The sequence below is a fragment of the Pimephales promelas genome, chromosome 7 (assembly GCF_988280905.1).
Source record: "Pimephales promelas chromosome 7, fPimPro1.hap1.1, whole genome shotgun sequence".
NCBI lineage: Eukaryota > Metazoa > Chordata > Actinopteri > Cypriniformes > Leuciscidae > Pimephales > Pimephales promelas.
Genome location: NC_142775.1, coordinates 3,122,359 through 3,194,447, shown reverse-complemented (window position 1 = coordinate 3,194,447; position 72,089 = coordinate 3,122,359). Strand labels below are relative to the sequence as shown.

General features: G+C 38.7%; 5 protein-coding genes across 8 annotated transcripts in view; 1 reads left to right on the top strand and 4 right to left on the bottom strand.

Moving 5' to 3' along the window:
* LOC120492620 (FERM, ARHGEF and pleckstrin domain-containing protein 1) overlaps window positions 1–575 on the bottom strand; it is a 49,618-nt gene extending 49,043 nt beyond the window's left edge. Inside the window, exon 1 of the mRNA XM_039690773.2 lies at window positions 302–575. The gene's annotated coding sequence lies outside the window, so the exon portion shown is untranslated. The remainder of the gene's footprint in view (window positions 1–301) is intronic.
* A 9,848-nt stretch (window positions 576–10,423) lies between these two features.
* rap2aa (RAP2A, member of RAS oncogene family a) lies at window positions 10,424–21,212 on the bottom strand. The gene is made up of 2 exons (XM_039690776.2): window positions 20,722–21,212; window positions 10,424–11,010 (listed from the first exon to the last, which is right to left on the bottom strand). Exons 1-2 carry the CDS (start codon window positions 21,033–21,035, stop codon window positions 10,773–10,775), a joined length of 552 nt encoding a protein of 183 aa, XP_039546710.1. The 5' UTR covers window positions 21,036–21,212; the 3' UTR covers window positions 10,424–10,772.
* Window positions 21,213–37,701: 16,489 nt separating this feature from the next.
* On the top strand, window positions 37,702–59,424 carry sctr (secretin receptor). 2 transcript variants are annotated; one of them, XM_039690974.2, is made up of 13 exons: window positions 37,702–38,073; window positions 38,859–38,973; window positions 45,626–45,721; window positions 47,249–47,358; window positions 48,924–49,033; window positions 51,080–51,212; window positions 51,335–51,488; window positions 54,658–54,718; window positions 55,161–55,230; window positions 55,430–55,521; window positions 55,740–55,878; window positions 56,654–56,695; window positions 56,858–59,424. In XM_039690974.2, exons 1-13 carry the CDS (start codon window positions 38,014–38,016, stop codon window positions 57,008–57,010), a joined length of 1,335 nt encoding a protein of 444 aa, XP_039546908.1. In that variant the 5' UTR covers window positions 37,702–38,013; the 3' UTR covers window positions 57,011–59,424. The 2 variants fall into 2 exon arrangements, with proteins under 2 accessions (XP_039546908.1, XP_039546910.1); XM_039690976.2 differs by having other exon boundaries at window positions 38,008–38,095.
* Window positions 51,108–63,351, bottom strand: tmem37 (transmembrane protein 37). 3 transcript variants are annotated; one of them, XM_089132947.1, is made up of 3 exons: window positions 63,120–63,351; window positions 61,114–61,762; window positions 51,108–51,196 (listed from the first exon to the last, which is right to left on the bottom strand). In XM_089132947.1, the coding sequence occupies exons 1-2, from the start codon at window positions 63,138–63,140 to the stop codon at window positions 61,160–61,162; spliced, it is 624 nt and encodes a 207-aa protein (XP_088989073.1). In that variant the 5' UTR covers window positions 63,141–63,351; the 3' UTR covers window positions 51,108–51,196; window positions 61,114–61,159. The 3 variants fall into 3 exon arrangements, with proteins under 3 accessions (XP_088989073.1, XP_088989074.1, XP_039546911.2); XM_089132948.1 differs by lacking the exon at window positions 51,108–51,196 and adding an exon at window positions 60,481–60,859; XM_039690977.2 differs by lacking the exon at window positions 51,108–51,196 and having other exon boundaries at window positions 60,481–61,762; window positions 63,120–63,350.
* Window positions 63,352–64,772: 1,421 nt separating this feature from the next.
* On the bottom strand, window positions 64,773–71,856 carry dbi (diazepam binding inhibitor, acyl-CoA binding protein). The gene is made up of 4 exons (XM_039690983.2): window positions 71,712–71,856; window positions 67,975–68,092; window positions 67,821–67,883; window positions 64,773–65,290 (listed from the first exon to the last, which is right to left on the bottom strand). The coding sequence occupies exons 1-4, from the start codon at window positions 71,718–71,720 to the stop codon at window positions 65,217–65,219; spliced, it is 264 nt and encodes an 87-aa protein (XP_039546917.1). The 5' UTR covers window positions 71,721–71,856; the 3' UTR covers window positions 64,773–65,216.
* Between the last annotated feature and the right edge of the window lie 233 nt (window positions 71,857–72,089).

Sequence of the window (72,089 nt, the reverse complement as noted above, 5' to 3'; positions counted from 1 at the left end):
CGTCACGTCGTGCGCGTAAAAGCGGTATGCACTGAACAAAGCGCAGACAGGACAGGTCTATTGACGTACAATGCAAGGTCTTTAAGCGAAATATGTGCTATTCGCACTGGTCTCCATCATCAGGTGAATGAATGGACTCCTGTAGCCGATCGCGTGTCAGTGCACATAATGGAAATATAACGGTACGGAGCTCCAGCAATGTCACGGCAGTTCTCAAGCTCAAATCTGTGGCTAGATTTACCCCTTAATCTCCTCAAGCACAGAGCACTGTGAATATGAGTAGAACAATCGACACGCTTACCCCGATTATAAATCCACCGTGTCGAAGTGTGTGTTTTCCCACAGATGCGCTGGTGTCAGCGGTGATGCCGTGCTCTGCTGCCGCCGAGAGACGCTTCAGATGCCGCATACGCGCGTCCTCGCAGTCGCCATGCTGGAGAGACGGGATTTACACTGACGGGGAACGGCACAGATCCAACACACACCAGATGAGATGAGATGCGCGCTCATGTGCTGCCATCTGCAGAGTTAAGAGGCACAACGCTGTCCGTGCTCATCTGAACTAGCTGTCGGATCAATCAAGTCCTTGCAGATCATTACATTGCATATCACGCAAGTGTCCTGGTTAAAGAGACACAATTAGGTAATTAAAAAAATGTACTTTGTAATATTAGAAAAATAAAAAGTAAGAAGTAGCATACACTTATTTTTTTAAGTGTTGACATATATTTGTATTGTATTTATTGTCCACCAAGGTGTACAATTGTGGCTCACCAGAACATAAAATACAGCAGTGGCAAGACAAACAAGACAGACTCATATTACACAGATTTAAAAATAAAGGCCAAAGATGAATTTCTCCATTAGGAGACAATAAAGGCTAATCCTATACCCTTGTGAAAAAAGAAGTTTATTCAAGTGTGCATGCCATTAGTATACTTCTTTTAAACTTTATTTTTCCTGTACTTCTCAGATATGTACTTCTCCGAAATATACTTCAAATTACACTTAAGTGTACTTGACTTATACTGAGAGAAAAGCAAGTATATTTGTCCTGTTCTTGTACTCAATCTTTTGATCCAGAAATACTTAAAAGTATAATTAAGTATTCAAAGTATACTTGTATAAGTATTACAGTAAAAAAAATAAACTAGTATACCCATAAATTCACTTGCAGTACACATGAGATACATAATTATGAACTAGTTGTGCACTTACTGTTACACTTATAGTACACTTAAACATATACTTTTATGTACTAAAAGTGGGCCAATTTAGTCCCAAGCGATATTAAAATAGTACACTTACAAGTTTACTATAGTACATAGTGACATTAGTATACTTACTACATAATGTATACTTAAAAATATACTTGAACATTACTTAAGTATACTACATAAAATGAACTTGAAATATACTTCTTTTTCGTAAGGGTATCCTATCCTATTTAAAAATAAAGTCAACATGTATTAAATATAGCTAAATTGCAATTTAAACATAACAGATGTCTATTTAAATTCATGACATACAAGTTTAAATAGAATTGATATTTTGGTTTACTATAAATGCTTGCCAGTTCATTCAGAGCATAGAGCTGTATTGTAACCCTTATTTCTTTACTCCAGTCTCTTCGTCGTGGTTAACGTTAATGAAACACGGGTTACAATGGTGAAAGTTCACATTTCTTCTTTAATCAGAAGCATCGGCATAACAGCATGAACAGCCGCCTAACTCAACTCAACTCACTTCACTTCACTTTTTTTTTTTTTTCTCCCAGCACGCTCTGCCTTAAAGGGGCAGGAGCACAAAATAACCCTTTGACATACATATATTTAACTTTGTATGAAACAAGTAGCCTAAAGATGTATGAAAATACTCAGATTATTATTGTTTAACATCTGTTTCTTATTAAATAAAATAAAATAAAATAAAATAATGAACTAGCATAGCAAATATAAAGGTTACAGTATCATCAGCATAACAGTGAAAGCTAATCTTTTCGAATGATATCTCCTAATGGCAGCACGTTGTCACGGTGTGGTGCAGGCAGAAGGACAGGCTGAGTGAACTTTTACTCACAAAAGGAGCAGGCAAGGCTAAAGATGAACGGGAGCAAACACAGGGTAACATCAACATTGACCGACAAAGACTGACTGAATGAGGGAGAACTAAATACAAGCAGGAATCAAGCATAATGAGGTGAGAACAGGTGACACTGATGATCAAGACGAGGAACAGGTGGCTGATGAGGGAGTGAGTTCAGGAGTGGAGACAAGAGGATCCTGGGAAGTGTAGTGATGATGACAAGACAGACTGGTGCAGACGAGGACTGTGACACATGTACAGAGTGAACAGCAGCGGTCCTAGTACTGAGCCTTGTGGTACCCCATACTGAACTTCTAATCGAAATGACACCTTTTCATTTAGAACTACAAACTAATAACAGTCAGATACAGAAAGTATGATTTAAACCATGATTTTAACTTTAACTATATTTCAAATAAAATTAAGAAGAACTGATAAGTTAATACAAAATTGAAAGCAGAAGTGACCGTTTTCTCCAAACATTGCATCTCTGTGTGACATAAAGACTATTAAAATACTCCTTCCAAAATGTTTTGTCTGCTTTAGATAAACTTTTTATTTTATATTTTTAATAATAGTTATATTTAAAAATGTAACACCAAAATCTGCTTAATTTAATCCTTATATGTGTAACCGACCCTGTTTCCGTCTCTCAGCTCTTCATTCTCCTTTTATGATTTGGGTTTATGGCCACCTGCATAGTTGGATTATTACTCTTCATGAGCCTTATGAGTTATTGTTTATGAATGCAGATTCATCTTTCCTTGAGCTGTTCTGCTTTCAATTATTATTACTGCATGTTTCCTGGTCACTGTTTCTCTTCTCGGTGGATGAAGCCAGTATGATGCCTTAATGTCATTTGGTATTAAAGTTAGTTAAACAGCTTGTAATGTCCATCAATATTCATTAGTTAAATCAACAAGTTGATAATATTGTTATATTTTGTTATATTCTAATTGGTCTGCAGTAAAACACTTGTATATTGACACTAAATTACACTCTATTATCACATAATTTCATGACTTATCTCAATATACTACTGTTCAAAAGTTTGGGGTCGATATTTTTTAACGTTTTTGAAGCAGGTCTCTCCTGTTCAGTGTTTATTTGATCAAAATACAGTAAAATTAGTAATATTGTGACAATTAATAGAAAATTTATTCTACTGACCCCAACTTGAACGGTAATGTATTTTATCCATCCACCCATTTGTTTGGTTATGAGTCTGATATTGTACTTTCTGAAGTCAGCAGGACATTTCCACATTAAATAAATAGATAAGTGAAATCAAACAAACCCTTCAGGCTCATGCACACATGCCAGGATCGACCAGATATACACATTAACGACAGACAACACGAGAGATGCCAAATCTGTGTTCTGATAAAGGAGTAGTCCATGTCTTTCTTTCTTCAGTCGAAAAGAAATTAAGGTTTTCTGATGAAAACATTCCAGGATTTTCTCCATATAATGGACTTCAATGGGGTCCAAACGGTTCAAGATCCAAAAGACAGTTTCAGTGCAAACTGTTCAAAGGGCTTTAAACGATTCCAGACGATGAATAAGGGTCTTATCAAGCGAAACGATCGCTCATTTAATAAATAAATAACAAAGTTTAGGTTTTACAAGCTCAAATGCTTCTGTGATGAGCGTTCGTGACTCTCTTGTTCGAACTCGTTCATCAAAATGAACAAATCTTTTCCCGAGTCAACTCGTTAATTTCGTTCGTTGGTGACACGAAAAAAGATTTGTTCATTTTGATAAACAAGTTCGAACAGAAGAGTCACACAGAACAGAGCAAGGCGACCATTTGAGCTTATAAAACTTAAACTTTGTTTAAATCATTTCTCTTGATAAGACCCTTGTTCTTTGTCTGGAATCGTTTAAAGCCCTTTGAACAGTTTGCACTGATACTCTCTTTTGGACATTGAACCGTTTGGACCCCATTGAAGTCCATTATATGGAGAAAAATCCTGGAATGTTTTCATCAAAAACCTTAATTTCTTTTCGACTGAAGAAAGAAAGACATGGACATCTTGGATGACATGGGGGTGAGTAAATTATCAGCAAAAGCTTTTTTTTAAAGTGAACGACTCCTTTAAGAGTGTTTAGGGCATTTATAAACCAGGTTGATGGAGAGTTCCTGCAACAAGCGTTCTCTATAGTCCTGATGTATGACAAGCAGCTGAGGATGTGCGAGCGTTGAGTGTGTCAGCGTCTTGATAGATGATGTGTGTATGTGTCTTCCCCCACAAACTATTTTCTGGCCAATCAAATCAGTGCAAATTAGAGTGTGAAATTGGCAGCATGTGTTGCCATGACGTCCAGCAGAAATAGCCGTCATGCTGGTGTCCTCATGCTTGTGTGTCCATCTGTCCATCTGTCCTGTCTCTGCTCCTGTGTCCAGTGAGTGACCAGAGACGGGACATGTTTACCCACAGACGCTGACACCAACACTCGGCTACAGATATGCTCTGAATACAGAATCATACAGACTGTGCATCTACAATATTTTAGTTTATAGAGCATGCTATGTATTTTATTTCCGACAAAATATTGCTTCTGAAATGTTCTTGTGCAATGTTACAGGGTAATTTTGACATCTGTTGGTTAAACACACACACACACACACAGACACACACACACACACACACACACACACACACACACACACACACATATATATATAAATATATATATACACACTCTAAAAAATGCTGGGTTGTTTTAACCCAACTTTGGGTCAAATATGGACTAACCCAGCCGTTGGGTTAAATTTTTACATTACATTTTTAACCCAACATTTCGGGTTTGTCCATATTTGACCCAAAATTGGGTTAAAACAACCCAGCATTTTTTAGAGTGTATATATGACAAAAAATACATTTATAGGCTTTTCTTAATAGATTACTTAATGTTAAGTCAAAATTATTTGTTTTTGCTATGATTTTAATTTAGACCGTACCATGTGGTAATTAGTACTTACCTTATCCCATTGAATTGCAATGACACTTAAATGTCAGGGCAAATATACTGTGTAATTAAAACATTTTTTTTTTGTTTTGTTTCTTGATAACAGTTCCTTTCTCTGTAATTACAGTGCAAATAGTGTTGTTTCGTATTGCTACATAGTAAGTAGCATTTGTTACCCCCTTGTTCTGTGTAGTTACTAACTCCTGCGGGCTGTAAATTAAAGTGGTGCTTGTTACCCCTTTATTACCCCAAACTTAACATATTGTTCCCTTATACCTACACGGAAGTACACTATAATTACAGAAACGTACACCGTAATTTCAGTGTACTTACAGTCTTACACAGTTGTTTGCGGGGCGTAAAATAAAGTGTTACCGGCCTTTTTTTGGAAACCAGCAGATGCAGGGCAGTGTAACATTTAGTAATAATGTTAATAATAAGGGCTGGGCAACGATTAATCACGATTAATGGTATCCAAAATAAAAGTTTCACTCTAAAAAATGCTGGGTTGTTTTAACCCAACTTTGGGTCAAATATGGACTAACCCAGCCGTTGGGTTAAATTTTTACATTACATTTTTAACCCAACATTTTGGGTTTGTCCATATTTGACCCAAAATTGGGTTAAAACAACCCAGCATTTTTTAGAGTGTTGTGTTTACATAATATATAGTGCCTATAATTATTTTGTATATTAATACACACACATGCATGTTTATATTTAAGAAATATTTGCATGTATATACTGTATATTTATACATAATTGATAAATATGAGTAATATTTATGATTAATAATGGTAAATATTAAAATATTAAAATTGTATAGATTAATAACACATTTTTCTTAAGTATATGCATGCATGTGTGTGAATTTTTATATACAAAATAATCATACATAGTACACACACATACTGTATATTATGTAAACACAAACTTTTTGGATGCGATTAATCGTTGCCCAGCCCTATCTATTGTAGAAATGTACTGTTTGTCGTCAGTTAACCCTCTGGGCTTCTTCGGTCAAAAATGACCGAAAACTGTTGCGTTTTGAAATGTTTAATTTTTTTGCTTGATCGGATCGGGCTGAAACTTGGTGACTTTTGTTGTATTACCTATATGAACACACAAACAAATCAAGGAGATGATTCTGATTTGTTAAAGGGTCGTAAAAAAAAAAGTCACACTTAGCTTCCTCCCGGTCAAAAATGACCGACATAGGAAATGAATGGGAAATACGAAAAAATAGGAAAACTCAGAGAAACTTTTGGTGGTACAAGCTACAGATCACCAACTGTGCAGAAAAAAAGTGTACAGCAATGAAGGGGTGACACTCTAGAACATCAAGAGTGCAAATAAGACCCCCCCCACACACACACACACATACACAGATAAACTGGCAAGACTGCACCAGCAAATTTGTAGAATATGAAAAATAAAATCAATAAATGAGAAAAAAATCTTGCTCAAATGCGCACTCACACACACACGCACACAGACATGAGAAATCATGTCTAAACCAACAAAAAGAATCAAAAAGCCTTTCTATGTATTTGAATAGGAAGCTATAGGCAGCCTACAGGCTGTACAGGACATTGCACACATGTAACTATTTTTTAAAGCCACTAGGTGGCGCTCTTCTACTTGAATTATTTTTTTTTATTAGCTGACACTCTATTTTGATGTGAAATGTTGTATTTATTGAAAAAAAATAAAAAAAACAATATAAAATAAAAATATGTTTATTATATCTAATGGAAAAAATAGCTCATAAAAAATTATATAATTAATGTAAAGTATCATAAAAAATTCTAAAAATTCTAAATAATAATCATAAAATATTATAGAACAAAAATATATTTGAATGGTTATCCTGGGAAGAAGTAAAGTAAAATTTTAAGGCTTCGTCCGTTTTTGACCGGGAGGAAGCTAAGTGTAACCCATTTACGAAGAAGCCCAGAGGGTTAAGTAATTTAATTCATGTCTAATTTCCCAAGAGTGTTGACCTGCTCCATGTAAAATAAAATCGCTTTTATTAAGCTACTGATATGACTGGCGTCTTCATCTCATGTGAATGTACATCACTTTATTTGTCAAAAGTCTTTGTGTAAACCCTTAAAGTCAGTTTAGATGCATCTGCTAAATGTTACACAACTAACTTGTATGTATCTATCACAACCAAACAATCAAACGGCCGTCAAATAAACAAAACCTGCCTGACGGAAAGCAGAACCTGTCGCGTGTGTGCAGACTTTCAAACAGCACTTCATCACACACGTGCAGGACCCGCTTTAGTCCTTTGACAAGAGCTGTAACATGCTCTTTATTTATTAAGTGGGCATACGGTATGTTTGGTTTGGAAAATTAAAACACACATAAACTGCACTGCAATGAGTGTGAGTGTAGGACGCACTTTATTTAGGTGCCAAACAAACAAACAAAAGAGTGTCACCATTCAGAACAGTTGAGCACATGTCCACATTAAAAAAATATAAAATCAATACTGACTCAGAGCTCTCTATTCAAACACATACACTCAGACACACACACATCCATCCATCTCCGTAATCTCTACATGTTCAGCCTTGAGATCGAACTCTAGCCCAGCCAGGAGGGAGCCAACCTCTGTACAAATGTATAAACCAATAACCGTCGTCATCATCAATGAGCCGTTCAACCACAGAGGACTGAGAGAATGAGTGCAGAAAGACAACTAGATGAGAAAGGGGTCGTGTCCTACAGTGCCATATGTGATTCTTGGAGTGAAAACGGAGTTTCACTAAATTAGGAAATGTTGAGTGTGTCCAGATTTCCCCCATCCGCATGACCCGTCCAATCGGTGACCATTCAACTCTGAGAGTTTACATTCCTGCTCGGAAAAGTGCGAAAGGAAGTCTCTTGAAGTTGGATATCTAGCTTGGAAACTCACGATGCGGTCAGCAGGATTTACACACATAAACATTCGACATTTAGGCAAATAAAATGCATCGAGGAGACATGATAAAACATATAAAACAAGATAAATGACTCTCTCTGTTGATAAACATAGTGTTGCAAAGCATAGTGTGTTTTTCCCCAGTTTGATTGCTAAAAAAAAGCTTTTTGTTTACAATTTAGCAAAGCTGACAGTCGAGTTGTGCGTTTCCTTGCGTCATCTTCTGTACATCTGACTTTGAATGGAAGACAACAGCTCTATTCCAAAAAACACCGAAACAACCTCGTCAGTGACGGGTTTGGACATCTCTACGTAGCCTTTAGATTTCACAGAGAACAACGTTCCAATCAACCAATCAGATTTGAGGGACAGGCTTAGAGTTCATGTCAAGTTTAGGTTCACAACTACTCTACGTCAATGCTTTTCATTTCCTATTTCCCTCTGATTTTAGGGATAAGTTATGGTTTGGTTTAGGGATAGGGTTAAGACTAAATGGTCAGACAAGAATGTTGTTCCAGGATCAATAAAATATGCAAAATCATAGTGATCGTATTAACATTAAGGAAAAAGATCTTTTTCCGATCAGAAAGCAATGCAAGAAACTTAGCTTAGCATATCGTTACCTTTGGCGGCCTTATTGTTTTCAGACTAAGAGCCACTTTGACATGTGCATGTGGATAAACTTGTTTAACTTGATTTAAATAAACAAATAATCGGCAAAATATTCGAATACAGAATTTCTGAAAAACGTGTTTGGCATTAGCATGTTGCTAAGCTAATAACATGATGCTCTACTTGCGTGTGCAATAAAAAAAACGTAGAACACACATTGCAAAAAAATAGTCAAAAGTATATTTTGAATCTCATTCACTGTCTTGGATGATTTGTTTTTTCATACAGAAGAACTCATTCGCAATGCATTCTGGTAATGCAAGGGAATCATGACGGAAAGATCATATTTACGAGTTGAACGCACATGAGTATGTTCTCAATATGCCAAAGCATTGCCGTGATACAGCCTCAGTCGGATCTGAAGATGATGCGATTCGATTTTGTTGAAAATCAGACAAACGGTCAAGGAGGAGTTCGAAAAAGTAGGTTTTTATAGAAAATCAAAATGGCGGACAGGAAGTTCAGCCAACTATGGTAAAATTGGCTTCTATGTTCTCAACATTACCCCCCAAAAAACAAACATTTTAAGCTTTATTTATTTATTAAATTTCTTTACATTAGGCTAAATGAATCAAAAGTCATATCAGCGGTATTTTTGGAAATTTCATTTCAAGTTTTGTTCACAAGGTGGCGCTGCCCAAAATCTTTGAGTACTTTCAGAGCATGGTGGCGAAGACGCGTACCAAATTTCATAACGATACACCAATGCGTTCGTAAAATATTTTTAGCATTTTATGACAAAATTCAAAATGGCCGATATGGGAAAATTGGGCATAGCACCGAATCTATAGAGACCAATTTTGTGATTTCATGGTGCGTTCAAGTTATGACGGACAGATCTTATCTACGAGCTGAACGCACGACTGCATTTTTTGTTCTTTGTTTTTACAAGTTTAAAAACCTTGAGGAGTTACTGAAGAGAAGACCAATCTTGCTGAACCTCAAAATTAACTTGAACCTCCTGATGTCCAGACTGATCTCATGAAGTAGCGTGTGTATGACACGCCAATTCGTATTTCCATTTTTGGCGTGCTATCAAGACGCATAATCGCCTTTCAGCGTGTTTATGAGCGCCGTTGACTTAACGTTATATAAATATATGACTTACCTCAACCCCGTCCCTAAACCTAACCGTCACTGGGGTTAATGGCATTTATGACTGGAGATTTGACTGCGTGTTCAGACACGCGGAATGACGCGGACGTTAATGGCGTAGACATATACGCATACACGCGGATAGCACAAAATGCGCGGAGATAACACGCCACCTGACTCGAAAGTGGCGTATATGTTTACGCAAAAGTCATGATGTCATGTTGTGATGTCATAAACATGTCTTCCCAGGAGGACACACCATTAAGTACAAAGTATACTTCAGTTTTATGTACATTTGCGTACCGCCGAACGCACAGCCTCTGAAAGTATACTCCATTCGCTAGCGGCTAGCGTATGGTTTCCTATTTCTCTCCAGAAGTTTTGACAGGTAAAAATATCCTTGTACTCTATTGTTGTTGTCATCTCCAGTAGTTTCGTTTTTATTTACCCATTTCTTTTCGACTGTAAAACAGTGGGCCAGGTCAATGTGGACAAACTAATTAGCGCAAAGGAATTAAGGGAGCAAGAAAAGGTACGAATGTACACTGCTGATAATGAAATCTACGACACTACGAAACTGTGAAGAATACTTTGGCTTAAACTCGGCATCCAACCAGGTTTTGGAACAAAGCTGAAGTCACCTGACTGAGAAACGGACGATTTTTAATCAATGTACAATAAGAAAGTCATTATTAAATCATCATATGGCTATAAGAAGCATATGAGCTAAGAACCCTCTTGTCCTCTCTCTCTCTCTCTCTCGCTTTCTGACCTGGTGACAAATTCAAATAAAATCATCAATACCATAAGACCAAGAACATAAAAGTCCAACTCATCTCCACTGAAGGATCCTGCTCCGACAGGACACGTGAAACCTAAGGCAAGTGCTCTTCCTGTGGTTGAGTCAGTCAGAATTTAAAGTGACAAAATAATCCTCAGAGTCTGTAGATAGAGAAACCGTCGACACTAGAAGGTCTATCAAAGCTACTGTAATGTGAGTTTGTGTGTTGGTGGGTCATTGTATATTGCAGGACGAGCAGCACGGGTCGTCTTTATCCGGCTGTGCCGCGTAGTCCATCTGCCGAACGATCTCGGCAAAGAGTTCGTCCACCATAGTCTTGCTCTTGGCGGAGGTCTCGATGAAGGGACAGCCCCACTCCTCCGCCAGCGCCTGGCCCTCCATCACAGACACCTCCCGCTCACTCTCCAGATCCACCTTATTCCCCACCAGGATCACCGGGACCTTCTCATACCTGCAGAACACACACACACACACACGGTCTCAGTCAGGACGCCCAAACACAAACCTTGGGAAAAACCTGCCTAATTTTAAAAGTACATCAATTCCATACTTCAACAGAATCATTTGACAAAAGATTATTGAAACAATGATTCGAGATGTACTTTAAAATGAAACTTTTAAAGGAGTAGTTCACTTTTGAAAAAACTTTTGCTGATGATTTACTCGCCCCCATGTCATCCAAGATGTCCATGTCTTTCTTTCTTCAGTCGAAAAGAAATTAAGGTTTTTGATGAAAACATTCCAGGATTTTTCTCCATATAATGGACTTCAATGGGAACCAAATGGTTCAAGGTCCAAAAGACAGTTTCAGTGCAAACTGTTCAAAGGGCTTTAAACGACACCAGACGATGAATAAGGGTCTTATCATGCGAAACGATCGGTTATTTCAAAGCTTATTCCAAAAACGTAACTTTTCTAAGGACAAATGCTAGCCTTGCTCTATTCTGTGAGGCGCGTTTGCAACGTCACGTGATACGTAATTACGTTCAAAAGGTCACGGGCGACGTAGCCGGAAGTACAGAGTCAGAGTGTTTACAAGTTGAACGCATAGGTTGAACGTGCAAACTAACTCAAACGCCGTTTACAAAAAAAGGAATTAAAAGGAAAAACAACGATGTCGGACGATTTTGATTCTGTACTTCCGGCTACGTCGCCCGTGACCTTTTGAACGTAATTACGTTTTACGTGACGTTACAAATGCGCCTCACAGAATAGAGCAAGGCACGTTTCTCTTGATAAGACCCTTATTCATCGTCTGGAATCGTTTAAAGCCCTTTGAACAGTTTGCACTGAAACTGTCTTTTGGACCTTGAACCATCCGGTTCCCATTGAAGTCCATTATATGGAGAAAATCCTGGAATGTTTTCATCAAAAACCTTAATTTCTTTTCGACCGAAGAAAGAAAGACGTGGACATCTTGGATGACATGGGGGTGAGTAAATTATCAACAAAAGTTTTTTCAAAAGCGAACTAATCCTTTAATTTGACATCATAGAGTGGTGCAGGTGTGACAGCATTTCAGCATATTTGGTTCAAGTCAATGGGTTTTTTGGTTAACTGGCTGAAATAAGGTGTGTTGTGAACACAAGCTCCTATTCAACAACATATTACCACACTCGTGATTGGGCTGTTACGTGTCTTGAAAAAGGCGGTTGCTAACAAGTGGTTCTGGGGAAATGTCATTAGATAATAACTGAGAGAGCTAGTGATGGTGGCGTTACATTGGTGGGACCGCGGTGGACTCTTTACTTCCGGCGACTGCATCTAGGCTTCAAAACTCATTGAAGTTGTGTTCCTCTGTGATAATAAATGGTAAACGGACTATATTTGTACAGCGCTTTCACAGACCCAATGGCCACCAAAGCGCTTTACATTTTGCCTCACATTCACCCATTCATACAGAGATAGCGGTGTCAGCCATTAGGTGTCTTGCCCATGGACACCTCGAAATTTGGTCAGGTGGAACCGGGGATTGAACCACCAACCTTATGGTTTGTAGCCTCCTGAAAATCTATAGGGTTTTTGTCAAGGTAACCAGTGTGATGCGAACACCGAACAGCCAAACCAAATGACGTCATAATCGCACCACTCTATTGCAAAGTGTACGTTTTAAAAGTGCCGTTAAGCGTGTTAACTCGGCCACAAAGCACTTGCTCACCCTTCTGATGTGAAGCTGTAGCACTTGATCTCCTAGTGGGGTAACTCTGAATGTTTTTCATGTTTTACACTTTTTATATCCAATGAATTCACATGACTTTTCTAGTTCACTCTCAGAGAAAAGGTTCAGTGTGATTATATATAGAACTCTAGGGTTCTCGACTCACTTTTATGCCAAAAACGTTCCATACAAGGAGAACCGTCTTAAATGATTGTATAATACTTTCAATTTAAACAGGATATTTTGATTTTTCCTAGAGATAAAGTTTGTTTACGAGCTGCTAACAAAATGATGGGAACACATAAAGGGTTCTATTTATGAAACGTCTGATGGAAAGATTACATTTAGAAACTTTTCTTCTAAGAGGTTTTTAATGTTTATTATGTCGTACTCAAACAACTATTTCTACCCAGTAAAATATTAGGCTATAGCACTTGACAAAATTCATAAATTGGTATCTTTTTGACTGTGAAACAGATAAATAAATGTCTTAAGATTTTATTATTTTCCATGACTTTTCCAGACCTATAAATCACACTTCTGAAATTCCCTCATTCCAGGTTGTTCAAGATCCTGGTTCTTACATAGAACTGACAGTTGTTAAAGGAGTAGTTCACTAAAAAAAAAAAAAAACTTTTGCTGATGATTTACTCACCCTCATGTCATCCAAGATGTCCATGGCTTTCTTTCTTCAGTCGAAAAGAAATTAAGGTTTTTGATGGAAACATTCCAGCATTTTCTCCATATAATGGACTTCAATGGGAACCAAATGGTTCAAGGTCCAAAAGATAGTCTCAGTGCAAACTGTTCAAAGGGCTTTAAATGATTTCAGACGATGAATAAGGGTCTTATCAAGGACCCTTCGAGTTATGACTCGAAAAAAGATTCGTTCATTTTCATGACTGGGTTCGAACAGGAGAGTCACGAACGCGCATCACAGAACAGAGCAAGGCGAACATAAAGCTGAGCTTTAAGACTTAAAACTTTTTTATTTATTTTTTAAATGAGCGATCGTTTCGCTTGATAAGACCCTTATTCATCGTCTGGTGTCCTGGAATATTTTCAGCAAAAACCTTGACATCTTGACATGGAAGACATGGACATCTTGGATGACATGGTGGTGAGTAAATTATCAGCAAAAGTTTTTTTTTTTAAATGAACTACTCATGGACGTGCACAGGAATTTTGAGGGGCAGTTGCTCTGACCTGAAAAAAGGGCACCCTCCCCCCCCCCCCTCCTCCCCCCTCACGGGCTATATGAAGGAATATATTCAGTTGAATTTGTCCCCTTCCAAATTGCCTTATCTGGCCGTGTTTGTCCAAACGCAATGCCTCATCTTATGGTCTTATAATTATTTATAAAGATTGTAAAATGTCAGAGATGAGACAAATGAGCAAAAGAGTTCTTCATATTGTTGTTTATTGTTTTTTAAATTATTATTTATTTATTTATTTGAAAAGAAATAATCTGGATTGAATGGAAAAAACTCGAAAAAATAAAAAACGCTTAGATTTCGGGAAAAAATACAATTCTTTTTTTTGCCAATCCTGACCTCCCCCTGGGGCCCTAAGCAAAATTCTGCTAAATGGCCCTCTACCTGATCTGTGATGCCGTGAGCCATGTAAACCATTTGCCATTGCCACTCAATACCGCCCAATACAATCCTCCCTCCTTTAAACAAAACAGTCAAAGAATAAGTACAACAATATAGAACAGAATGAGGTTCAAACAAACAAGATTTACTGAATAAAGCATTTTTATAGAATGTTAAGATAACAAGTGAATATTAACGTAAACATAAACAAGAAGAAAATAATAAAAGTACAACCCTGAACTTTGGCTTTTGGGATTAACTTTGGTTCTCTACAGCCAGGGTATTTTCGGAATCAGTAGCCTATGATTTTTATTTATTTTTTTATTTTTTTATGCATGTTAAAGCAAATCTTGATTTATGGTTATTTACTGAGGGATTTGCACTCATATTGACCAGAATGTCCATCTAAACATCATTTTAAATTCAATATAGCCTATAAATCAATAGTCAATCAATGTCAAATTGCCGATACATTGGTTTATATCTTGCATAATTAGTGCAGTTAGTGAGTTTTTAACTACACTGAGACTAGATAATCAGTGTCTTTATAATGTGTACTTTGATTGGGAGTGCCATCATTCACGTATTGTACAGTATTTCTCTGGTCTCCACATTTCTGCTTGAAAAATGCGAGTTTCATTTCGTGCACGCGCATATGAACGCAACACACGCGACGCGGTTATGTTTTCCGAGCTGCAGTAAACAAACACAGTTGTTGCACTTTGTCGTTTATCAAAAACAAAACGCAATAAATTATGGTATTTTACTCTCACTTTTGTCAGGCAAAAAGTGATGCAAGAGATGCACTGCCAGCCCAGACAAACCATCAAACTTTGCTGACACTAGAGAGGAGAGAACACAAGTTTACCTGACTGCTGTTCCCGCAATTCACTCTCTTGTTTTTCTTCTTCCTCTTTTCGTGACGAGAAGGATAGTTTCGCTTCATTTTGTCATGGACTTCGTACACATTAATTAGCGCGCGACACGAGATGGAGGCGCGGCCTGAGTAATTTGCGGTGCCTTACCATACGGTCGCGTGCAGTCTATGGTCTCGTGGAAACAGTTTGACTTTCTAATTTTTTTTTTTTTTTTTTTTTTTTTTTTTTTTGGAAGTGAATGAGGCTTTGCGATTTTTATATTATTTTTTGTCTAGGCCTACGTGAAATTCTACATCCATTGTACGATTTTTTTTTCCTCAGAAGGGCAACCTGAGTCGAGATGGGCATATGGGCAGTTGCCCGGGCAACCTGAGCAACCCCCCTGTGCACGTCCCTGGAACTACTCCTTTTAGGGAACAAAAACAAATTAAATATGATTTAAGCATACATCTTGACAAAAGCTGTTTCTTAAACCACATTTTGTATAACTTTAAATCATTTTAGAAAAATATTTAGACTCATAAAAAAAACAAATATTCGATTATACGTTTATCTAATGAAGTTTAATGAGAAAGACATTCTTTTTTTTAATCTTGAAGTTGATCAAATACAAATCAATCTGTTTCCACGCTCAGCCAATGCATTAAGTTATATCGGAGTTGTAGTTCGCGTGCTTGGGATTTATCATAGATTCACGGCATTTACATTTCATTTTTTTCAACTATTACAGATCAAATATTCGACTACGCGTTTAGTGGGTTTCAGACCCCTGAATAAGAGACGCCACGCTCGTGTTTTTAATAGTTTATGGACATTTTGATTCAATCGGAGTGAAATCATGATGAATCGGAAAGTATAACAGTGTAAAGTAATAGGGTTTGAAAATCTGAATTTAGTTGTTTACCATGCGCACACTAACTATCCTGCCATCACTTCTATTCGTTGTTGTAAAAAGCAGAAATAATATAATATATATATCTATTCTGATTAGAAGACGACGAGCACATGAAGCTTTGTGCTGTGCTGCTTATATTTAACAAGCCGTAAAATGCCCCAAAGCAAGGCGTCTGTGGATAAAAGTCTAGAGCCAAGACTCCTGGGACGCTGTCCCGCTCCACTTCACAGACGACGAGTGAAAGGAGAACTTCAGATTGGCACGACAGCCATTAATGACATTTTACCCAACAACAACAGCCTCGTCATCGCGCCATTTTACACCATTGCACGTGCGCAGTACTTTCCAGTTTTGGCTCAATCCGATCAAGTGTTTACATGTCCTACCAAATGGATTATACAAGTTTTAAACCAGCCCTGCTTAAACCCAAATTAAATTTCAATTGTATTTGGTAAATTCGTTCCGACTGGCGTTGTTACATGTGACTGTGCAACTAGTGTGATAAACAGATCATTAGGGTGACGGATCTATGTTAACGCAGCTATGACACAATGAATTTACATTTACATAAATGTGCGTCTAATATTGTTACCATGTTTAATAACGACAATAAGACGTACAGGGCCAAACTGCATATTATTATTATAGTACTACAATCTCAACTGTATCAGAATCTATCATACGATTAGTCTTTTTTTATTCTCCTCAGGGCAGACATTATAAAATACCAGTGTTGTAGTCGAGACCACCTCACTCGAGTCCGAGTCGACACCGAGTCCATAGAGAGTCGAGTCCGAGTCGAGTCCGAGACCAGAGACGGTCGAGTCCGAGACCAGAGACGGTCGAGTCCGAGTCGAGACCGAGACCAGTGAGGGTTGATTACCTAATTTACTTTTATTTACTTAGAGAAATACTTTTTTTATTTTACTGAATTTACTTAGAGTTTAAAAAATATGATCAGTTTAGGGTAAAAAGGCCACATAGGTGGTGTTAAAAGTAATTTTATTACAATTTGTCATGCGCAGTTGCGCACTAGAAAATCACCAATCACTGGGAGTGTCAATCAATTTAAAGAAATATTTTATTAACATACATTAATAATCATGAAAAATATTTTTAATTGAACTCGAGTGGACTCGGGAATAATTCCGAGTCCTAAAAAAAAAATGTTAGAGTACGAGTCAATTCCGAGTCCAAATGCACACGAGTCCATGACAAGACCAAGACCATTAAAATATGGTCTCGAGACCGAGTCCGAGTCTCGAGTACTACAACACTGTAAAATACCTCCAGGAACTGCATTGTTCAGCTTTCCCCTTTAGGCAAACGAACGTCTTTACCCACAACCACTAACCACACACGGCCCCTGGCTCGAGGAGGGTGGGGTTACAGAAGCCACACCCCTTACACACACTCCCTGTTATTAGCAAACCACTAATGGCATCACAGTCTCAAAGTGGCAGCCTATTTGGCCCTTGATTCTCACCATTTGTGGGCGGCGTGACCAAAAAACAGGGGTCACGTGACGTCTCTACGGACAGGAGAACCATTTTTAAACGATTTGAAGAAAATGTGTGTTGCTGGCCACCGCAAATCTTGGGTGTTGAGGGCAGTATCCATTATCCAGGGCGTTACATATACCAGCCCAAGTCAAAAAAGCCAGCCTTCAAATCTCCACAATGTTACGGTGCTATCCAGCAAGCAGATTAAAGCACACTTCACTTCTCATCAACAAGCTGCCTTATCTGAAGTATCCCTGAAGTTTGCAGTTCGTGCGGGACGAGTTCTCCTGGTTTAGGTGTTCGTTGAGCAATAATAACTTGCTTTTCAGAATCATTAGTGTTTCATATTTAAAGGGCACTAAACCCTCTTTCTGTTCTCGCTCTTGTCCAGCGCTGTGACACACAGACATCTCTTATTCCCGCTATCTCTACGTCTCATTATGCACCGCTTCTACTGTGTTAAACATTTATGCCATTTAATTATTCAATATTTTCTGAGAGGGATCTGCGTGAGTGCAGATCTATATTATTTGCGTGGGAATGTGTGCCAGAGATGATGTTGTTTGCAGGTCGGTATAAATATATTCTGGTTCAGGGTGACTGTGAGACTGTGGGAGTTTCATGAGCATTTCCAGCCAATCCTTTTATTGGGGGCCAAGCATTGAAAGTGCGTAGGATTGTGTTATTCTTCTTCTTCCGCTCGGGGGAGTCTATGGCAGCCCAGAGAATCACAAGTTGTGAAATTTGGCACACTTGTAGAGGACAGTCTGAACCGTCACCATAGCAATTCATGAGTGTCCAACTCAATTTCTCTAGCGCCACCAACTGTCCAAAGTATCACTCACATTTATGCCAATAACTTGAACCGTAAGGGCTAGAAACAAAACGTTCACATTTTTTCGAACTCGTCCTCTGATTGTCACGACAATTTAATGCCAACAAAAGTTTATTGAATTCAAGTTGGTTATTCAAATAACGCACAAACGAATTCGACGAAGAACACGCCAAAATGGATCCCCGCAACGCTTTAGCAAATAAAGACAACATTTGGGCTATGGACTATGGAGTCGCGGACTCGTGGCCTTAAATTGCTCGTGCTCGCCAAGTGCGCGAGTCCGTAGGATGTCCCATTCGGCATTTCGGAGCTCAGAAATGTGTTCGCGGGCACCGCCTTTGTGCCCTCGATCGCACCCTCCACATGAGTTGCCTACCCAGGAATCATTGCGAACGGCCAATCAGATAAATGACAGTTTAGTGGCTGTTGGACATTCGGTGGCATGATGTCATCAAGCCTGTCCCAAAATACACCCCGCTTAGGTCTGCACTTCCTGACGACGCCACCAAGTGTGAACTGGAAGGTGGTCAACAAGGCCGGAGTGTGACATTTGGGATCCAGCCTTGGAGTGTGTTATGACAACCATGACCTGAGAGTACCTGCTCAGTTTCGCCGCAGTGCCACCTAGTGGTTAAGAAATATAGAAAATAGATCGTATTGCTTATAACTACTGAACGGTTTGGACAAAAAACACAAAACTGGTCTCTTTAGATTCAGTGCAGCATGCCGAGTCGAACGATACCCAATTGTCCCATATCGGGCATTTTGGGCATCAGCGATTTTCGATTTTGAACAAACTGGAGTAACGTTTATGAAACTCGGTATCTTCGGCACCATGCTCTGAAGGTACTTAAAAAGTTGAGACAGCATCATCTTGTGGTCAAGAGTATAAAAGTAATATAATCAAAACCATCTTGTGGTTTTGATTATTAGCCTATTCTAACTGTGACTGGTCTTAATAGATTTTTTTTTAATGGATTTTGTCTCAATAGACGAAACCATTTTTCGAATACTGCATCAACAAAGTTGATGGCAAGATGCCAAAATGGCTCTGAAATTCAGCAATTCTTTGGCATATTGACACCAAAGTGTGTGTGTCATTGCCCCCTCACTCTGACCACACCACATCAACTTGGTCACAGCACCACCTATTTTTTAAAGTGATAAACTATTAAATCATACTATTAACTGAATGTGATTTTTCAGGCATTTTGCCAGAAATAATCTTAATATTTCTTAATTTTCTCATTGTTGCAGTTGGTCTGACACTCCCTGCCATGAAGTCATTGCTTGTCATTAGCTTCAGCTATATTTATTATTGTCTTTTCTTCACTGACTGTCCCTGATAAATAAAGTTCCTAGTGTTAATGGATTGGTTCTGGATTTTTTTTTTTTAATTGGGGTACCAACCCTAATAAATACTCTTAACATCCAGAAATAATTTACTGAGGATGTAAAAGGAAAATTCCTATTGTTTCCGTGGAATCTTAATTGATCCTTAGGGAATTCTTATATGAAATATAAAAAGAATATGAATAAAAAAATGATTTGTAAGTAGCTCTAGAAGCAAGATAGAGAAAACCCATTTTATCTTTCCAAAATGCATTTGTAAATAAATACAAAATAAAGTTTTTACATTGCATTTCAGAACATACACCCAAAGAAACACTAAAGTGAATTTCATATTTTCAGAAAAATATAAAATAAATAAACAAAAATAGCATTTTCAGGGTTTCTCAAATGCCTTTCTGACTTTCTCCACTCATTATTAGGGGAGGGATTTTCTCACTCTAGAAGGGATCTGATTGGACAAATACAGATTACGCCCCTGGGTGCAAGATGAATCATCAGCGTGTTATCCTGTTTTGCCAGAAGTTAAAAGTGTGTATCTGCTAAAAATCTGCTCAAATTGTCAACTCTTCTTAGTACAAGTGCATTCCTCAAAACGCACATACATGAACTAAACAACATAACACTGCTATTTCAATGCACCATGCACCAATTTGTTTGCATATTCATCAATAAATCATTATAATGTTTGCTAAACACACAAGCATATAGCCTATGATTTGTTCCTTTGTGAAGTGCATGGCATCACTTATACATGAATCTTTCATGCAGACAGCACTTGGATCAAAACACATCAAGGCTTGAGCAACAGGCCTGTAAAGGCCCAACAACACTCCAGAAGAGATCACACTATACCATTACACATGCATGCAACTCGTTACATATTTTAATGTAATATGCACTTTAATATAATGTGCATGTCATCAATAACAAAGGCCTCATATCTGACCTCTTGACTCGGATGATCTGGTCTCTCATGGGTTTGATGTCCTGAAAGCTCTGCTGGTTCACCAGACTGTAGACCAGGATGAAGCCCTGTCCGTTTTTGATGTACAGGTCCCGCATGGACGCGAACTGCTCCGTGCCTGCCGTGTCCAGGATCTCCAGGACCGACGGAGACGAGTCCACCTCGATCTCCTTACGGTAGAAATCCTCGATGGTCGGGTCGTACTTCTCAATAAACGTCCCGGTGACGAACTGCACGGTGAGGGCGGATTTACCGACCCCGCCGCTCCCGAGGACCACCACTTTATACTCGCGCATCTCTGAACAGATAGAACGATCCAAATGAACTCACACGACGGCACTGGTGTTCATGTTTAGGGCGTTTAAACGAGCCTTAAGCTTCCCGCAGCAGCGCTTCATGATCACGGGCATCGTTCACAACGGGGGACGCTGGAATACGGGCTATCAGCAATAACTTGTGCTTTTCATCTGCTCAGCTCACCATCCTATAGAAGTAAACGAAGACCGCATGGAGAAACTCAGCTGACTGCCTCCGGTCTCGGCGGATTGAAACACGGTCCGTTAGAATCCGTTCATTTGGGGCGCATATTTGTTTTTCCCGTCTGTGTCGGCTCTCTCCGGTCTTCATTAATACTCTAACACAGCGCCATGCTCACGGGTGGGGATCCCGAGCCTCCAACGCGCCGCTCTTGTGAGGTCCGACTCGTGGAGGCGAGTCGGTTCTTTCGAGCGACGAACCAGTTCAAGAACGACTCACCGATTCTTTTACACTATGACGTAATTAGGTCAGCTCCTTCTTGAATTTTTCATTGTTTTTGCATTTTTAATTCACAAGAGCACATTTCTCATCAATATGATGTCCCACACTTTAAAATCTCCACAAATAATAACGCAAATTTGTTTAAGATCTTAACATACAGATTGAGAGTTTCTTTTTTAATATCTTTGTACTTTGCTTTTCTTTGTAATAAAGAACAATAACAACACAGTAATAATTATATTAAAATATATTTAGTTTACACATCTCTTAATTTTAGTATATATTTCCAATCATATTAATTAGTTTTGGGGAGAATTTGAGTTATCTATCTCCTTTCCTAAAATGTAGCTATTTAATAAAGAAAAAAGGTATAAGCTATTTTAATATTTCTGACAGTAACACTGTTAAACTAACTGCAAAATGTTTTTTTTTTCTTGGATTGCATTTTTATTCACAATTAATACTGACTAGATTTCATGTTTTTCTTCCTGAAAATTTCCTGTTAATCACCTAAACTCATACTTAAGAATAGGACACACACACACATACTCACACACTACATCTCTTTGCTGAAAAGTTCATTGCTAGGAGGATTGATTCAGTCCCAGTCCAATTTATGAAGGGATCGTCAAAGGTTGTGAACTGGTTTAAATGAATCATTTAGAGGATCCGACTCTATAGAACGATTCGCTCGTGAACCAGACCTTCCCACGCCTCTTCCAGTTCGGCTTCCGTACATACGGCGAAGAAAGACGGCTCTCTTCGGTTAACGGACCCGTGAGGTGCCCAATAGCCGCACGGCTTCCTGAAACCGCGCCCACAACACCGCACAGACCAAAGCTGAGTTTCCGCTTGAGTCAAAACTAGCCGGTTGTCGCAGACGTAAGGAAACACTGGGCGAAGAGCTCCAAAAGTGGAGGCTGCGCGCGCACTCTACCAAGCGCTGAGCCTGGGCGAGAATGCGTGGATGTTGTTGCTATGGAAACTCGCAGTATATAATGAACACGTAGGTGGATAATACAGGTTTCACTGACATTCAGTGTTAGTAGGCTAATGATTATGTTATCTGTAATAGATAATCCAGATTCAAATAATTAAGTAGGCGATTTATAGAAAATGATACGATCAATAAGTTATAACATCATTTATTTTTTATTACTTTAACTAATAAAATAGTTCACTTTGAAATTAATTTTTGATATGTCAAAAAATGAATTAGCTTAGCTTACCTCAAGGGCATTCAAGATGTAGGTGTCTTTGTTTCCACAGTATTTTGAAATATTTTTCTTGTCTGTCAGTCATATAATGGAGGTCTATGGTCACCACCACCTCAAAAATCATGCACAGAGAAGTCCACATTAAACATGATTTAATGACTCGTAAATGTAAGTACACATTGATGGCCTAAGACACGAAACGAGCGGTTTGAGTGAGAAAACGAACAGTATTTATATCATTTTTACCTCGTGTAATCACAGCCATGTCCAACTGATCTGATGCCACGGGCGCTTCGGTCTGCGCAAGCACCGGAAGTGATCACTCATTGTTTACACAGAGATTTCGGAAGTTTTACCTTTCACTGTGAAGATCTAAACATATATACAGGAAATCGTAATGGAAGACGATTTCGATATATCTAAATATGTTTAGTGAAAGGTAAGACTTTCAAAATGTCAGATACCACAAACATGAGGACAACAAAATAGATTTAATAGTTTTGCTCCTGTGCCGCGATGTGAAGAAGACCACACATGAAAAGATTTCAACCAGAGTCACGACTGTGAACACGGGAAATCTCCCGAGACTTCATGGCGGACGATAGGCAGGAAGAAATTGCTATGAAAGTGTTTGACTTCACATGTTACAGAGAGAGTTTTGTCAGACATCTTGGGTGGGTGCACATGTGCAAACTTACTCTCAGTGTCAGTGTGTGTGAGCAAGTGCATCTCTGAAACTGCCAACAGACCTCCAGCGTGAGTTATTTAACATCACACACACCCTGACATTTACCCACAATGCATCAGAAACCACAGTAAGCCTTTTACTTATAATGTGGTGTTTAGTCACTGATGGTCATTGTTGAGTGTAACAGATGATACGGTTAACCCAACATATTCAACAGTGCTGATAATGCAGCTGGAGGAACGATGTGTGTGTGTGTGTGTTGAAGGAATGAGGAAATAAGCTTCTGAGCTTTAGAACAATTATTCAAAGAGAATATGTAGGGGGAAACACAGGAGCTTATCTAATCAGCTTATCGCTCGCAAAATATGAGCTTGCTGATGACTGACAGCCATTTCCTGTTTGGATCCTGTTTACACCATCCAGAAACAATTAAATATTTACGTCATAGAGACTTTGATGCAAAGTGACTGACAAATGAAGAGAAGCAAAAGCGATTTACCATACAGGAGACAACAATATTAGCGGTACTGTAATATTGAATTACAAGTAAACTAATTGAAAACCAGCCTCGATGTCGCATCATGAGGACGGAGTCATTCTAGTGCAATCAGAAACCATTGCGCCTACTATTATTAAAATAGGGGTTGTGTGCCTTAGTTAATTTTGTTTGTGTATTTGTTTTGAGTATCATTAGAGGATATATAAATTTTTCGTTAATATATTATCAAATTAAATCTATCTATCTATCTATCTATCTATCTATCTATCTATCTATCTATCTATCTATCTATCTATCTATCTATCTATCTATCTATCTATCTATCTATCTATCTATCTATCTATCTATCTATCTATCTATCTATCTATCTATCTGATGGCTAAAAAAACAACTGCTTTTATTTAATTTCAACCAGCACATGACAGTATAGTGTTTGTTAGAATATTACAGGTTTTCTCAGTCGCTTTGGTGCATTTCTCACATCACTATTTACATTTGCACAACAGTTAATGCAGTTCTCAAAACAATTAGTACAAACTGCAAAACTTAGTTGATAAACTGCAAAAGTGTGTCACTTGCTCAAAATGGATAACTCATTCCTCAAGAGCAAGTATTCATGTCATTGAAAGTGTCAGTGTCGTCAAGATGAAAAGTCCTAACACCATTGTTTATGAACAAGATAGTCAAATGGCTTTGTCATGTTTTCATTATGATAGTTTACTCTGTAAGTGTTTGACAATGCAAAAAAGTGAGATCTTGGTGATGACACTACTTGTCCTATAAACTATTTGCACAGCCATTTGAAAACTACAGTAAAGTTTCACATTAGTGAGTTTACGTAGTGAGGTACAGTATGAGTACAAGACACTGAATATGTATGTTTCACATTTTTACTGCATGGTTTTTGCAATTCTAATTTGTTCAGAGCATTGTGCAAAAGAAAAAAAATACACCCTTATTTACAACAAACATAAACTCCCTTTGTGTAGATCGGTGCACAACTGTAAACAATATCACAGTACATATTGGAACTGAACATACAACATACATACACTGTAAATCATTCATGCACATCTCTTCTCATCAGTGAAAGCTGAGGTTCACCTGCCAGAAATTGTTCAATTTAGGATAAAAAAAGGTTGTTGTTTTTTTTAAAGATAAAAAAAAAATTAAAAATTGCTTGACAGATTTTGACAACTAGTTCAACATTTTTGTGTGATGACTCAAGCAATGAAATGAGGACTATTAGTTTTATATGGAATGACTAGCATTCACAAGTATAGTTAATTTATACTGATATATGACATAAGCAAATGATAATGTTATAAAACAGCAGTGAGTTGTATGAAAGCAATTGATGCATGTCCAAAAGCATTTGCAATTTGTTGGAAGGAATGAGAAACTGCTATGATGTGCACAAATGACTAAATGTTGTGGAGGTTGAACTAACTGTTGTGTAAATGTAAACAGTGATGTGAGAAATGCACCAAAGCGACTGAGGAAAACTGTATATGTTCATAAAGATTGTGCAATAATACCTCTTACAGCCACTAGAGAGAGGCAGCTGTTCACTTCATGTCACTGGATTGTTGCTCTGAAGAGATACAAATCACAAATTGGGTTTATGACTGTTGTGTGATTATTTCCGTGTATGTGTTAAGATTACAGTGTGATCCTGGTTTTGTGTGTTGTTTTGTTAGGACCTGTAACCATTGTTTCCATGCTCACTCCCTTTGTTTGGTTTCCATTTCTCTGTGTTGTTATATTAGTTACCATAGTCACCATCATTATTCCAGCTGCTGTTAATTATCTACTCATTGCTCTGTGTATTTAAGCCCTTGATCTTCAGTTATGCTTGGTTAATTGTTGCGAGTGCTTTAAGGGTTTCTGGTCGAGCCGGATGTGTTTGGATGTTCTTGTTTTCCTCGTCTGTCTTGGATAATGTTATTGTGTCACTCTTGTCTAGTCTGTTCGCCTGCTCAAAGCAGAGACTCTTCATATGCCACTTCCTCAATCCTTGAAACAAATGTATAGGGAAAACCGTAACACCAAAGATGGCGGTTGTATGCAAAGGCCCCGCCCCTCCCACTGGACAGCCAATCGTCTGCTTTTAACGGTCAAGCCGGGAAACATTTAAATACGCTACTGTTTGAGAAGGCGGCAGATTTGATATGCAGTGTATGTGTGCGTTGTGTAAATATCAGACATCCCAACACTATCTCACGACCAATTCGTACGAATTCGACGCATGATTAAAAAGTGGCTAATTCGTACTAATTCGTACGACCTCACTCGTACTAATTCGTACGATTTGTCTAAACCCACGTGATGGTTAGGTTTAGGGGCGGGGTAAGGGGTAGGTCATTCGTACGAATTCATACGAATTGGCCAATTCGTAAAATATGTACGATTTAGCAAAATCGTATTAATTCGTACGAGTGAGGTCGTATGAATTGTTACGAATTAGCCACTTTTTAATCATTCGTCGAATTCGTACGACTTGGTCGTGAGATCGGGTTGGACATCCCAAGTCTCCCAGAAGTTCCGGGTGTCTCCCGCAGATTGATAGCGGCTCGCTGATGCCCGCAAATTAGTTCAAATCTCCCGCAATCTAGAGCGAGCGAGCGAGCAAGAGCGCGCACACACTGTGTTTCAAACTGTGCGGCGCGCGCGACATAGAGCGACAGAACCCTTGCACATGCGCAGTAAAAGTATAACCTGTGTAAAAAACGCCATTTTAAACCTCATTTTGGGGCACAGCCCATTCTCACCCCCAAGGCGTCACTTAACTGACGCCTTGGGAAGCATTTGGACATGCTTCAATATCTGACGCTTTAGGCGCCCTTTAGCGTCAGTTAGATGACGCCCTAGGATCGCGTGTACCCTACCCCCACCCCACACCTAAACCGAACCGCGTCCTCTAACTGACGCTTTCCTTTAGCGTCAGTTAGACGACGCCGTAGGATCGCGTCATGTAAGTGACGCTAAAGGGCGCCTAAAACGTAAAATATTGAAGCATGGTCAAAGGTGACGCCTTGGGGTGAGAATGCGTTGTGGGGCAAAGTCATCAAACTTTTTCAGCGATTTTTATCATATTTTACTGCTGTTTCTATACATGCAGTTTTTATGTCCCGGTGACCAGTGTAAGTGCAGTTCTGACTGGTCTCGTTAAGTCCGAAATATCTGCCCGGAGGCGTTGCCAAGATGGCGGCCGAGTGGCATGACTTGCCTAAAAGGACTTTGCTCAAGGTGACTTATTTGTGACTTTTGTTAATAAACTGTGCATGCATTTGGATTCGCCCTTGTCTCATCTTTCCACATCTGTAACTGCATACTGTATTCACCAGCCACTTTATTTGGTACACCTGTTCAACTGCTTGTTAACCTAAATATCTAATCAGTCAATCACATAGCAGAAACTTGATGTATTTAGGCATGTAGACATGGTCAATATAATCTGCTGAAGTACAATCTGAGCATCAGAATGGGGAAGAACTGATGTAACGTGGCATGGTTGTTGGTGCCAGATAGGCTGGTCTGGGTGTTTCGGAAACTGCTGATCTACTGGGATTGTCAGGCATGGTTTACAGAAAATGGTCTTACAAAGAAATGTGTCAGTTCAAACACCAAACCTTGAAGGAGAACAGCATCTCTGAACACACAACACACCAAACCTTGAAGCAGAAGAACATCTCTGAACACAGAACACACCAAACCTTGAAGGAGAAGAGCATCTCTGAACACACAACACACCAAACCTTGAAGGAGAAGAGCATCTCTGAACACAAAACACACCAAACCTGGAAGCAGAAGAGCATCTCTGAACATACACCAAACTTGGAAGCAGAAGGCCTTCAGCATCAGAACACCAGTGACACTCCTGTCAGGTGAGAATAGCAAAATGAAGAGACAATTCAACACGGACTCACCAAAACTGGACAATAGAAGATAGAAAAACAGTTGCCTGTTCAGATGAGTCTCAGTTTCTGCTGCGACATTCAGATGGCCGGTTCAGAATATGGTGTAAACAAGAAGAAAACATGGATTGGTCAAGCCTGGTATCAGTGGTTCAGGCTGGTGTGGAAGATATTTTCATGGCAGACTTTTAGACCTCTTAGTACCAAGCAATGTTTAATCGACCCGAGTAATGCTGCTGACCATGTCCATCCTGACCACAGTGTGCCATCTTCTGCCCCTCTACACAGTCACCAGATCTCAATCAGTCACCAGATCACCATCAGTCACCAGACCTCCATCAGTCACCAGATCTCCATCAGTCATCACCAGATCTCCATCAGTCACCAGATCACCATCAGTCACCAGACCTCAATCAGTCATCACCAGACCTCCATCAGTCACCAGACCTCCATCAGTCACCAGATCTCCATCAGTCACCAGACCTCCATCAGTCACCAGTAGGGATGCACCGAAATGAAAATTCTTGGCCGAAACCGAAAACCGAAAAAGAGGAAACCAAGGCCGAAAACCGAAACACCGAAAAAAATTACGCCAATTATTAGTATCATTGCATTTATGGCTATGACTGTGTACAAACTTTACTAAAATCAAGGCATTGCAATTGCATAAATTAATATAACATTTTCAAAGAATAAATCAATTACAAATTATGCAAATATATATTTAGCACAATGCACAGTATAAAATAAAATTCAAACTAAAATGTTTAACTTGACCCCACTTATTTGTACACTAAATAATAATCTACTGGACTGCAGAAAGGTTTTAAAATGAAATGCCAAGCGCAAACTTCTCATCACATTAGCACCCAGTTTGCACGTCTAAATTAGTTACATTTTAAAAACTTTAGCATACAATAGCATAAAAAGCCTTTTTAAATGAACAATGGTCCATGTTTAATACAAATGTACATGAAACTTAATGAAACATTTTTAGTGAACGTATATATTTAAGAGAGCATTAATTTAGTTCTATACATGTCCCCGTATACATATTTTTTTTGTAATGTCACAAGTAATAATCTCAGGGTTTACTGGGTTTCACATGATTATTTTTGTATTGGTGGTGGAATACTAAAAAATAAACATTGTCATGTATTTATCTGTCTTCTTCTCACCGATTCCTGATGGTTAGAGGACAGTTACTTGAGTCGTCCCCTGTCGTTTCAAGGAATAGTAACAGTTACAACGGAGAGCGCGTCAAGTATAAACGCCACGACCGTTTGGAGCGGTGCACGCGCTGTTTGTGGAGACTCGCGCTGCCTTGTTTACTTTCACCTGCATCCGCAGCGCGAGTCTAATTTATAATTTTTTAATTGTTTCCTGCTCTAAACAATGCGTGCCGCCATGACGACGACTCCGGTTCCGAGCGGGTCAAGAGCGGTGCGCGCGCTGTCTGTGGAGACTCGCGCTGCCTTGTTTATACTTTCGCCTGCCTCCGCAGCGCGTGTCTCCACAGACAGCGCGCGCACCGCTCTTGATCCGCTCGCAACCGGAGTCGTCGTCATGGCGGCAAGCATTGTTTATAGGTGGATAAACAAGGCTTCCGTCTCATCGCGGGTTCAGATACATTGAAATACGTCCACACCGCAGACATGTTGCTTCAGACAAGCACGTGCAGGTCGCGGTTTCTGTTTGCGTCATCACAACATTTCGGCCGTATTGTTTCGGTGATAAAAGTCTTTCGGCCGAAAACCGAAAATGCACTTTTGGGCCATTTTCGGCCGAAAATTTTCGGCGGCCGAATATTCGGTGCATCCCTAGTCACCAGACCTCCATCAGTCACCAGATCTCCATCAGTCACCAGATCTCCATCAGTCACCAGATCTCAATCAGTCACCAGATCTCAATCAGTCACCAGATCTCCATAAGTCACCAGACCTCCATCAGTCACCAGACCTCCATCAGTCACCAGATATCCATCAGTCACCAGACCTCCATCAGTCACCAGATCTCCACCAGTCACCAGATCTCCACCAGTCACCAGATCTCAATCAATCACCAGATCTCAATCAATCACCAGATCTCCACCAGTCACCAGATCTCCACCAGTCACCAGATCTCAATCAATCACCAGATCTCAATCAATCACCAGATCTCAATCAATCACCAGATCTCCACCAGTCACCAGATCTCAATCAGTCACCAGATCTCAATCAGTCACCAGATCTCAATCAATCACCAGATCTCCACCAGTCACCAGATCTCAATCAGTCACCAGATCTCAATCAGTCACCAGATCTCCATCAGTCACCAGATCTCCACCAGTCACCAGATCTCAATCAGTCACCAGATCTCCACCAGTCACCAGATCTCCACCAGTCACCAGATCTCAATCAGTCACCAGATCTCAATCAGTCACCAGATCTCAATCAGTCACCAGATCTCCATCAGTCACCAGATCTCCATCAGTCACCAGATCTCCATCAGTCAGCAGATCTCAATCAGTCACCAGACATCAATCAGTCACCAGATCTCCATCAGTCACAAGATCTCAATCAGTCACCAGATCTCCATCAGTCACCAGATCTCCATCAGTCACCAAAAATCAATCAGTCAACAGATCTCAATCAGTCACCAGATCTCCATCAGTCACCAGATCTCCACCACTCACCAGATCTCAATCAGTCACCAGATCTCCATCAGTCACCAGATCTCAATCAGTCACCAGATCTCCATCAGTCACCAGATCTCAATCAGTCACCAGATCTCCATCAGTCACAAGATCTCAATCAGTCACCAGATCTCCATCAGTCACCAGATCTCCATCAGTCACCAAAAATCAATCAGTCAACAGATCTCAATCAGTCACCAGATCTCCATCAGTCACCAGATCTCCACCAGTCACCAGATCTCCACCAGTCACCAGATCTCCATCAGTCACCAGATCTCAATCAGTCACCAGATCTCAATCAGTCACCAGATCTGCATCAGTCACCAGATCTCAATCAGTCACCAGACATCAATCAGTCACCAGATCTCCATCAGTCACCAGACATCAATCAGTCACCAGATCTCAATCAGTCACCAGATCTCCATCAGTCACCAGATCTCCATCAGTCACCAGATCTCCATCAGTCACCAGATCTCCATCAGTCACCAGACCTCCATCAGTCACCAGATCTCCATCAGTCACCAGACATCAATCAGTCACCAGATCTCCATCAGTCACCAGATCTCCATCAGTCACCAGATCTCCATCAGTCACCAGACATCAATCAGTCACCAGATCTCCATCAGTCACCAGATCTCCATCAGTCACCAGATCTCCATCAGTCACCAGACATCAATCAGTCACCAGATCTCCATCAGTCACCAGATCTCCATCAGTCACCAGATCTCCACCAGTCACCAGATCTCCACCAGTCACCAGATCTCCATCAGTCACCAGATCTCAATCAGTCACCAGATCTCAATCAGTCACCAGATCTGCATCAGTCACCAGATCTCAATCAGTCACCAGACATCAATCAGTCACCAGATCTCCATCAGTCACCAGACATCAATCAGTCACCAGATCTCAATCAGTCACCAGATCTCCATCAGTCACCAGATCTCCATCAGTCACCAGATCTCCATCAGTCACCAGATCTCCATCAGTCACCAGACCTCCATCAGTCACCAGATCTCCATCAGTCACCAGACATCAATCAGTCACCAGATCTCCATCAGTCACCAGATCTCCATCAGTCACCAGATCTCCATCAGTCACCAGACATCAATCAGTCACCAGATCTCCATCAGTCACCAGATCTCCATCAGTCACCAGATCTCCATCAGTCACCAGACATCAATCAGTCACCAGATCTCCATCAGTCACCAGATCTCCATCAGTCACCAGATCTCAATCAATCACCAGATCTCAATCAGTCACCAGATCTCCATCAGTCACCAGATCTCCATCAGTCACCAGATCTCCATCAGTCACCAGATCTCAATCAGTCACCAGATCTCCATCAGTCACCAGACCTCAATCAGTCACCAGATCTCAATCAGTCACCAGATCTCAATCAGTCACCAGATCTCCATCAGTCACCAAAAATCAATCAGTCAACAGATCTCCATCAGACACCAGATCTCCATCAACCACCATTCACAGTTATTGCCTTTAAAAAAAAATTAAAGTTGAGCCAAATTAATTTATGTGCTAATCATGTGTTATGCCATAAATGCTGCCGACTGAGCTAAACCTGTATCGGACCCGGAACATTCCTTCAAATGAGTGTGAATTAACAAATGTAGGAGTTAAAACCAGAAGATCTACACACATTAATCTGTTTAATAAAATAGCACTTCATAGGGTCCTGAATTAGCATTTTGTAATTGAACTGATTAAATGTAAGTGTGTTTGAGACACTCAGTTTTTCAGTGTTGCACACAAAGTTGAGTTGTTGCAGACCCAAATAAACCACACAAAGCTTTCAACCGTGCTGTAAATCACTGCAGAGGTGTGTGTGTGTGTGTGCGCGTGTGTGCGCGTTGTATTGACAGAATGTTTCTTCCCTGTGGACACTGGTTGTAACTTTCTTGGGTTTGCTGTAGTGAATAATGCCCAGTGTTCACTAGCAACACTTCAGTTTTTCCTTTCAAGTCTGCTTGGCTATAAATAAATATTTTTTAGTGATGATGAAGGTATGACAGTTACAACCATGGCATCAGCTATGTTTACAGTGAGAGCTCATCTTGTCTGTGGAAATTATCGCACCATAAAATGAACTCTCAGGTGTGACAAAACATCATCATGCTGTTTGGGTTTGTCTTCGTGCGAATAAAGTATGGACATTCTGAAGGTCATTGTGTTAAAAAACAAAACATCAAAGCCAGGGGAATCTGCGCTCATAGGTTAATTATCTTATGTTTTAAATCAAAGTTTAACCAAAACCCAGGGACCTGTAGTGGTCGATGTATAAAGTCGGTTGTCTTCAAGTGTTGTCTGTAGTTCTTATTTCAGTAATGATGTCAAATCAATTGAAGCACATGTAAATGACTTAATGATTATAATTAATTTTAAAGTGAAAGTTTAAAAAACACTTTAAAGTCCTAATTTGCAAATGGAAAGCATCTGAGACATCTTTAAGACGTCAGTTTAACATACATTCTAAATCATTACATCTTAAAGACATCTTCTAAACATCTATTTGACATCTGACAGGAAACGTCCTATAGACGTATTGCAGATGAGCAAACACTCTAAAAAATGCGTCTTCCAGATGTAAACACACACATCAAATAGAAGTGTGCTATCAGGGTCAGTTAGAACTACAAACACGAGTGAAAAAAGTGCAAAAAAAAACTACAGACATGGAGGACGCACGAGTCCGGCGGTTATGTAGAGAGGTTTAGATAAAGGGGTTTGAGTGATTCATTTTCATTATCTAACCTGACGAAAATGCATTTATTCAATGTTGGCTACTTTTTATTGCATCTGCAGCAGCATTGTGAACTTTTGTAAAGATACGTTTAGCCCTTATCTTTTAAATGCATCATTACCAGTGTTGGGAGTAACGCATTACAAAAGTAATACATTACAGTAACATATTACTTTTTGCTGTAACGCAGAAGTGTAAGGCATTACTAATCAATTTTCAGTAATATTTTACTCGTTACATGTTCAGTCAGGCTTATATTACAGTTGTATTACAGTGTATTTTACTTCTTAAAGGCAACAGACTATGTGAAAGTTTTAAAGCAGTCTTTTAGTGCCGGTTCAGAGCGGTCGCGTCTGTAACATTGTTTTTTCCTCATAAATGCGAACACGAAAACTAAAATGCCAACCCCTCCTCATCCGATTTGCGCAGTGTAATTAACAGAATTACAAAAAATATATTTTGCCTCCTATTTTTTTTTTTTGTCACGCATGAATGTGTGTCTTTTCCCTAATATTAAAAATAAAACATAGACTGATATTTGTCTAATGTCTGGAGTCCTTTAAGGAAGTAGCCTATATACGTTTCAATACATGTATTTTCTGAGAATTTTTATTTCAAGTTTTGACTGCAAATGTCACCTCCATAATGCTGGAATTTTAAATAATTTATCCTCAACTAGTTTTGTGGTGTAGGTCTACGTATTTTATAATGTTAACTTCAAATAATACTAATAGCCTAATTTAAAGATAAGGCAGCATTGGATCTGGACGGTAAGGAGAATAACGCTGGAGTTGGAAGAGGTGTGTCGCGATTCTGTAGGTTCGTGGATGTGGCGAATCGCGATTTTATTGCATATCGTTACAGCCCCAAAGTTAAGTACTACTTAGTTATTTTGGTGAAAGTAACTCAAAAGTAATACATGAGTAATGTAACGCATTACAATTCTGAGACAGTAATATTGTAAGGTATATTGTAGGTACCTAATGTATTACAGTTTGGAAGTAACTTGCACAACACTGATCATTACATTCAAATTGCAAAGCAGAGAGTTACGTCCGCATGAAAAACCCACGACTGGCAGATCAACGTGCTCCGAAACGGTAGGAAATTATATTAGATTGAATGGAGGATTCACAAAAAGAGTAGGGCATAGTATAAGTAGGCGAATTGGGACCCAGTCAAAACATTGCACGTTTCAAGAGTGCATCTAACCATTTAAATGTCTGAATACTTTTTGTGGTGTACAAGTATAAGTGTTGAAGAATTCGCAAGGAAAAGGAGACAATGAACCCACATGGCTTCACAGATGCTGTTTGATTGCACTCGTGCCACAGGTGAGCACAGATGGCAAAGCGATCACAGGAAGCAGTGCAGGACCTGATCTCGTTTACTTTCATGGTGAAAACGTTCACACACAGACACACTTTTATCTGGTGAGAATAATCTTATCAAGTCAATAAAAAGCACCTCATTAATCACAGATTGACAACACACGTCAGTTTGCAGAAGCACAGCAGACATTAATCTACAGACTTCCGCATACTGCAGGCCTGTGTGTGTGTGTGTGTGTGTGGGACCTGGGAAGCGTTTGACATAAGGTACATTTCTCGCCACCAAAACGTATCCGTGAACATCCTGTTGTCCTACATTGAGAGTCAAAGCAGCACTTATTGAGAGCTTACATAAACATCTTTCTATCATAATATGCTCCAAATGTTTCTGTATTTCCAAATATGGCAAGAGGAAGATCTCAGCAACACCACACACGGCTGTCAGCGACGCTCCGCTGGCTGAATATTAGAAAGCATGGCTTTGTGAAGAGCAATAAGGGTTTATCTGCATGAATCTGCTGAAATGGGTGATATAAGTGACTCATCGCTTCTTGAACATGAGAGAGAGAAAGAGAGAAGGGGGGATTGTTTAATCATTAATTAAATTGTTGTTTAATCTCTCACCATTTGAGTTATTGACACTAAGTGCTCTCAGTGAAACGCATCACTTCCTGTAGCACAGGAAATAATATGCCGACGTGATTTAAAACCAAAAAGAACTGGAACGTAACTCCAAATCATGACCAAAATCATGATTATTATGTGATATTACTTTCATAACAACCTGATTTAAATATTGAGTAACTTAATGCTAATATTGCCACGTTATCTGTTTTTGCGAAGGCTCGAGTGAGAAGTCTGGTTTGTTCTGGCATGAATCAGTTTTTAAACGAACTGTTGAGTACATGATTCAATGAATCACTCATCAAGACAGTCACTCGTTGCATATTAATGTAAATTATTAATTAATTAAGTAAAGCACTGAGATTGTTTGAGGTGCTTAATATGACAATTATTGCTCATCCTTAAAGGAGTCATGAACTGCATTTTAGAAAATCCAGCTTTTAATGTTGTTTATGTGTCTGTGTGGTGTTTTTAATATGCTTTAAGTCAAACCATGTGTAAGTTCATAAGTCGACAGCATTGCTGAGTATTTTCTGCAGTGAACCAAAGACAATGAATGGAGGCGGGGCTCATTTGCATATTCATAGAACCGCCTATACTAAATGAGGCAAGGGTGTCGAGTTACATTCAAGCTAGTTTAAGGCACGAAGAATTTTTCTTCAAGGAAATAACGTTTAAATATGTCATTTCGATACAATTTTTAACTACAGGGGGATTTTAACACTTGATCAAATTCTCTATGGTCCATTTTTAATTTTTATTCTTATTCTCTTTTCTATCCTGTTTTTGAGCCTCTCTTTCGAACACTTTTGTTCTGATGGGCCAACCCGATCTCACGGGAATTCGTACGAATTTTACGAGGTGGCTAATTCGTAACAATTCGTACGACCTCACTCATACGAATTAGTACGATTTTGCTAGGTCGTACATATTTTACGAATTAGGCAATTTCGTATAAATTCGTACGAATGACCTACCCCTGACCCCGCCCCTAAACATAACCGTCACGTGGGGTTTAGACAAATCGTAAGAATTCGTACGAGTGAGCGAAGTCGTATGAATTAGTACAAATTAGCCACTTTTGAATCACTCGTACGAATTCGTACGAATTGGTCGTGAGATAGCGTAGGATGGGTGGTGTCGCATTTCTAACGACCCCGCCTTTGCATGTGTGGAATTGTTTTGAAGACTTGTAATGTTGAAATATCTCTTGCATAGTTGAAACATTTGGCAACAGTGTGAAACATTTATGCGTATTTCATATGCTTTATAGTCTTGGTTGTGGCAAATAAAGTTTAAGTGTGTTTCGTAAAAATCAGTTCATCTTCAGAACACAGTGTAAGATATTTTAGATTTAGTCTGAGAGTCCATTGCAAATGTGTGTACGGTATACTGTCCAGAAAGGAAATAAAGACATCATCAAAGTAGTCCATGTGACATCAGTGGGTTAGAGCTTGATTAAAAAAAAGCAGTTTTTATACTAACGAGGAAGTTTTGGGTTCTGAAATTTACAATGACATCTTATATGTAAAATTTCATGACCCCTTTAAATGGATGCACTGTTAAAAACTGAATTTTTCGATGCACTGTAAACCCGAATAAGTTCCCAGAACTCAAAAAATTCGAGGCAATCGATCGCCTCAAATTTTTTAAGTTCATTCACTTAAAAGTCACAATTTTCCAGAACTTAAAAGGTTGGATTACCTGCTACTTGTACCTTTTGATAACAGGTAAATTAAAGTGCTCATTTAGCTCAACTCAAATATTTGCAGTTAATATGACTTACAGTTTTATTTTCAGTTATTATAACAAAGTTTTGAGTTTTCACAGAACTTAGTACACAACCATACAATTTTATATTTACAAAAGTCAATTTTTTTTTTGCTTTGTATTGTCATTGTTTTAAGTACACATTATTCAAATATGTTGAGTTTGTTTACTTAAAAACATGTGACTCAAAACTTAAATTTTTTTAGGCAATATTACCTCAATTACATTGAGTTTATCTAACTTATCTTATCTCTATAACGTCTGCAATTGAACAGTATTTTTTTTTTTCCCACTCACTTTTAGCACATGTAAATAAAACAATGATTACCGGAGTGTTTTACATTAAATAGTATTTCACTATTTCTACTTAATAGGTTGATGTTTAATCAGTTCCTTTATAATTATTTGTGAAATGTAAAATGGAAAAAAGAAAATTCCATTCCATATACATGGAAGAAAAATGTAAAAAATAAAAAATAGGTCCAAGCAAAAGAAAGTCAGCGGGGTAAAATAAATGTTATTCTGGAATATCCCATAATTCAATTTATCCAGAAATCCTAGCACCCCAGAACACCTTAGCAATTGCATGGAGGGTTAAAACGCACCACAAAATGTTTGTTCAGAAAATGTAGCAACAAATCTGGTAAGTATCCTAATTACAAATCTGCAATTACCTGGAAAATTGAGATATTTCTTGCTTTAAAGTGCATTTGCAAGACGTTTCACAGCAGACTGTTCTGATTGATGAGTGCAGCAGAGAGTTAGGTTGTGCTGAGAGACGCATCTGAGCGCAGTTAATAGTCAGAAAGATGTTTGGAGGAGATGTCAGATGAAGTGTGTGTGGATCATCATCAGTCGTTCACGTGCTGAGTTTGACCGGACGCATCGCGCGCACACTCATGTCTGTTCACGGCGCTCGAGCGTCAAGGAATGCGCGAGGCGATTAAACTCTCCTTCAGAGGGACCGAGCTGGAGATCTGTCCGTCAGGAGACCGGGATTATTGGGTTGCTGTCGAGTTCTGCCGTCAGAAGATCTGTAAATGAAGATTTCCGCCGTTTTACACCTTGCTTTCGCGGGTTTACTTGACGTCTATTCTCACGTGAGTTCAGATGAACACACAGGTGACGCATTACAGAAACTGTTTTATATTAAATCAAGTATTTTACAGTTAAGATAGAGGGGCATATATCACGTTATGAGGTAATTGTAGCTTGTTTGTTGCTATAAACGCAAAACATTTCATGGGTTGTTTTAACCCAAATTTGGGTAATGGACAAACCCAAATGTTGGGTTGAAAATGTCATTTAAAATTTTAACCCAACTTCAACTTTCACTTTTTAACCGTATATTTTTGAATTGCATTTTTTAACCCGACATTTATTGGGTTTGTCCATATTTGACCCAAATTTGGGTTGAAACAACCCAGCATTTTAAGTGTGAAATATATCAAACAATTGTCCTCACCTATATTTGATCAATAAATAGTATTAAATTACAGCATACAAAACGTGTGACAACTTGACCTGAATTTACAAAAGCCGCTTGTCCTGAGAAATATGTTATTGCATTTTGCATTATATTTTATATTTCATTTCTGAAGGCTTGCTTCCTAGGTGGTTTGGTTGACACATTTCTCGTGTTAACAGTTTATGCATTAACTTACATTAACTACGAACAATGTATTTTTACTGCATTTTATTAACCTTCTTTGATGTTAGTTAATACAATGTTTCATGTTAATTATTAGTTCACAGTGCATGACACTTAAACATGTGTAAATGTTGAGATTAATATTGATAACTGCTGTACAGATATTTTCCTTTGTAATGTAGTTAATAATGTTTGGTTCGGGTTTGATTGAAAGACAAGTGTGTGTGTGTGAAGGTGTGTGCCATCCCGCCAGAATGTGATCTAGAGTTTATGCTACTCAGAGAGGAGGAAGACTGCTTCCAAATCATCCATCAAGAGAACCTGACAGACACCGGGTCCACACACACAGGCGAGCCATTGCATTAACTCTCTCTCTCATACACACAAACACTTAATGAGAAGATTGAGTTCATATAGAGGGCAGCTATTTTCGATATGGTCAGAGTGTTTTCCACAAGCCTGCTCCATACACATCAATACACCTAATGCTTTTTATACTTGTTGTTTATGTGGACAAACAAAATGATAATGTGTGTTCCTAGGAGTTGTAATGTGATATCTGGGGGGAAGTTTGGAGAATGGCCTCCATAATCCATACTCCATAAATCACAGCCTTATCAGATTATAGATATATAACATCATTCAGCGCAGTGTACACTGGTCCAACACTGGCACAACTATTGCCTACTCGGGATACATGTTCAGTTGAGAGAGGGTGTGTGTGTGTGTATTTAAGTGACAGTATCATAAAGTCTAAAACTCAATAATCCATTTACACGTACAGTGATTTGGACTAAGCAATTGGAAGTCAATGAGAATCAATTTATGGTGCGACAGCGATCATTGGTTTTGCAGTGTGGGTGCATCCAGCAACACAACAAAGTTGAGAAAAGTTTAACTTTATGCAAATGAGCAGCAATGGTAACTACCAATAGGAGTGAAGAACGTGGAGCTCACATGACCCATCTCATGTAAGATACTGTAGTTGAGTGTAGGCAAGATGGAGACAAATTCATCGGACAGAGAGCAAGTGTCAGGAATTGTCCACATTATGACATGATTGTGAGTGTTGCGGATGATGCAACTTTCTGAAACTGATCAATGACAATCTGCAAATATCAAATGAGCAATCCTATATCTGATATAGTTGTATATACGTCTATTGGCAACAGACTTCCCAACTTCCAGTGAATTAAACATTGCCTATACGCTGTAACAAATATTGTCGGTTTAACTTAAAAAAGTAACTAACCTGGTTGCCTTAAAATTTTAAGTTCATTGAAATGGAAAAATTGAGATAATAGAATGAAGGAGATTGATTTAATCACCAGAAACTCAAAATATCACGTTATATGAACTACATAAATTATTTAAGTTGATTTGACAAAAGAAAAAAATGTTGTGATTACAAATCATGAAAATATGTAATATTTAAATGAATGTATTGACAATCATTTAAATGTATAAATATATTTATTACTACGATGATTCAGTCTTTCTAAACACAGCCTTTCAGAGAGTCTGTCTTCTGATTGGTTAGATGGCCTACTCTGTTGTGATTGGTCGACTGCTTACAGCATGTTTTGTAAACCAAACATTATTAGCATATAATGCTTAGACCGCTAACATATGATGGCAGAGCTTATAGATTCCCCTATCCTAGAGAGATTGAAGTGCTACTAATGTGGATTTCTGTCTAGATATGTAATACACATTTTGCAAAAGAAAACCTCAAACAAGTTAATTGTAGATACAGTAAGCAGTGTTGGGGAAGCTACTCTGAAACTGTAGTTTGACAAGCTACAAGCTACTCGTAAGTTAAAGCTACCCTTTTGGAAAAGTAGTTAGCTACACTACAAGTTACTATCAAAAAGTAGCTAGCTACATTGAAACTACTTTTGATTTTTGAACAACGTTTATTAGAAATAACTGAATAAGTGTCTGAGGAATGTTTTAAGCAAAATATTTAGTGTTTAAAACAATGCCATACAATTATGATTTCAAAGAGTATACACACAACACTCAAATATCTCAGACTGTTTGTCAAAAGTGCAAAATTGCAACAAATAGCCTACAACATTGCAAGAACAAAATAACATCCAACGGAAATAGCATGCAGAACATTTTCTCAAAATTACCGATTGAACTTGGACAAATAAGGCCATGGGTAATTAAAGGGGTGATGAACTGTGAAATCAAATTTTCCTTGAGCTTTTGACGTCTAAGAGGTCCTCATATTATAAGAATATCCTGTAAGTTTGAGAACTGAAAACGTCCTTGTTAGTCCAATAAAAGCTTTTATTGACACCAGGCCCAGCAAACGACTCGTTTTTCAAAGTGGGGAACTATGACGTCAAAGAGGATAAAACACCACCCCCGCAGAAGAAGATTTAGCCCCGCCCACCGATTCGCACATTACACGCATAGCTAAATATCATAGTTTCCTACCTCGTGATGACAAACCGGATCGAGAGTGAAACTCATTATAATATGCAAAAACTGTTATCCACTCACAGCAGTGGGCGTTTACTTCCAAGTCTTCAGTGCGAGACGCCCATAAAAACCGACCGTTTTTCAGGTAGGCTCAAAACTACGGTAGAAAATAGCCTATTACTTATTAATTTTTCATGTGTTTTAATGTAAAAACCTCGTAAGTTGACCTCAGACAACAATATAAAAAAGATTAAAAAGCCAGTTCATGACCCTTTTAACGTTAGTTGTTTCTCCATCCTCCAAATCTGCCATCTAGTCTTGTTATATAATCATGATATGTGTGTGTCAACCCACTTCTGTACATCAGAGAACCGTTAGCCGCAAGATGCGTGATTAGACAACAGGTGGCGGTAATGGCAAAAAATGAGTTTGTAATCTAACACGAAGAAGAATATCCTTGCATCGCGCTGCATCGCGCAGGCTCGACAAACGCAATGTAGCTTTTGCTCGCGCTACACCGCTACTTGCTGCAAAAAGTAGTTAGCTACTGGAAAAGCTACACTGTTTAAAAAGCAACTGAGCTACTGCCAAGCTACTGAAAAATGTTGTTAATTTAGTAGTGTCGCTACTTGTAGTTAACTACTCCCTAACACTGACAGTAATGGTGCGTTCACACCAGACGCGAATAGCGAATAGATTTCAATGTTAAGTCAATGCAAAGACGTGTTACGCACGTAAAAAATTCCTGCGGCGCGGTAGATGCGTGAAGCGGAATGGCGTGAAATGAGCGTCTGGCGCGTTAAGCGCATTCGCGCAAATGATTTAGTTAGTTCTGTTTGTGCATTCACACGTTTGTTGCCCGAGTTGAAAAATCTGAACTTTGCCGTCAATTCGCGCCGCGTTAACCAATCAGGAGCCTAGCTGCTTGCTCACGTGGTGAAGGATCTGGATGCTTCAATAAATTATTTTGTAATATGACTAAATGCCTGGTGTGGTTCTAATGCACAACAAAGCAAATATTTTATCACTTAAAACTTTATTTCTATATACGAGACATGCTTATTTTGTATTGAATATTATTTATTCCATATTATATGGAATATTATCTAGATTATATGAAATATTATTATGTTGTAAAGACAACCAACATACATGTGCGTAAGTTCGTGTCTGGATGTGAGAGAGAAAAATATCACAGGGCAGGTTAATAACTTTTGGAGGCTGGCTCTGTTTATCATCAAAATAAATAACAGCTAGATTAGATGGATGAGGGCGAGGGTGATCCTCGCTCCGATCCAGGACAACAGGTCATCAAACTGGGCGCGTGACAGGCGGAAGTAAACGGTTCGCCTCCGAAGGGTCCGCGACGATGGCGACGATGATCCCCACACCGCTGTTCTGCTCTCCAGAGAAAATACAGAGCGTTGACTCTCTTGACGACTCTCTCGGTCGACGCAAAAAAATGGCCGCCAACGGATTTCGATTCTGACACGCGTGATGCGCATAAATTTCTCTTCAAACTTTTGTTTTTACGATTTCACAATTTCACTCTTGACGCGCAAATTGACACAAAGTGGTCAAGCGCCAAACTAGACGCGGTAGACGTGAATTTGACGCGCTATTCGCGTCCGGTGTAAACGCACAGTAAGACAGAAAAACACACACCTGTTCACAGCTCATTTTCCTCAGCTGTAGGCAAAGGCAAGCACGTGTTTCAAATCAGTGCTTCTCTCGGGAGACTAGCGCTAAATCAATCCCTAGCTTAGCGCCATCTACTGTTTTAGAAGAGAAAGTCGCTCAACTGCATTTGTGAAAAAAATCGAGCCGATTCTGATAAAAAGGCAAGTGTCTCACAATCATAGACAGATATGCATTTGGATGCACTAGATTTGGTATTTGTTCAAAGGTTACATGCAATTTGTGAACTATTATTTAGGCTCATTTATTTATATTTGTAAAACACAATAGATATTTGTTACTCCTCTGCATTTTCGCTCAAATTGACTTTTGTACTTGCACATTGCTTGCGAGTCAAGTTTTCCTTTGCAAACCAGATCGAGTTTGTTTGAAAAATGCTGGTTTTGTTTGTTTAATTATGGCACAATATTAACTCCATACCTTATACTACTGCCAAACTACTTATCCGTGACTAACCGCAGGTATGTAGCATAACATGCTTGCTGGACTGCTCGTCCATCAGTAGGAATGACCAACACTAGACCACTCTCAGCAATAAAACTGTCAGTGTGAACAGGGCTTAAGTTTCTCACTCTAAGCAGAAAGTCTTTCTCAAAATAATGGCCGTCCTTTACATGCACAGGAAGCAGTCAATACAGGCCTGTCAACACAGACATCACAATAACAGTAAAACACTGTGCAGATCTCTAGGTGCTCACAAAGCCTCCTATCTTTATTTCATTGGCAAACGATGACAATGTTTACAACTTTTCCTGCCATTCATCAGACGGAGAGGCAGAGACTGCAAAAGGGGCTAAATGAGATATTGTGCCATTCAGAGAGAGAGAGAGAGAGAGAGAGAGAGAGAAGTACAAGAACGCAAATAGATTGCATTTGACTGCAAACGATAAAGAGTAATCCTCATACACTCTTTTCTTATCTGATTAGTAAGGCTCGGGGGTGAATGAACAATCTGAAAGGCAACTACATAAACAAAGGGTCTAGTTTATGAAAATTAATTTAGTGATATAATCTAATAGTCCTAATGAATTTGCTGAGATGCAAGTACACCATATGGCTAAAAGTATGGTCACCCGTAACAGCGTCCACTCTTTTGGCAAAATGTCCACAACAATATTCAGTGCCCCCCATGTAGGATAATATGTTTCCTCTGCCTAATCTGATGAAATTGATGACTAACTATTTTAATATAATAATAATAATAATAATAATACATTTTATATGTGGGCGCCTTTCATAGCACCCAAGGACACCTTACAGATTAAAACCGTTATAATACATTTCAAGGAGGCAATGCATTAAAAAACAAAACAAGACACAATGTAAATATTAAGAAAAAACTATATACTGTGTACATATATAGTTTTCTGTACATATTATTTCCGGATTCGAGAAGTTTTAGGTGCTGAATGTTCTTTAGAGCTCCCAGTCTTCATTATTAACCAATGAATTTGCATGGATTTAGCATTTAGGTTTGTTCCTTTGTGGTTAGGAACGCCCTATTTGGTTGAAATTTGCACTGTACACTCACCTAAAGGATAATTAGGAACACCTGTTCAATTTCTCATTAATGCAATTATCTAATCAACCAATCACATGGCAGTTGCTTCAATGCATTTAGGGGTGTGGTCCTGATCAAGACAATCTCCTGAACTCCAAACTGAATGTCAGAATGGGAAAGAAAGGGGATTTAAGCGATTTTGAGCGTGGCATGGTTGTTGGTGTCTGAGTATTTCACAATCTGCTCAGTTACTGGGATTTTCACACACAACCATTTCTAGGGTTTACAAAGAATGGTTTGAAAAGGGAAAAACATCCAGTATGCGGCAGTCCTGTGGGCCAAAATGCCTTGTTGATGCGAGAGGTCAGAGGAGAATGGGCCGACTGATTCAAGCTGATAGAAGAGCAACTTTGACTGAAATAACCACTCGTTACAACCGAGGTATGCAGACAACACACACAACCTTGAGGCGGATGGGCTACAACAGCAGAAGACCCCACCGGGTACCACTCATCTCCACTACAAATAGGAGAAAGAGGATATAATTTGCAAGAGCTCACCAAAATTGGACAGTTGAAGACTGGAAAAATGTTGCCTGGTCTGATGAGTCTCGTTTTCTGTTGAGACATTCAGATGGTTTGGTGTAAACAGAATGAGAACATGGATCCATCATGCCTTGTTCCCACTGTGCAGGCTGGTGCTGGTGGTGTAATGGTGTGGGGATGTTTTCTTGGCACACTTTAAGCCTCTTAGTGCCAATTGGGCATCGTTTAAATGCCACGGCCTACCTGAGCATTGTTTCTGACCATGTCCATCCCTTTATGGCCACCATGTCCCCATCCTCTGATGGCTACTTCCAGCAGGATAATGCACCATGTCACAAAGCTTGAATCATTTCAAATTAGTTTCTTGAACATGACAATGAGTTGACTGTAGTAAAATGGCCGCCACAGTCACCAGATCTCAACCCAATAGAGCATCTTTGGGATGTGGTGGACCGGGAGCTTCATCCCACAAATCTCCATCAACTGCAAGATGCTATCCTATCAATACGGGCCAACATTTCTAAAGAACGCTTTCAGCATCTTGTTTAATCAATGCCACGTAGAATTAAGGCAGTTCTGAAGGTGAAAGGGGCTCAAACACAGTATTAGTATGGTGTTCCTAATAATCCTTTAGGTGAGTGTATAGTTGGACTGTACCTGGTGGTGATGCAGTGCTGAGAAATTAGACAAAAGTGAAGCCGCAATTATGTAACCAAAAAATTGGGGAATTTTACATTTTAGAAAATTAGCAGAGCAATAATTAGGTGCGTGGGTTGCTCTGTTTGTTCTCCTAATTCTGTTTTACCTCCATCCCCTCTGAACAGGTTGCAGTGCTTTATGGGATGATCTGAACTGTTGGCCTCATGCTGAAGTGGGAGAGACTGTGTCTCGGCCGTGCCCCAATTTTCTTCGGGTCAAAGGTCAAGTGCATTTAGGGTTTCACAGACCAGCCTTCCTGAATTTTATATTTGTAATCTTGTAAAGCCCGATTCTACGGAGGCGTATTGCATTCACTTGAAGAAAAAAAAATCTACTCTGTTTTTCTGAATTAACGAGTTAATTTTTCATGAGAAAAAACATTTTTGCTCTGTTTTTCTGAATTAACGAGTTAATTTTTCACAAGAAAATTTTTTTTGCTCTGTTTTTCTGAATTAATGAGTTAATTTTTAATGGAATTTTTTTGCTCTGTTTTTCTGAATTAATGAGTTAATTTTTCATGAGAAAAAAAAAATTTGCTCTGTTTTTCTGAATTAACGAGTTAATTTTTCATGAGAAAAAAATTTTTGCTCTGTTTTTCTGAATTAATGAGTTAATTTTTAATGGAATTTTTTTTTGCTCTGTTTTTCTGAATTAATGAGTTAATTCAGAAAAACAGCTAAAATAAATTTTCTCATGAAAAATTAACTCATTAATTCAGAAAAACAGAGCAAAAAAAATTTTCTCATGAAAAATTAACTCGTTAATTCAGAAAAACAAAGCAAAAAAATTTCTCATGAAAAATTAACTCGTTAATTCAGAAAAACATTGCAAAAAAATTTTTTTCTCATGAAAAATTAACTCGTTAATTCAGAAAAACAAAGCAAAAAAATTTCTCATGAAAAATTAACTCATTAATTCAGAAAAACAGAGCAAATTTTTTTTCTCATGAAAAATTAACTCGTTAATTCAGAAAAACAGAGTAGATTTTTTTTCTTCAAGTGAATGCAATACGCCTACGTACGATTCAGAGGCCCAAACTGAGCAAAAATATGCTATTTGGAGCAAATGCTGATATTGATTTGGCCGAAAAGTGAAATAAAATTCTGATTCTTGTAATGCACATCAGTGAGATCTTTATAACAGTATAGTGACTACTTACATAAACTGCATATCTGCCAATATGTCTTAGTAATTATGATATTTAAATGATTAGTTTTATGATTAAACTCTGTAGTTTTAACATATAATGCAATACACAGTGATGATTCAGAGATGAACAAATAACTTCCTCAAAAGCCTGATGATCAAATGAGAAAAAACACGATTTTCCTAAAATAAGATGCGTCAAGTAAACCTTAGTTGATTCAGTCCATAGGAATATTACAAATATAAAAGTTATGTTCACTTTATTAAAATCAGTGCAGATTTGACAGAAGAAAGACAGGCGTGAAGCTCGAGCTGAAGGAGGACGTTTGTACAATTATACTGAGATATTTTGACTTGATAAAAAAGTATTATCAATCAGACGACAGAAGGCCTGTAGTAGATTGTGTTACTTTTTAAGTATTGGGTTTTTCATCATGTTAGATGATACCGTATGCTTTATAGAACAACACAGTGACTGATTATGGGAGACGTATGTGATTATGTGACTTATATATTTGATAAATTCTTGTGATCTGGGTCGGCCCTCGGGGACGAGCTGTTGGACAGGGTTGTAATTGTGTTTCTCGTTGTTTGTTCCGCAGGAGCTGTGATGAAAAACTGCACGGAGAATGGCTGGTCTGAAATGTTCCCGCCGTACGAGCTCGCCTGTGGCCATGGGCTTAACGACAGCTTTCATATCCCCACCGACTCGGTAATATCAAATATATATATATATATATTTCTGTGCTCATGTTTTTTTATAACGGTAAAAAAACAAAGAACCATGAAATTCCCCATAAAAATAAATAAAGAAAGACAGTAAATGCTTGTACAACAGTTTAACATCACATTATCATTAGGGCTGGGCAAAAAAATCGATTTTTCGATTAATCGTTTTTTAAAATGTGTTCGATTCAAAATCGATTCTCAACGGCCACGAATCGATTTTTTCTATATAAAGGGCTCGCGGACGCGGTGCTGCATCTATTCGTCTCTCTACACTAGGCAAGCGCTGCAGCTGTCGATACACACACACGTTTAGCAGTCAGGACATGACAGAATATTCACTTAACAATCGGGCCAGCATTGCATCGTAACCTATGATCGTAACTAACGTTTATCATTTTCACGTCTTTTTGTGTTTTACAAGCAATGTTAAACTATCCCGTGCTCGCGCACTCTCAGAGATGTCTTTCACTGCGTGCACAGCCAAATCCGCCTCACAAACAGCTCGCCAGAAACAAAAGTTTTATCCCTGGATTATATCACTTTAACAGTTAAAACACGCGACATTATGTCAAAACTCTGGTCTTGGTGAGTAACCTCGTAAAGACAGTCGGTAATGTCTTAAATTAGCATTAAACGCGTGTGACAGAAAGTTAATGAAACAGTAATGGATTCGCGCACTAGTTCTTAAAGTGAACGCAGCCATTTGTGTCAGTCATTAATTCTGTTGTCATAACAACAGAATATAGTATTAATTGTAAGCAATCAGAATTAATAGCCTTTGTATTTAATTCAGTCTGGACTAAAAAGACTGTTTTATTTTACATTGGATTACTTTATTCAGTTTCTGTAGTATTTCTGACATACCCAAAAAACTACCCCAAAATGTCTCTTAATTTGTGTCTTTATTCTATTGTATTTATTTGTGCTACTTTTTTCAATTTAATTCAAAGATTGAAATCAAGCTTCTATACATAAACTCTTAAAACAAAAACAAAAAACAAAAATAAACAAAAAATGACATTACCATTTAGGTAAGATCAATGTAAAAAAAATGTCTAAATATTTATATATTTATTTATCTATATCTATCTTAAACATAAAATAACATGATACTGTTTGATGAAGCTGTGCGACTGTTCTGACTTTTTTTGCATATTGCATCAAAATCCTGTTTATTCTCTGTATGCATTTAGTGTACCTAAAATAAAAAGAGTTTTATATACAGGTTTATGGCTCTTAATTTCTTTGTATTAATTAACCACTAGTAAACTTATGTCCACTGTTCTTTTTTTATAAATATAGGATTTGTATTACATCTTCATTATAGTCGAATCGAGAATCAAATCACGAATCGAGAATCGAAATCGAAAATTGAATCAAGAATCGAAATCGAATCGAACTGAGAGCTTGTGAATCGAAATCGAATCGAAATTGAAATGTGAATCGATACCCAGCCCTAATTATCATTGCCACTGAAGAACATTCACAGAAACACAATAGATATATGACAATGTTGATGTTTCATATTGTGACGATCTCTTCTCGTAGGGGCTGGTCTCTCACGAGTATTTCTTTTATGTGAAGATCATGTATTCTGTGGGATACGCCATCTCTCTTGTCTCTCTCAGCATTGCTCTCACAGTGTTGTGTGTGTTCAGGTAACAGACTGTTTGTTTGTGTATTTGTGTATGTGTGTGTGTTTTATGAGAAGTGTACTAATATAGTACTGAGACTTGCTATCCAGTTGCTAATGTATTCAGGGGTGTGTTTCCCAAAAGCATTGTTAGCCAACATAGTTCCGTTCACCATTCCATCATAATACGATAGATGCTACCTTATCATGAATAACATAATATGTAAAAACATTCAGAAACAATTTTTTAATGAAAAAGGGTAAAAAATAAATACTCTTAATGCAAAAAAAAAAAAAATCATAAGAAATGACGTTTATTTATTATGGCTTATTTTATTTGACTGATGCATGTGCGGTTTAAGACGGGTGTGTGTTGAGGAGACGCTAACAATGTATTAAATTCACAAAATGCTCTCTCTCTTAAAATGTAAGTGTGTAAATGGCAACACTAAAGGACTGAAGTCCGCCAAGTAAAACTCAAGCTAATTTATTTTAACTATTACTCCTGCTCGGATGGGGTTTTTTTTTTATTGTGCAATGCAAAAATATTTAGTAGTGCGTAGGTTAACCTGGCTAAGCTGTAACAGTGCAACCTGCGCCTAGTCTTCAACACACCATACTGAGTCTATATAATTATTTTGCCTGTTTTATTGCTGCAAAACTCAAGTTGTAAGTACAATCTCTTATAAAAAATAACAAGCTGCATGATTTAAGGTATCAGACATATTCATAGCACAAATGGTGCGAGACGTGCTCTGAAGGGATAGTAGAGTACCTCTAAGTATGCACTAATAAGTATACTTGCCTTAAAGGAGTAGTTCACTTTTGAAAAAAACTTTTGCTGATAATTTACTCACCCCCATGTCATCCAAGATGTCCATGTCTTTCTTTCTGCAGTCGAAAAGAAATTAAGGTTTTTGATGAAAACATTCCAGGATTTTTCTCCATATAATGGACTTCAATGGGAACCAAACGGTTCAAGGTCCAAAAAAAAGTTTCAGTGCAAACTGTTCAAAGGGCTTTAAGTGATTCCAGATGATGAATAAGGGTCTTATCAAGCAAAATGATCGGCCATTTAAACAAATAAATAACAAAGTTTAAGTTTTATTAGCACAATGGTCGCTTTGCTCTGTTCTGTGATGCGTGTTCATGACTCTCCTGTTCGAACTCGTTCATCAAAATGAATGAATCTTTTTCCGAGTCATTTGGTTCATTAAACGAACAGAACAAATTGACTTGGAAAAAGATTTTTAAGACCTTTATTCATCGTCTGGAATCGTTTAAATCCCTTTGAACAGTTTGCACTGAAACTGTCATTTGGACCTTGAATGGTTTGGTTCCCATTGAAGTCCATTATATGGAGAAAATCCTGGAATGTTTTAATCAAAAACCTTAATTTCTTTTCGACTGAAGAAAGAAAGACATGGACATCTTGGATGACATGGGGGTGAGTAAATTATCAGCAAAATGTAAAAAAAAACAACTACTCCTTTAACAAACACCATAAAAACTAGATGAAAAAAAAACACATCCATTTTAATCAGAGGCCCAATTTGAGCAGAAATATTAAATTTGGTGAAGCTGCTGCTATTACTGTACACAACCTTTTATATACACAATGTAACCATACCAAAAACATAGGAAGTTGCAGTTCATGTTAAACACACACAAACCATAAAAGCGACACACAATCTACTCTCAGTTCGAGTTAGAGAGCGGCTCCTCAAGTGTAGAGAAACTCTCACCCAGTGCATTGTTAACATGTTTGTCAGTGATAACAGTCGTAAATCATCCAAAAAGAAGTTACAGTTAAAATAGATGTCGTTCCGAGTGAGAAGATGGAAAGTATCCCGACACTGTCGCGAATTTCTCCCATTGGTGTGCCAAGTGTCACACTGTACAAGCTGGCGTTGTGATGATAAAGATGTTTAACATTTTGACGTTTACATTTGGGTAAGTTTAGAAAAAACATTCCACACGCCAGATGAAATTAAACACATTTTTATTTACATGATGCGTTACATTTTTATTGGCTTTATAGGCCTCAATTTCTCCTTAAATCTCTCTCCAGGAAGCTGCACTGCAATCGTAACTTTATCCACATGCAGCTTTTTTTGTCCTTCATCCTGAGAGCCATCTTCATCTTCATCAGAGATGCTGCGCTGCATTACTCACAGGAGTACTACCACTGCAACTCTCATCCGGTACACACACACACACACAACAAAAACATGGACATAAATGCATTAGACTGTACATATACATGTACGTGGTAAATAAATGCACAGATAAGCTCTCTAAGATGTGTTTCCGGGGTTTTCCTCAGCCTGGCTGTAAAGTGGCACTGTTCCTGTCTAATTACTGCATCCTGGCAAATTACAGCTGGCTGCTGGTGGAAGGTCATTATCTCCACAGCCTCATTAACCTCTCACTGCGTTCACAGAAGAAACGCCTGCACTGGTACATCCTGCTCGGCTGGGGTAGGCTCCTTTCTCCACTAACAATTGGCACTTATCTGTCAGTGGATTCTCTGCACTTGTGGTTATTTAATATGTTGAACTTGAGGATTTAAAGGGATAGTTCACTTTGAAATTAATTTTTGATATGTTTATCATACCTCAAAGGCATCCAAGATGTAGGTGTCGCTGTTTCCACCGTATTTTCAATTTTCAATCAGTCATACAATGCATGTAAAGGGGGTCCACCCTTGGTCCACCTCAAAGATCATGCACAGAGAAGTCCAAATTAACCATGATTTAATGACTCGTAAATGTAAGTACACACTGATGGCCTAAGACACGAAACAAGCGGTTATATCGTTTTTACCTAATGAAACCACAGCCACGTCCAACTGATCTGAGGGCACGGGCGCTTCGGTCTGTGTGCATGCGCCGGAAGTGATCGCTTGCGACGAGTCATTAAATCATGTTTAATTTTGACTTCTCTGTGCATGCTCTTCGAGGTGGACCCCCTAAACCTCCATTATATGACTGACAGACAAGAACGGTTTGACCGAAAAATATCAAAATTGAAAATACTGCGGAAACAAAGACACCTACATCTTGGATGCCCTTGAGGTAAGATAAAACATATCAAAAATTAATTTCAAAGTGAACTATCCCTTTAAACTCATGAGTTATGAGAAAAGCTCTTGTAATATTTGTGCACACTTGCCCTGATATTTTGTTTGCCAATTCAGTGACATTGAAAAAAATGTGAAAGTGTGGCTTAAGTACTTTTTCGGATGACTATAAGATATTTTGGTTTGCTATAGACGAATCCGACGAGCCATCTTGTGGCGACGCCATTACTGAGCTGTTACACAGGCATATAGACATATGCACCGGTATGTAAACAAACCTCGGTGATAACGCAAACTCACCCTCGATGACAGCTACAGCCAGGCAGAATGACTTGTTGGTTTGATCTGTGACTGCAGTGGCCTCCAGTCACAGATGAAGGTACAAACGATCTTACAGATTAACGTTATTTATGAAAATAGCTTGGCAAGCTAGCTAGGCTAACGTTTGCTAACGAGGAAACTATAAAAAGATCTGTCCATTTGGCAACAATAAATAAATAAATGAAATCAAATAAACAAATTCATGTTTTTCATTTGTGTCCATTATTTATCTCATTTTCACATTGCAACGGGCAAGGGTAAGGTAACGTTACAGCTAGAAAGTATACATAATATCGACCAATTAGTGTTTTTAAACCATGGAAAGAGGTCAATATAACAGCAGGAGAACAATTATGTCACATAACGTTACATTCAGCTCAGGAAAGCCATTTAATGACCATAGCATGTTAATTGAATAGAAAAAACAGCAAGAGAGGAGATTTTGCTGATCACTATATCACATATTTATTATATTTTTTTTACTCATGTCATTAAATAATTGTTATTATACGCGAATGTCCACGTCTTGTACTCGCCCAGGAAATCTGTGTAAACCGTACGGCACCAGACAGGGGCAGTCGACCCGGGGTATTCACAGTGTTTTCTCTTCAAAATTTACATTTTACTGCCACCATTGAAACAATTTATAACGAAAACTGTTTACCCACTCGACATTATACAAGGGGTAACGTTGTAACGTTAGTGACAGTCGTAAATCGCGGGCTGTTTATTCCAGTGGACGCAAGTTGCAACTAAAACAATAGGAGGCAATGGCGCAACGCTACAGCTCAGTAATGGCGCCCGCTTACTTCCGGTGGTTTCGCCGGATTCGTCTATAGAATGAGATGAAAATGATGAATGAAGAGGGTTTGGTTGAATGTTCTTGTGTTTAGGGAAGGTCTTTCATTATAAAAATAATTCATTACATTTATATAGCCCTTTTCTCTGCACTCAAAGCGCTTTACACAGAAGGGGCAATCACCTCAACCACCACCATTGTCCAGCACCACCTGGATGATGCGACGGCAGCCATAGTGCACTAGAACGCCCCCCACACACCATCTTACTGGTGTAGAGGAGACAATTTGTATACACTCACCTAAAGATTATTAGGAACACCATACTAATACTGTGAATTGAATACAAAACTGCACTCATATTTAATTCTAAAAGGGCTTTTTAAACCTGCTAAGAGTTATCCAGCCAAGAATAAGCCTAGAACTGCTTTTAAGTCGGACTGATTTATGGACATACCAGTCCTCGGGTGCCGGTCCGATACTGTGCTCATGTAGGCTAAAGTAACTTGTAGGCTACCCCTAGTACAACTACCGCACTTGAGTCCACTTTAGGGGCCGTTCACATATCACTTTTTTTTTTTTGCGCGCAAATTTGTTATTTCAATTGTAGGCACGGGTCAAGCGGCTCGTAATAGAAGCGACGTGGCGAAATGAAAACGTCTCATCACAACAGGTCATGTGACAAAAACCAACCGATCAGCTTCGGCCTTTCCGTAACAACATCAAAAGCTCGGCCGAACAGCTGATCATAGCTATAGGGGAACCACAGAGAGTCAGGACCTCGGTTTAATGTCTCATCCGAAGGATGATGATGATGGAGAATACAATCACAGTCTTTAATCACAAATTGAACACGTAAGAGCAACAATAGACAGCCACGTCCCACATAAGCGTGACTTGACAAATAACCTAGGGAACTGAGGACTTAAATACACAGAGTAAAGCGAATTAACTGGAACAGAAACAGGTGCATAATTAATCAATCGACTCAATCGAAACAAACAAGCGAAGAGAAAACTGGCAAACAGGAACAGATCAGAACTTAACCAGAACACAATGAAACTAGACAGACGTAACCCTGACAAAGATAACAGGATTTTTATCCCTTTAAGCAGGCATATTTATTTAATTCAAGGTATGAATGTGAGCAACAGGATATGATGTCATAGACCAGGGCATCTGTTTTGAATAATTCAAAATAAATAAATAATAATCCATACAAAAATGTCACATCCTTCTAAACGTCTTGTCAACTACCAACATTTCAGCTGAGTTGCCAATATGCAATTTCACTGGTCATGCAAACTTGAACAGCAAGAGATAAATGTAGTGAATGATCGGATGATCTGCATTTGCATATGCATGAATGGAAGTCAATGGAATGCGACTGCCCTGTTTTAGGTCTCATCCTGGCAATGTTAGATGTACAATTAAATGTTGTTCCCACAGGGATACCAATGCTCATTATTATCAGCTGGAGTTTGGCCAAATACCTGCACCAGGATGAAGGGTACGTTCAGAAATCACTTTCAGAGTTAAACTCATTTAAGCTGAGTCTGATCTCTCAAGGGACTTTCTTTATTTATACTAACCTCCTCTGAACAACAACAAATGTTATCTGTTACCATAAATTTGTATTATGTAAGAGTGGTTATTTTAAACCAGCATGGTTGTGCATGAGAACACACAGCATGTGTGGGTGGGTGTGCACCTAAAAACATGGCAATATCCCAAATCCTTGTCCTTGTGTGGACTTTTATTAGTCCCCATTAGGACAACAGCATATAGATGTTTTTTGAAAATAGAAAAAGTGCATAGTTGTGTGTGATGGGTAGATTTAGGGGTCGGGTTAGTGTAAGGGGAGAGAACACACAGTTTGTACAGTATAAAAATCATGATGTCAATGGAAAGTCCCCATAAAACATGAAAACGCTACGTGTGTGTGTTGTCAGATGCTGGGAGACGAGAGATCATGGCTGGATATGGTGGATATTGCGAGTACCAGTCATTATTTTCATCACAGTAAGCAAACTTTCCAGTTATAGTTTCTAAACAGTGTTTAAATTTCTCTGTTTACAATATTGTTCTCTGCATATTAGTCATAATAACCTACTGTCTTGCCATGTTTTTAATATTTTTTAAATATCGTTTTTTAAATATCCAACACTTTATGCAACAATGAATAATCATTGTAATTATCTCAAGGGAAATTGTTTTTCAGGTAAACATGCTGTTTTTTCTGAGTATTATCCGGACGTTGGTGGCAAAACTGAAAGCTCCTGACATGCATGGAAATGAAATTAATCATCATAGGTGAGAGAAAATAGCACTCTGCATTTAACTGTGCGTCACTAGTGGGACCAATCAGAACGGCAATAATAATGACTGTGATTACTGTGACTGTATCAAATTTTATTTGATACAGCTAGGGTCGCAGAAATCACCCAGCTTTATATGATTGAAATATAAATGAGTGAATAAAAAAAACGAACTTTTAATAATCTTCATTATCTTTTTTTTCTATGGCGTAGAAAACTGGCGAAATCGACATTTCTCCTAGTGTCCCTGTTTGGGCTGCAGTATGTGCTCTTTGCCTTCTTCCCGGATCGAGTGAGCGTGCTAACCTTCAAAATCTGGAATTTCATTGAGCTAGCATTAGCATCCACACAGGTGATCGATACTTTTTCTCATACACACAGGAAAAGTCAAGTCACATGTATTTATATAGCACTTTTCATAATACACACAGTTTCAAAGCAGAAAATCTCTGTTTTGAAATATTTCATGCCTTAAATTTGCATATATTGGATTTGAGTTGGGCGATAATATAGTTTACATTTTGTTACGATACATGCAATCGAGCAGTTGAGATTTGCTTTAGCCTATAGTGTGTATATATATATATATATATATATGAAGAGTTCAGATGCCTCTAAATGCCATTTGAAATGATGATTTTTATCAAACTTGTATATTTAAGTTCAGTGATTTCACTTAAATGGCAATGATAATAACCTATTAATTGTTATTTAAGTGAAATTACTGAACTTGAATATATAAGTTTGACAAAAATCATCATTAAAGAAGAAAATTGCAAATGGCATTTAGAGGCTTTTGCATCTGAACTCTTCATATATATATATATATATATCGCTTTATAACTTTACATACATCTAAAACGATCACGCAACCGAGATTTGCCTTGTAGTGTCTATTCTTTATGTGAGTTTAGCCTAATGCATGTACACAGGTAAAGTAGGTTATAGCCAACTACTGTACATATACAACTTTCAATTTGCTTCAGGAACAGCAAAAATAATGAAACCCAATCTCTGTACAGCATATTTATTGGAGGTTGTTGTCATTTATCTTCACTTTCTCTGGCTTTATAAAATTATCCACCATTGACTTTTGGTTCTGCTTCATGTTTTGTTTGCTATTACAGGGCTTTATTGTGGCACTGCTGTACTGCTTTTTAAATGGAGAGGTGAGTGAATTCAAAAAGATGGAAATTTGAATCAAATTATTCTGGTGAATCACATTACACATTTTAGACACATTTGTCATTATCAGATCCTGCTCTAGGCATGGGAAGCAAGACGGTTTCACTGATAAGCCTTAAAAACTATCAAACTTTAACTTTTGACAGGTACAATATGAAGTCCACAGGCGGTGGAGACGGTGGCGGCTGAAGCAGTGTTTCCACGGTGATCCCAGGGTGCATCATGGATCCCTGAGTAACAGTGGCCTGCCTCTGACACAGGTCTCACTGCTGACACGCCCCAGCACACAGATCACCTGACCACAACCATCAGATCACCTGACCACAACCAGCTGATCACCTGACCACAACGATCAGACTGTGTGAATGACACACCAATTCGTATTTCCATTTTTGGCGTGCTGTCAACACGTATAATTACTTTTCAGCGTGTTTATGAACGCCGTTGACTTAACGTAACGGTTACATTACTGTATATATAAATATATGACGTACCCCAACCCCGTCCCTAAACCTACCCGTCACTCGGGTTAATAGCATTTATCAGTGTTCCCTTACCATCCTAGGAAAAAAATAACGCACCCCAGATGTAGATCTACATTTTGCTTCGTTTCGCTCAGACATTTAACACGCGGAATCACTCGGACATTTAGCATACGCGCATACACGCGGATAGCTCAAAATGCATATAGATATGTTTACGCAAAAGTCATGATGTCATTTTGGCAACACAATGTGTGCGTGACGTGTGTGTTCGGTAGTTTTAAAAAAAATCGGACAATTCACAAAAAATAATAATGCATAAATATTAATAATGTTGCTAATAATTAACCAATCATATTCAAAATTTAGTGAAAGCAGGATTAAATATTAATATGTTATATTTATACGATTTGTTTTGAACACAAACATGTTTGTCCTTTAGGACCCCTTTTAACTTTTTTGAAACTTTGAAACGAATTTAGTTTCAAATTAAATATGAAAAATTAAACTAAATCAGTGAATTAAAACTACATCCATGAAACGATCACATGAGGGTCTATATATATGAAGCGCCTGACAGAACCTTTAAGCTTAACCTTTTCTTCTGAGAGTGGCAACAGGCAGTGTTGTAGTACTCAAGACTCGGACTCGGTCTCGAGACCATATTTTAATGGTCTTGGTCTTGTCATGGACTCGTGTGCATTTGGACTCGGAATTGACTCGTACTCGAACATTTTGTTTTTAGGACTCGGACTTATTCCCGAGTCCACTCGAGTTCAATTCAAAATATTTTTCATGATTATTAAAGTATGTTAATAAAATATTTCTTTAAATTGATTGACACTCCCAGTGATTGGTGATTTTCTAGTGCGCAACTGCGCATGACAAATTGTAATAAAATTGCTTTTAACACCACCTACTATGTGGCCTTTTTACCCTAAACTGATCATATTTTTTAAACTCTAAGTAAATTTAGTAAAATAAAAAAAGGATTTCTCTAAGTAAATAAAAGTAAATTAGGTAATCAACCCTCACTGGTCTCAGTCTCGACTCGGACTCGAGTGACTACAACACTGGCAACAGGAGAACCAATCAGAACCGCACAGTCCATTTAAAGGTGCCGTATGTAAGATTGTGGCCAAAACTGGTACTGCAATCACTTTCAAATTACTGTAGAGCGGTGTGTTTATAGATATCTATATAAAGGCTAGATGTCTCACGGCGGAGTATTTATCGTCATCACAGACGGCCATCTTGTCACAGACAGGCTTTCTGGCGGGCTCTGTGGTATCCGATGTAAGAAATACTCTTATCTCGTTGAAGTCTTGACGGATTTACGAACGGTTTGGTTTCTTACAAACGTTATTAACGTGGCTATATTTCTGGATGATTATGCAGGAGTGTCATAACTACATCTCTACCGTTATATAACAAACCAGACCGTTTGAAAATCGCATTTAAAAAGTGCATGCACCATTAAAACAATGTTACCAGTGAGCGAGCTGCCTGTAACAAGATGGCCGCCAGGTGCTGACGTCGACCTCCATTGGCCAGCAGCGCGGACGAGATATCTAGCCTTTATATAGACTCCCCTCCCCCTCTGACTCGAGGTTGCCAGATATATTGCAGGATCCAACATTTTTTTATCCCACCCGTTTGTATCTGCAACTGTGGTAACTAGAGCAGAGCTGGCAACCCGAATGCTGCAATCACTCCGTGATTGGTAGATCGGTATAGGGTGGAGCATCAGACCAAAACACAACATGACAACATCAACATCAGTTGAGGGCTGCAACTTCACTTTTTAAATGACAATATCCTGGCCGGACTACTGCTGTCAGTGATAGAAGTATTTTAAATTAACATGATAGTGACATACAGTACCAGGGGCGTTTTATGATTATTTTAAATACATTTCTTACATACAGCTCCTTTAAACCTGAACCACAAGCTCTCAGTTGACCAACAATGAGAGAAAAGCGTCATGGCCATAACAAACTGACAGTTATTGTATTTGTCTTCTATATGCTTGTGCACTGTGGTGTTGTAGTTAGTAGGAAACCGATGCCTGTGTGCAATAATATTATATATATATGCTGTAAAGATATGTATAAACGTCAAGAATAGGTAAAGACAGCACAATAAAAGATATTATTTAAAAGTCATGACACGAGGAATCAAATTTTCACTGAACTTTTGACATAAGAGCTTTCATGACTGTAAATATTCATCCTTATATAGCTCTTTCCATGTCTTGATGTCACTTTAATAGGCACTTTAATCTGACTGGCTGCACAACACATCCACATCCATTCAACTTCTCGACTCCTCTCTCATTTCCTAGTTTGTGTTTCCTCATTTCCTCACAGTTTAAGAAATGAGAAGCTCCCAGGGAACATGCGATGATGTTGGCCAATCAGTGACCGTTTACTGACGTCTTAAAGGAGACGGTGAAAATCATGTTTTGCAAATATATGACGATTTTGTGTGCAAATAAAAGTGAACCACAAGAAACATTAAACTAGAAAAAAGGCATATATTTATTCCATCCCACTGTTGTGTAAATAGTTGTGAACACGGCTGTGTAAATCTTGATAATGATGCCTTGAACACATTACACTTTACAATAAGGTTCATTATAGTTAATGTATTAAAGGGATACTCCACTTTTTTGGAAATAGTCTCATTTTACCACTCCCCCAGAGTTAAACAGTCGAGTTTCACCTTTTTCAAATGCATTCAGACGATTTTCTGATATTTAGAAGAATATCGGTAACCAGGGAGTTTCTGGTCTCATTGACTTCCATAGTAGAAAAAAAATATACTATGGAAGTCAATGAGACCAAAAACTGTCTGGTTACCGATATTCTTCTAAATATCAGAAAATCGTCTGAATGCATTGGAAAACGGTAAAACTCGACTGTTTAACTCTGGGGGAGTTGTAAAATGAGCCTATTTCCAAAAAAAAGTGGAGTATCCCTTTAATTAACATGAACTAACATGAGCAATACATTTGTTATAGTATTTATTCATCTTTGTTAATGTTAGTTAATAGAAATACAGCTGTTCACAGTGCAGTAACTAATGTTAACAAATACAACCTTTGATTGTTGTAACGTCTTAGTAAATGTTGAAATTAACATGAACTGAGATTAATAAATGCTGCAGAAGTATTGTTCATTCTTAGTTCAAGTTAACTAATGCAAACTAATGAACCTTCTTGTAAAGTGTAACACCTAATATCCATATGTTGTCTTGTGAAATGAGTTGTGAAATACACAAAAATGTAAAGACAAAAAAAAATGTTTTTATTAAATGAACTGTATAGAGATCTCCTCGTAAAATGAGAAGATTGTAAAAAAAAGATCTGATGTAAAAGAGAGAGCATTTCATTAAATATACTAAAGACTAACTGTAAAGAGTCATTTATTCACGGATAATACTGTCAGCTAAGTGCTGATTATCATTATTTCATTATTTCAATTAAATTGAAATGAGATTGAGTGACAAAAATCTAAATGATAGACTGAAATGATCTTCTGTGAAAGAAATATTTATGATTAATATAAATAAAACACAAGTTATATTATTATTTCAAAGTTTTGATCTACCCTGGAAAAATGGAAAAGTTGCCGGCATCTTTCCTCCAGGACATTTTCCCTTTAACTATAAAACACAACACAATGCAACGTGTCATTAAAAACACATGCACTTTAAAAAAAAATAAAGGCTCATAGTTGGCATTAACACCCATGGAACCTTTTCATTCCACACTAGGATATTCTTTACAGTAGAACAAAATCATGGTTCTATCTGAAAGGAACCAAAAATGGAACTTCTGACATCACTTTTGGAACCTTTATTGTTTAAGAGTGTGTGAAATATCTATATGGAACCCTGGGCTGTTTTAAAGAGTGTACCTGATCCATCGAACTCCCTCAGACAGCAGACACCGCAGATCTCCTGTCAGATGTCTGATTTCTGCAGTTCGTCATGATGTCCACTAGAGGGCAGCAAAGGTTCGATATGGTGGATGTGCCACGCTGCCAGTCCATTGAGGCAGAACAGGACAGTGGCGGTGAACTGGCACCAGAAGGTGAGCGTAAACCCTAGGGGTGTTGCAAAAGTCCCTAACAGGAGCACAAACACGGCGACCCCTCCGGCAGCCATGATCCCCGCCAGCAGCACCAGCCGTGTCCCGAGAGTCCAGCGCCGACTCGAGTCCCTCCCCTCGCTCGCCTGCGACATCACGAGCAGCTCCAGGCCGAAGATAGCACTGACCACAGCCAGCGTGATGATCGCGCGACAGGCCGGCAAGCCCACGCCGAGACCCTGCACCCCCGACTCCTCCAGATGAGTGGTGCAGTTCTGGGACGCGTTAAAGCTCTGCTGATCCAGCGAGCAGAAATACCACAGACCGAACATGTGTCCGCCGGCCAGCAGCCAGCGACCGTCACACACCGCCACAGACGAGAGGACGACGGACAGACACGTGCACAGGATGATAAGACTGCGGCACAGTACGTCTAGAAAAAGAGGAACGGGTTTCCCATGTGGAACAGACCCGACCTAGAGAGAAACAGGAGAAATCTGATCCACGTCTGTCAACATGATATCCTGCTCTTATGTTTCACTTCACTGTCAGAAACGAAAACGTACACAGTTCATCTGTCGTCAATAATTGTCTCCCTTAAAACTCATATTTGATCACCAACATGACATTTCATGCCTTAAAATATCTTGAATGTAACTGGACACCCTTGCCTCGAGCCCTGCCTCCGCTCACTCACTCAGAGATCCACTGGTTGACGATCACACGCTGATTTGATTGGTTACAAGGTCGTTTGTGACGTTAGGTCGGTAGGTTTGGTCTTCTAAATGCGAATTTTGTCATTGTTTCGGAGCACGCTAGCTTAGAGATAACAGTAAGGCTAACATATTCATACTAAACGCCCATAAACTTTACAATTTTGGTGTTTTTAGGTCAAACCGTTCTTGTCTGTCAGTCATATAATGGAGGTCTATGGTCACCACCTCAAAGAGCATGCACAGAGAAGTCCAAATTAAACATGATTGAATGACTCGTGAATGTAAGTACACATTGATGGCCTAAGACACGAAACAAGCGGTTTGTGTGAGAAAACCAACAGTATTTATCGTTTATCATTTTTACCTCTTGTTACCACAGCCACCAAGTGCCCGCGCCCTCAGATCACTTGGACGTGGCTGTGGTTACAAGAGGTAAAACGATATAAATACTGTTGGTTTTCTCACACAAACCGCTCGTTTCGTGTCTTAGGCCATCAATGTGTACTTACATTTACGAGTCATTAAATCATGTTTAATTTGGACTTCTCTGTGTGTGCTCTTTGAGGTGGTGACCATAGACCTCCTTTATTTGAATGACAGACAAGAACGGTTTGACCTAAAAATATCAAAATTAAAACTACTGTGGAAACAAAGACACCTACATCTTGGATGCCCTTGAGGTGAGATAAAACATATCAAAAATTAATTTCAAAGTGAACTATCCCTTTAATCACAGTAGGCTACTCAAGTAAAAGCTGTCCACCTCTGCATTTAGGTTCTAACACGCTCCCCTTATGGGTAAATGTGGTATAAGAGATAAGGGTATGCACCAGTCAGTGAGCTCTATTTTTTATTTTTATTTTCTGAGAGTTTCTAACTTCTAACTGGGGTTCTGTTTTAATCTGTTTACCTACTAAATATGTAGTTTAGTAAAATCCTAGGTCATTTTTTTGTCCATATAATATTTTCCCTGCTCACAACCCTTCATTTTATTATACCTTCTTGTAAAAGTAGATTGCGCTAAACGAAGCATATTATTGCCCTTTAATCCAAAGCAAATGTTAAATTACACACCAAACGAAAAATAAACATTTAAAATACATTTAAAAGGCATTACCCTGATTTTTATTGCCGTCATATTGATTTCAACAGCCAACGGACCAGGAGAAGCGAGACGAAGAAGTCAACTCCAGTCGAAAGTACAGTGTAATCTGAGTGTAAGATTAACTGAAGTAGTTCAGTGTTCACTTTAACTGCCCGTGTCGCCTCGGCACGCAGATCACGCGCGCGTTAGTTTCCCGGTCACGTTCGTTACTACATCAGATATTATTATGCGAGAGGCACCATGAGGGAGTTTCTCCGACTTCACACATTTGTATCCTGCAGGATTTTTATTTTTTTATTTTAGAAAACTAATCGATATGTTTTCTTTATTTTAGCTATACGGCAACAGAACTTGGAAACGTTACATTCATTATGTTTCCCCCCAGATTTAAACTATAAAAAGCCTAAAAATAGGCCTATTAATTACAAAACTGTAATCTAATTAAAGAGTAAAATAGACATGAACTATTCCTATGTGTGTGTGTGTGTGCTTCACACCAATATTAGAGTATGGAAAATGTATTTTAAGAGTTTATGGGCTCTATGCACGGCGGTATTTCCGGTGAAGGATTAAGGATGCTCGATAACTTCCGCCGATCATAGAGTCCAATGCAATACCGAGAATTTATATTGAATTTTATACTTCATGGTTTTACTAAAGAAACGTTAGTCACAAAAACAGATAAAACAGACACCCCTCGTTGTGTTTATGCTTCTTTTTAAAATTATATTAAATAAACATAACTATATATAAAATTACATCTAAACGTAAGTAAGTTTCGTTTCAAAGACGGGAGGACAGTAAATTTTGAAGTCTCTGCCATAATCCCGTTTTCCTCGGTTTTCCTCCGCTTTAATCTCCACAACCGGAAATGGACGAGCATCCTTGCGTCAAATGCGTAATTTATGCGTGCATATTGCCCATTGTCATTGGTCCACAGTTGAAGGAACAAGAGGACCCACTGTAAAATGTTTAAACGTTTATTCCTAAAAACGATTTATGGTAACTAGCAGTTATATTTTTATAGTGACAGTCATAAGCTACTTTTCCCATTCTCACATTTTTAGTTCTGTTCAGATTAAAATTTTTACAGCAGTATTAGGTTGTTAGAACTATTTTAACAAATCATTATAATATCTTTTTTTTCTCTAGACACTGTAGTAAAATGGCTATTTTTTACTAGTAAAACATAAGCCACTAATACAAGGCCTATGTAGTAATTAGTAAAACAGTGTTGTTGATAGGCCTGCATTAGGTGTATAACTTTGATTAAACTGCTGATTATCATTATTGACCAGACAAAATTCTTTCAAAAACATAATGCAATTCACCATCTCTAGCACTTTAATCCCTTACCAGACTGAGGTAAAGACGGGTGGGATATAAAGAAATGCTGAAAGGGGCACATCATTCAATTAAACCCTTTCCTCAATGTTTTTACATCATCCAACACTTGACCCCAGTGCATAGAAGGAAATAATGCTCTCATGTGTTAGTGAATGCTGATAAACTCTCAAACGACTGATAATATCAAGTACTGATATTCACACTAGCCGAAGTCAGTCGTATCATGTCTGTCTCAGGAAAACAACTCAAGTGTAGTCTATAAAATTTAGCTTTTACTCTAACATATTGAAACAAGTAAATGCACAGTCACACAGTAAATGCATTTGAATATTTGATCGGGTCATTTTTAATCACAAAATCGTCCACAGGGGTCTCTCACTTAAAAAAATAAATCAAACACATCACATTTTTTGAAGGAAATCAAATATGTTGATCTTCATCAGTGTTTGTAAGAAAACACAAATTGAATACGGGGGTTTTGAAAAAGTGATTTTATGGCATTGCATTCATTAGGGCTTTTCACTACATGGTTTATTTGTGCTTTTCACTACATGGTTTATTTGTTGCTTTCACTATATGGTTGCTGGTGGACTATTTCTCTTGGCCTGCAGGGAATGTGCCTATTTTCACACACAGAACAGAGTCTGCGTGCTACAGCGTAACCGTAACACCCTCGTGAGGGACACACTGGAGGCCGTAAGGCGCTTTATAGGAGGAGAAAAGTACAGGTAAAGGCAGGCTGGCTCTGATGGCGTCCGGCTGTTAGATCCCGTATTTTCCTTTCAGCTCCTCTACTTTAGCGATGTAGGCTTTCACAGCATCATCCTTACTCATTCCTGAAATGTGCAAGAGAAGAAACACAGATGTAAAAGGAGACTGCGTATTTACTCTATATATTAAGACTGAGAAAACTCCGAATTAAAAATATAGCTGCAAGCAGCAATTAACAGGGTTCAAGTGTTTTGAGGCCTTTAAGCACATGCATACAAAGGAATGATGTTTTAATTAGCAAGCATGTAACCACGTAGATCATAGATGGAAAGAACATTTACAGCCAATTTACTAAAGAAATAAAGCTTGGTAGAGCCAAAAACCTAGGACTAGTTCACCAAAGAGTTTTTTTTTTTTAAATTAATCTCCAATATTTAGTGAACGATTCGATTGACAGCGGTGGTCCTAGAGGCAAAGTTGCTGGTTGTTGATTTCTTTTGGATTCCTAGCGAGTTTCGTTCTGATTTGCCATTAACCTCGTCTTGAACTTCACTGGCCAACGGCGGCCATCTTTTTCAAGATACTCGAATGCCCTCGTAAACAACTGCAGCACCTTGAACAAAGACACCGCATGCCAGTTTGCAAGTCAATCGGACTGACAGTTGCGTAGCTAAAGCCGTTTTGTTTTGGTCATTTTATAGCGCCACCAAGTGGCCAGTCGCAACGTTCTTTTTCACATGCCCATAGGTGTACCAGGTTTGGTGAAATTATCTTATTTTGTTTCAGAGGGATAGCGTTTTAGTAGAAGTGTCTAAATCCACTTAGACTCGACTTTTTGATAATTATTGACAGTCAGACTCGTGAGAATCTTTCTGTACTAGTTTGGTTTCCGATCAGATGAAAAACCCGAATCAGAGACATGCGTTTTGTTTGTGTTGAGCCAAAGATTCCCAAGATAAAAGACACTTGAGCCTGTAACGATCGGTTTAGGATTTATGAGCCATTTAGTACTTTTGACCGCTGTAGCGCCACCATCAGGCCGATGTGGGCGAGTCTTGGTGACGTTGTAGACAATGGGAGTACTACCCGCCCTCAAAGTTTCAGGTCTCTACGACTTTTGGTTTGGTCTGCTCGGTCACTTTTACTAACGAGCGCTACACACTTAAACCAAGCAGCAATTAGGTGACTTTACATTACATTTACATTTATTCGTTTAGCTGACACTTTTATCCAAAGCGACTTACAATTCCTATATAAGTCAGAGGTCGCACGCCTCTGGAGCAACTAGGGGTTATAGGGCTTGCTCAGGGACACATTGGTGTCTCACAGTGGATTCGAACCCAGGTCTCTCACACCAAAGGCATGTGTCTTATCGACTGCGCCACCACCACCCCATGGACTTTAAACTGCAATTCATCGACTGGCCACTAGAGACCGGCTTCAAAAGTGAGTCAATCCCATAGACCACCATGTTAATATGCCCAACATTACAGCTGAAAAAAACGTTTACAGCCTGGTGCAAAAAGTGGTTTTGGTGGTCACTATAGCTAATTTTGCCCTTCATGACGACTGTGAGGAGAGACACCTCTGTTAGTAAGTTCTGCATAATTAAGGGCGTAGTCATAGATGTCCATAATAAGGGCTAGATGTCTTACGGCGGAGTCTCTATCGTCATCACCGGCGGCCATCTTGTCACAGGAAACCTTTCTGGCGGGCTCTGTGGTTCCTGATGTAAGATGAGTGATCAGCACGAACACAAATACTTATTTTTACACTTATTATTCATAAGTGTGCAGTGTCAGAACTTAATCTCTTGACGTTTATAACAAACCAAACTGTTTGAAAATCGGTAGAAAATTAAGCAAGTTATGGTTATTTAAAAAGTACATGCACCATTAAAACACAATGAGCTGCCTGTGACAAGATGGCCGCCAGGTGCGGACGTCGACCTCCATTGGCCAGCAGCGCGAACGAGACATCCAGCCTTTATAGAGTGCCGAAGTGATGACGTCACTTTGCAGGACAACTCGGAAGCTAGCGTCGCATGGGTTCCCTCGATCGTAAAGCTATGCATTTTCCCCATATACTTTTGGAAAATCGCAAAAAATAAGATCTTTACAAGATTTTTTAAAAACACAAGCAGACACAATAAAGTAAAAAAAAAAAAACGAAAGCGGGTTATAACTGTGTGTTCTATGTCATAGATTAAAACGTGAAAATATTTACAGGTGGTTTTCCCCACAGACATTATTTCAGGCATTTAGCAAAAACCCATTTAAAAATCCCATAGACTTTAGAGCGAGGGAACCGTGAGTGCTAAAATGCTAACTCACTTCCGCATTTTGGCCTACAGAATGAAGTTGTAACTTCGGCACTCTACTATGGATATCTATGCTACTAGCCGTTTGTCTACTAGCTAGTGTCACGTCACCTCAGCTAATGCGCCTCTTTTCGTTTATTTTCGAATAGTCATCTCATTTTGAGTGATGTGACCAAGATGGCGACAGCCGGCTCCGCCCACTTTTGGCTTCAAAAACTGCTCTTCAGAAACACTACGGGTGACATCACAGATACACAGATTTTTTTTACAGTCTATGCGCTTGAAACCCCTAATGGTGTGTCGCTGCACTCTGGTGGCAGGGAGGGGAAACTGACCTTTCTTTGCCTCCCAGGCGTCCCATTTGGCCTTGCCAGTGAAGTCTAACATGCCTGGTCGAGCTGGAAAGAAACACACACACTTTTTAAAGAGCTGCAATTTAGTTTTATAGATCAACTTAAGCCAGGTTTATGGGTTAGAGGAGAAGCTGACCTGTGTTAACATCTCCCACGGTGGCCTGTTTGTACAGACTGTAGATTTCCAGCATCTCAGCATCCGCTGGTTTCGCTTTCAGCTGTTTGACCTCCTCTGCTGCTTTCTGAAACTCAGCCTGTGAAACACCAACAGCATGACCAGACAGAACACTGTACGAGCACATGCTGTCATGTGGACAATCAGTCAGCAATACTGATTTAAGTTTTAGTGAAGACTTTTGAAATCACTGTTTCCATGCAAAGTTGCGAATTTAACTTGAGTGCATAATTGGAATATCGCATAGGCCTAAAACATTTGCGAATAAAGCAAAGTTTCTATCCCATGTGTTCAACAGAACAAAATCATCACTTCATGGGTTATTGGTGCAAAATATCTGTAATAAAACTGCAAGTTGCTGAAATCGGGCTCTTTCAATAATCATCAACTCAATTATTTCATAAAATCATAAATGAGTTGCATCTCAGAACTCAATCGTGTGAGATTCTTTTGGAGGGAATTAAACCAAATCATTCTGATGACAAACATGGACTCATTGTTTGATGCATTGGTCCACTAGTTAGTCCAGGCAGTTATCCAATCACAGCCTTTTCTTTTTTTGTGATCAATATTTTTATTGTTTTCTTTGGGGGGGGTTACAGACATCTCCAGAATCATATGTGATGAGAAATATGATGAGAATCATATTTGATGAGAAAGGACAAAAGAATAAGAAAAACATCAAAACATCACAATGGTAGTGAATGGATGTGAGACAATACGTATAATAAGACAATACATAAAACAACAGAAATATGTTTGGCAGGTACAGTTCACATCAAAGATTGCCTAGCTGTTGTCCCTGGACCAAGACATAATCCTAGATGAGAAAGAGTTCCAAGCTTGTACAGTCGCTGGTTGCGCCTTATTGAGTCGTGCAGTTGTATGTTCAAGATTGACAATGTTGACAAGGCTATGTATCCATACACATATCCGGAAAGAACCAGTTTTTCAAAATTGTTTTCTTTGCAGAGGTAAACCCTGCGAACAACATTTTTAACTGAATTTGCTTTGGATTTATATCATAATTATCATTAAGAAGACAGAAACCAGGATTCGGAACATAAAAAAATGTCAAGTATATCCGCTAAAGATGAATTTCCATGTAACCAGAAGTTAGAAATAACTGGACACTCCCAAAACATGTGTAAAAACGTTCCAGGTGAAGCAGTGTTACATATATGACAGTTGTGAGTAGGTTGTAATTTCATCTGGAATCTCCTATAAGGTGTGATGTAGGCTCTATGTACTGTTTTGAAGTGTATTAGTTGGTGCGCTAGGTTCTTAGAAGTTATACTTAGGTTATACCATATTCTTTCCCAATCTAGGTTTACATTTAAACTCCCCAACTCCGTGTTCCATATGGATTCAATTGGTAAAGTTTTGGCCCTATGCTGAATCAGTGCACTATATATTAAAGAGACAGAAGGTCTGCCCAGTAATGGTGCAATCCATTGTAACATGGGATGCGAGGGGAGAGAAGAATTCCAGGGAACTCCATACGTTTTTAATGCTGACCTTAGCTGAAGATAAACAAAATAAGAGGATGCAGGAAGATAAAAACGTCTTCTTAAATCTTGAATGGAGCAGAGACCTTGAGTATCATATATATCACCTAAAGTATTCACCCCCAATCACAGCCTTTTCTGAGGGAATATCAAATGAGTTTTAGGTTGCACATCGAGGGCTTTATGTGTTTCCATCGTAGTTTATGTGCAAGTCTTTCATCGGATTGAAAAAAAAAAATATCTGCCTTAATTGATCGCATAAGTTTTGTGTGGCCATCTTGGTGTTTCCATCCAGTGATATCCCAAAATTCACATAAAATAGGTGGATAGAAACATCAGCATAGGAATCACATTGTACATAGGAATCATATTATACAACTCTGGTATAATATGATTTATTTTTCTGTGGTACAAATGAATCTACAGCGACGGTGTAGATTTATGAAACTGCAAGACTTAAGCACGACAGAATATCAGTTACTTTCAGCTAAATTTCCCCTAAGCCTCATTCATTTTGGACTCTGCTCTAAAAAGCCCTCTACATGCATTCAACTCTCATTCTTATTTCTTAAAAAAGGACTGAAAAGATTTTGGTCATGGCTATTTTACATTCGTAGTCTTGCCTCACAGTGCTGGTGGGAGACATGGCGTGATTACATAACCAAGGCACAATAGCAAGCGCACAATAATGAAGGCTTTCAGCAGATCTCTAATCACGGGTCAAACTCCGTTCCTCTTACACACACTTTACTCTGCCTGTGATTCTTTGCCCTGATTACGAGACATGCACACCAAGGCAGACCATCATCAACCAACTTCTGTTGGTCCATCTTCCTGTCACAGTAAACCAGTAAACCTCAGTCGTAACATGGTAACACTTTATCAGATTTCAGTGGACTAACTACAAGCTTGTTAAAAGCCATTTCTCACACCTTCAACTGACAAGTATTTTTGGAGAAGAAGCATTAACGTATTTTACGCGGTACTTTTAACGGCCAAAAAAACCCACATGCCCTAATACTAGAATAACTCTCCTTCCAACTAACTGCAAGTCGCCATTTGACAAAGCTCTAAGATCATGGAATTAAAGTACATTTGAGTTGATTTGAAAACCGTCCAGCTGTTACACAACGAATGAGACTGTGGTGAAAGCGGGCGCTAACACAAATTGTTTTAAAGGTTAATTTCCTGGCATCATCGATCACGTCCTTCAAAACTTGTAAGAAATTCTTAGCGAATACAACAGATTGCGATTGTAAGTATAATGTTGGAAAGCTTGTCTCTGCCATAGAATAAAACAATTTAAAAGATAAGACTTTTTATCTCACAGTTCTGATAAAATAACTCAGAATTGCGAGAAAAAAAGTCAGAAATGCTAGTTCTAATGTAAGAATCGGAATAAATTCACAATTCCGATTTTTTTTTTCACGCAATTGCACGTTTTGAGAATTGTGAGACTCGCAATTGCAAATTACAAAGTCCAATTCTGCGGGGAAGAATACTTTTTTTCTGAGAATTTAGAGTTTTTATTTGACAATTTATGACTTTATAACTCTGACTTTACTCGCAAATGCAAGAAAAAAAAGAAATGTGAGATAAAAACTCACAATTACATTTCTTTTATTTATTTTGAGGTGGAAACAACCTTCCATAAATAATGTCACCTTCCACTTTTTATTGCATAATTTTTCCATTCAATGAAAACGAACGGTGACTGAGGCTATCACCATCTAACATCTCTTTCAGTGAAAGTCATTAGTGTCATAGGCTACTACAGGCTTTTGAGGTGACCATCTCTATAAGGTATGGTAAAAATAACGCGATGTAGCGGTCCCAAAAGTAACGTACACATCATCGATTAATAAAAGCGCAACACAAAGCCGCTCGCTCTATTCTAACGTACGGTCACGCGCCACACCCACGTAGACATGGCGCTCTCTACACACATCCAGTATTATATGCCCTCCAGTCTCATTTACTGGATTTACTCTGTTGTATTGTATTACCGGTACTTTATACCTCTCTCGATCGAGATAAACCAATCTTGATCACTTAAGGAATGCTACCTAATTCACGTGGCCCATTTAAAGAGCACCACAATGTCGTGCTCATTTAAGTCATAAATACAGCACACTGCAAGCCTCAAACACCCTCGTACCAAACAAAAGCGTCGAGTTTGTTCATACTGACCTCAGACATGGTTACAGATGCTTCAGTCTGTTGTTAAAACGTTGCGCTTTAAACCCGCTGTAAAGTGAATGGCAGCAACACTCTGAGGATCGCCGTACTGTACGCACGTGGCCACGCCCCCTTCACGCCATTGGCTGCTGGAGCATGTACCGAGACACCTGTCCAATCAGATTGACGAAATTGTAGGTTCTTGTAACTGGGCCACAGGGTCACACCGGGGATGCCAGATTGAGAGTTCTGTGGAAATGTAGAGATGGCCTTAATTCAATTCAAACAGACATTTCCACATTGCAACAGAGGCTCCTTTTGTACACTGACGTGTCTTTTGATTTGTATCAGTGGTTTTGCATTTGTTTGTTTGGATAAACAACTGATCCT

Excerpts from the sequence above, each read along its gene's own strand:
- rap2aa (XM_039690776.2), bottom strand. The coding sequence starts at position 21,035 with ATGCGCGAGTATAAAGTGGTGGTCCTCGGGAGCGGCGGGGTCGGTAAA. Across the intron at positions 11,011-20,721 it reads CAGATCATCCGAGTCAAGAG|GTATGAGAAGGTCCCGGTGA; the intron begins GTCAGATATGAG and ends TGTGTTCTGCAG.
- sctr (XM_039690974.2), top strand. The coding sequence starts at position 38,014 with ATGAAGATTTCCGCCGTTTTACACCTTGCTTTCGCGGGTTTACTTGAC. Across the intron at positions 51,489-54,657 it reads GTACATCCTGCTCGGCTGGG|GGATACCAATGCTCATTATT; the intron begins GTAGGCTCCTTT and ends TTGTTCCCACAG. Across the intron at positions 55,879-56,653 it reads TAGCATTAGCATCCACACAG|GGCTTTATTGTGGCACTGCT; the intron begins GTGATCGATACT and ends TTGCTATTACAG.
- tmem37 (XM_089132947.1), bottom strand. The coding sequence starts at position 63,140 with ATGACGGCAATAAAAATCAGG. Across the intron at positions 61,763-63,119 it reads TGACGGCAATAAAAATCAGG|GTCGGGTCTGTTCCACATGG; the intron begins GTAATGCCTTTT and ends GTTTCTCTCTAG.
- dbi (XM_039690983.2), bottom strand. Across the intron at positions 67,884-67,974 it reads CGTGGGAGATGTTAACACAG|CTCGACCAGGCATGTTAGAC; the intron begins GTCAGCTTCTCC and ends GTTTCTTTCCAG. Across the intron at positions 65,291-67,820 it reads CGCCTGGGAGGCAAAGAAAG|GAATGAGTAAGGATGATGCT; the intron begins GTCAGTTTCCCC and ends TGCACATTTCAG.